The following is a 72089-nucleotide window of genomic DNA, read 5'->3' as shown; positions in this document are numbered from 1 at the left end:
CAAGAGGCCGGTTAACGGGGCTGCCAAGGTGGCAAAATGGGGAATGAACCTCATGTAGTACCCAATCAGGCCCAAAAATGACCGTACTTGCTTGGACGTACGAGGCCTGGGCCAATTCCGGATTGCTTCAACTTTATTTACTTGGGGCCTAATGACTCCGCGTCCAATCACATACCCCAAATAGCGAGCTTCCTCTAGTCCCACCGAGCATTTTTTTGGGTTGGCAGTTAACCCCGCCTTCCTTAGAGAATCTATCACTGCCTGAAGTTTTGACAAATGACCCTCCCAGTCTGGGCTAAACACGACTATATCATCCAGATACGCGGAGGTATACTGGTGATGGGGCTTGAGGACGACATCCATCAGACGCTGGAACGTAGCCGGAGCGCCATGTAACCCAAAAGGCAACACCCTATACTGAAAAAGCCCCTCCGGGGTGACAAAGGCCGTCTTCTCCTTTGCAGCCTCCGTCAGAGGTACCTGCCAGTAGCCCTTCGTGAGATCTAGGATCGAAAAATACCGGGCTTTTCCCAGCCGCTCTATCAACTCGTCTACCCGAGGCATGGGATAGGCGTCAAATTTTGATACCTCATTCAATTTCCTAAAATCATTACAGAACCGTAATGAACCATCCGGTTTGGGAATAAGGACAATCGGGCTAGCCCACTCGCTCTTTGACTCTTCTATGACCCCTAGACGTAGCATTGATCTTACCTCCTGCGAAATGGCCTGTCGCCGAGCCTCCGGTACTCGGTATGGTCTTAGGCGGACTTTCACCCGGGGCTCGGTGATAATGTCATGCTCGATCAAGGTGGTACGTCCAGGAAGGTCAGAGAATACGTCCCTATTCCGACTAACAAATTCTTTCACCTCTTGTGCTTGTTTGGTCGACAGTCCGTCCCCTATCGTCACCCCAGCGGCGCTCTCCGGAACACCTGGTGACCCCGGGTCACTCCCTGACGTCCCGACAGAGGGCGGGCTGTCTGCAAACAAATTCTCTCTGTCTCTCCAAGGTTTTAGTAGATTCACATGATATACCTGTTCGGGCTTCCGCCTCCCTGGCTGGTATATCCTGTAATCAACTGGGCCCACCTTCTCCTTAACTTCATAGGGTCCTTGCCACCGGGCCAAGAATTTACTCTCGACCGTGGGCACGAGTACAAGAACTCGGTCCCCCGGGTGAAATGTCCTTACCCGGGCGGTTCGGTTATATACCCGACTCTGGGCCAGTTGTGCCGCTTCCATGTGCTCACGGACGATCGGCAACACGACCCCTATTCGGTCCTGCATTTTTCCTATGTGCTCTATCACACTTTTATGAGGCGTAGGCTGTTGCTCCCATGCTTCCTTAGCGATATCCAGTAGCCCACGGGGATGTCGCCCATATAACAACTCAAAGGGCGAGAACCCCGTGGACGCCTGGGGCACCTCCCGTACCGCAAACAAAACATAGGGCAACAGTAAGTCCCAATCCCTCCCGTCCTTAGCCACGACTCTTTTTAGCATGGACTTCAGGGTCTTATTAAACCGTTCTACTAACCCATCGGTTTGGGGATGGTAGACGGACGTGTGCAGGTGTTTAATATTTAATAGCTTACACAATTCCTTTGTTACTTTGGACATAAAGGGTGTCCCCTGGTCCGTCAGAATCTCCTTTGGTATCCCCACCCGGGCAAACATACTCATGAGCTCTTTAGCTATTACCTTGGCCGACGTATGGCGCAATGGGACCGCCTCCGGATAGCGAGTGGCATAGTCTAACACTACCAGGATGTGTTGGTGACCTCGGGCTGACTTAATAATGGGGCCTACCAGATCCATGGCGATCCTTTCGAAGGGCACCTCTATAATGGGCATAGGTACCAGTGGACTGCGATAGTGAGGTTGGGGGCTAGTCAGCTGACACACTGGACAGGACTGACAGAACCTCCGGACTTCCTCATATATCCCAGGCCAATAGAACCGTTGTAGAATTCGCTCCAGCGTTTTCTTAACCCCTAGATGACCACCCAACACATGCGCATGCGCTAAATCCAAGACCATTCGCCGGTAAGGCTGGGGCACCACCAGTTGTTCCACCACCTCCTGCCTCACCTTGTCTACCCTATATAACAGGTCCTGGTTATAGGCCAGGTGAGGAAATACGGTATCAGCGCCGGGACGCTGGGCAACACCATTAACCACCGACACACCTTCTCTAGCCCGCAATAACGTCGAATCCTGGAGCTGTGCGGTCCCGAAGGTTTCTCGGGGTACCTCCAGATCCAGGATGGACGAACTTTCTACTGTCTCACCCGCCAATACTTCTAGGGGAAACCGGTCAGGGTTACACTCTACCTCCTCTACGGTGACCCCTACAGCTGGGGTCCCTGCCTCGGGGTCCTCGGGCTCGGGACCTGGACATTTTCCTTCCCCATAGGTAGGCAACCCGTTCCTCCACAAAGTCCAGAACAGGGGAAAGTCCCTCCCCAATATTGCGGCATAAGGGAGCCGTCTCCCCACCCCGACGACATGTGGTACCTCCTTTCCACACACTGCCAGGGTAACCTTAGTGGTGGGATACTCCCTGCGATCCCCATGTATACAGACAATGGTAAGGGTTCGCCTTTCTGGGAGTTTTTCCGTTACCAGCGACTCATGGACCAGAGTTACCAGGCTCCCAGAGTCCAGCAGGGCCTGCACGGAGTGTCCATTAACAACGACATCACACACCGGAGGGTTGTCCGCCGCCAGCAGGGGGTCAGCTATATACACCGGTTGGGCATAAAAAGAGGACCGGCGAGCGAACCCGCAGTCCATGGGTTCGGATGCCCTAGGGCAGTTGGATGCCACATGTCCCCAGTCCTGACAATGCCAACATCTGATCCTCGCAGCCTCCCTCCTCCCCAGGGTATTCCTCCCACGGACTGGAGATCCACTCCCCTCCTTATGTGGTGGGAACCCTTTTTCAGGATCCCGGGTCGGCAACGGGGGCTGACGTGACTTCGGTAGTACCGCTGAGTCCCGCACCAAATCCTGAGTGGCCATATACCTCTCCACCAGGCTAACCAGTTGTTCCAGGTTGCCTGGATCGCCTTGTCCCACCCAGCGCTGTATGGCTCTCGGGAGGGTACGCACGAACCTGTCGACCACGACCCTTTCAACCATCTGAGAAGTGCTCAATATTTCAGGCTGAAGCCATTTTTTTACTAGGTGAAGTAAGTCATAGGCTTGTGACCGGGCGGGTCGGGACTCGGCAAACACCCACTGATACACCCTGTGCGCTCGCACATAGGTGTTTACCCCCAACCTGGCCAACACCTCAGTTTTTAGCCTCTCATAGTCCTTGGCCTCATCGCAGCTGAGGTCAAAATAGGCCTTTTGTGCGTCCCCCACCAGAAAAGGCGCCACCACCTCGGCCCACTGCTCCAACGGCAGCCTCTCTTGCTCCGCGGTTCTTTCGAATACCATCAGGAATGCCTCTATATCATCTCCCGGACCCATTTTCCTCAGGGCGGATCGGACTTTGTCCCTGGCGGTAGACACAGTCGGGGTTGTCGCAGTTGAAACTCCTTGCAGGGATGTTCGCACCGACTCTTGCATGGCTACCAGCTGCTGCATTAGGAGATTGTTTGTTTGCTGCTGTGCACACATAGCCTCATCATGTCTTTCCTTCTGAGCCTGCAATGCCTGTTGCTGCTGTACATTACTCTGAATCAGGTGCTTAATGGCCTCCTCCATCTTGTCAGGAACCATAAAACTTGCAGGCCTGATATATGACATGCAGTCCAACACAACTTTTGCCTCAGGCCTGCCTCACTGCAGGAATGCCCGCATCCTCCACCAATTGTGGGGATGTGCTCGTGGTAGGCTACGGTAGCGGCGGCAGTATTGAGGCAATCATAGACAGTCTTTGTGATACACTGTGACTTTATTCACACCAACGGCATAACAGGCAATGTGCAGACCACACAGGTGCAAATCCACATAGTGCATAAAACAAAAGTCCTTCCATAGAAAATAAACAGCAGGTTTGAGTCACCTTGTTTTGGACAGACCACAGCAGTTCTGCAGGCTTCTAGGCTATCTGCCTTTGTCTCCCTCAGGCCAGAGCCCCTTCGGCTCGTAGCACCACAGGTCCCAGGGCTATCCTTCAATGTGTGCTGCACCCAGACTCTCCTTCACCAGCACTCACTCTGTCTGTGGAAATCTCCAGCACAGCAAGACACACCCCACCCCCATCATCAGCAGGCTGGGTTCTTAAAGGCCCAGCTCCACCAAAAACCTGGGCTGGCCGTGGGGAACAGTAAGAACCGGCCCGGACACGCTGCGCCAGCAGCATTCGCCGCTGTAACCGCAATGATCCGGTTCATACTCCACCGAGGCCAGGACCTCTGGTGGCACGTATCGTCCGTCCATTATTATTCCGGGGACTCTCCTACAATCCCCTGAGATGTGCACCAACAAGATTTACTGCAGACATAAAAAATCTTCAATAAAAAAATTGACATTTTTGGGAGGGTTTATCCAATTTTAACGAGACTGTTAGAAGGTTAAAGAAGAAAGAAAACATGTTAGTCAGTGGTTATCACTTCTAATATGGCAGGTAACAGACGTGCGGCGCAAAGGGGAGGGAAGAAGAGTACCCTTTCAATAGGGAGAGGGAGGAGTGTGGTGACCCCTAACTCACCTAGCACTGGCACCTGGCTGCCCTGACATCCCTAGACAGGTTGCTAACCCATACACCAATCACATGCCTCCCCCCTGGCTTACCCTGAAATAAGCCCTAGGTAGTGAGTATGGCGGTGGGAGCACTAGCCCTCACCACTGACACCTAGGGTAACAACAGGGAAAGGACAAACAACTTAAACACCACAAACAATCCCAGAAGGGAGACAACAAACATGAGAGAACCGGACATCCAACAGCACCAGTTCCAACAGCTCCACAGAAACTCCAACTCCATACAGAAGAGAGTGATGACGTAAATTGTTTGTCTTCAGGGATCCCAGAAGGCTCACTGAAAGTGCAAAATTAAAGATGAAAACTATATGCACCAAAAAATGTTGACTCACCAGTAGATTCTAGATGGCGATTGTTTATAGCAAACTCTGCTAAAGGTACCGTAAGTAAGATGACCATTCCTCCTGATTTTCAGACACAAAACACATAAGGTAAGTCTCTAGGTTTTGGTTGGTGCGTTCAGTCTGGCCATTCAACTGTGGATGGAAGGCTGAGGAAAAGGACAAATGTACCCAAAGACGAGAACAAAAAGCTCTCGAGAATTTAGAAATAAACTGGTTTCTCCGATCCAAAACAACATCGGAAGGGACCCTGTGAAGCTTCACAATTTCACTGACAAAAACCTGAGCCAGGGTTTTAGCATTTGGCAACGTGGGTAAGAGTGCTTTCACATTAGCGTTATTCTTTTCTGGTATTGAAATCCGGTAAAGGGTATTAATACCCAATATAAAACGCATCAGTTTTGTCCTAATGCATTCTGAATGGAAAGCAATCTTCCGTTACGTCCCTTGTACAGTATTTGACAGGACAAAATACCACAGCTTGCTGCGGTATTTTTTCCAGCCAAAATAACGGAACACTACCGCAATTGCCGGATCCAGCATTAATTTTCATAGAGATGTATTAATGCCGGATCCGGTACCAAGTGTTTATGGAAATTTCCGCGTTGCCGAATCCGGTTTTCCGGTCTGTACATGCGCCGGGACATAGAAGGAGCTATTTTTGCTTTTGATCTTTGAAATTTTTTTAATACCGTATCCATTATTCCGGATGATACCAGATCCGGTATATCACAGGATCCGTCTGTTTGCATACGGTTTTCCGTCTGTTTGCATATGGTTTTCCGGATCTGACAGGCAGTTCTGTTGGCGTTGTCCGAACAACGCTAGTGTGAAAGTACCCTAAAGCAATGAAATGCACCATTTTACTGAACCTGTCTACTACTACCAGGATAACAGTTTTACCCGCAGATACAGGAAGGTCAGTAATAAAATCCATCAATAGGTGTGTCCACGGTTTGTTGGGTATGACCAGTGGCAACAAAGACCCGCCATCAAGTATTAGTGACTTTAGCGCTTGCACAGGTTGTGCAGGTAGATACAAAATCAACTACATCCTGGTGCAACCTCGGCGACCAAAAACGACGAGACAATAGCTCCGAGGTTGCCCTACTACCAGGGTGCCCAGCGAGTGCAGAGTTATGGTGTTCTTTAAATAGTTCAAGGAGCAAATTCAAAGACATAAACAACTTTCCTGGGGGGGGCGTCCCCCTGAGCCTCCAACACCATCCCCTCTGTTAGCCCAGCGGACTGTGCCAGCGCTGCTGCCCCTAATCGTGGGCACGGGCCCCAGGCTCCCTCTTTCCCTCCTGCGCGCCATGCTGTCAAGAAAAGGCAGCAGGTAACTTAACTATGGTATCTGTGTTCCATGCCAGAGTTTCCTTCCAGCTGGAGACTTGTACTGGTGTTTGAGCTTGCATAGGTGTGTCTCTCTTCACCTATGAAGCATCACATACATGCCCTCTGTCTCACCAGCCTAAAGGCCCTTCCTACCACAGGAAGATGCCTGAGCAACCTCATTGTTTCTAGCTTGTCTAGCGCCAAGTGCAAAGGGGTTTATTGCCTGCTTCACTGTGTACCGGACCCTGCTTATTGAACTCCTGGACTTTTCCTGTTTTCCGCCTGCCTCTGACTTTGTTTATTGACTTTGCCTGTTTGCCACCTGCCTCTAACTTCAGATTTCGTTTATAGACTTTGCTTGTTTGCCGCTTGCCTCTGACCTTGTACTTCACATCAGAGGCTCTAGAAGACCAGGTAGTTGCTTAGTTACGCCCCTCCAGAGTGCAGCCAGTCACTGGCGCAGTGGGTCCACACCCGCTTGCATAACACCCTCCAGGTCTGAGTGTAAAGCAGAGACAACCACCCCCTTTTGTAAAATCGGCACCGGATCGTCAACATCACCCCCTTCTTTGTCATGTCCATAAAGGGTTTGACAATCACAGAATAGTTCTGAATTAATTTTCTATTCGCAGAGATTTTAGGTTCTCAGGAAGATCCCATTATAGGATCACGCAGACCTTCTCTGGAGCCATATGGAACCCCGAAGCTGATAGCAGATACCCCAGGAATTGTACCTCCTGTACGGTGAATACACATTTCTCCAATTTAGTATATAACTTATTCATTCGTAAAATCTGCAACACCTGCCTGACATGTACCTTGTGTGTCTCAAGATCGGGTGAATAAATCAAAATATCGTCAAGATATATCACCAAAAATCTGCCGACAAGATAACAAAAGATATCGTTGACAAAGTGTTGAAAGACAGCAGGAGCATTAGTCAGGCCAAATGGCCTGACCAGACTTTTTTAATGCCCTTCAGGAGTGTTAAATGCTGTCTTCCACTCATCCCCCTCTTTAATGCGAATCAGATTGTAGGCTCCCCTTAAATCCATTTTGGAAAACCATTTCGCACCAACAATCTGATTAAAAAGGTCGGAAAAGAGAGGAAGAGAATAGGAGTCTCAGATAGTTATCCAATTTAGTTAATGAAAATCTAGGCAAGGACGCATGCCCCCATCTTTTTTCTTCACGAAGAAGAACCCTGCAGCCATGGGTGAAGAAGAGGGTCTAATATGTCTTTTTGCCAGACTTTCGGAAATATAGTCTTTCATGTGCAGTAAGCCGGATTGGAATAATGCACTCTGACGCTATAATATGCAAGGTCTGGGTCAGGTGTAAATGATAGTTAATAGTTTTTGTACGTGACGCCAATTGCAGCGTGCGCAGGGTACAGTCTCAGGGCCCTTTAAGGTGTTGCAACTCACATACCAGGTTAGGAATACCAGAGTGGGGTAATGTCTCTGTGGGGTAATGGCAATAGTGTCAACTGTGTCTCCTACTTTCGTACAGCTGGACTCCTGGATCCTGGCTTGGAATAAAGTTCAAACTGGTCTTTACTTGATGCAGCTTTAATCCATGCGAGATACAGCAATAGTCTTGGGTCCCAGCAGGTATTGGCAATGTGTGGCAGGAATCTATCTCTTCTGCTTCTATCATGTGCCTGGAGCACATTGAAAGAGTTTCGTAACATAACTCTGGGATGTTACACATGGCTTGTCTTCTGGGGCCAGAAAGATTATATAACCTGGTCTTATGTAACTTTGCTCCAGGGAGAAGGTTAACCGGGCAGTCATATGGACGATGGGGTGGTAACTCCTGACACCCCTTCTCAGAGAAAACATCTTCAAAGTCAGACACAAATGCTGGTAAGGTTGTAATGGAGGTGGCTGAGCAACTTATACTTAATCAATTGTCCCTACAATGCTCACTCTCTGGCCTGCTAATCAACAACAGGAATGTGCGCTAATACCACAGGAGTAGGAAGACCTTCAAGGGCATAGCAAGAAATAAACGTATTATGGAAGGCCCCGACTCAAAGATGTATGTTATGTACAATGTGTGTTACGTTCCCCTGAGTAAGAGGAGTAGAGTCGATAGCAAATATGGGGATAGGTCTCGGCAAAGGACAAAAAAAACAAACTGAGTCCGAGCAAATCGGGCATCCACCAAATTGACCTCCGCCCCACTGTCCAAGAAAACAGAAATCACCTCCGTTTTATTACCTGAAACTACCATAGCTGGCAAAATAAACTGAGACGTTCATATGGAGGAGATGTAGACACCCAGGTAGACACCCAGAGTTAAAATGGCCGCTATCTATTGTTCTCACCATGTGCTTCATCCATTGTTCTAACCATGGGAATAGTAAAATCCAAGCAAGTAAGGCAAATGATGCAATCCAGGGACAGAGGGCTCAGTCCCAAGTGCCTTAAGACCCAATAACTTAAGAGACCATAATCCCAGGGCAGGAGGCTGGCAAACAGCCCCCTCCAAAACACTGTGGCGAGGTTGGTTTCGCCACAAGGACAAACACCACAAACAATCCCAGAAGGGAGAAAACAAACAGGAGAGTACTGGAGATCCAACAGTACCAGTTCCAACAGCTCCACAGCAACTCCAACTCCACCAGAGAATAGAAGATCTGGAAAGAAGGTCTATATTTGGCAACAAGAGAAGCAAAAAGGAAAAGCTACAGATTCCTAAATGGGACAAAAAGGATTGCAAACCTAAGCATGAAAACCTGGATCGGAATCCATTCCCAACACTAGGTCATGAAGCGATCTCTTGAAATAGAGTAGCCACCCACTGTGACTTTCTGACCCTAGGCACAACAGGGTCAGTGATAGCTCATGACACCCTTGTGACAGTGGTTGGCACAAGAGAAAGAACTCCCACAAAAGTTCTAACTGTGAAGCATGGTGGTGGAAACATCATACTTTGGGGGTGTTATTCTGCAAAGGGGACAGGTCGACTACACCATATTGAAGGGAGGATGGATAGAGACATGTATCGTGAGATTATGGCAACAACCTCCTTCCCTCAGTAAGTGCAGTAAAGACAGTGGATCCAGAGCCTGGTCTCGGGAGGGGCACAGTCTGTCAGACTGTCACTGGCACCGCTGCAGTTTTCCGCAACCCGTGAAGTGAGGTCCCGTCTCTGTCCCAACTCCCACGCGGCGCTCCTCTGTTCCAGACTTCTTGGTGGGTGGGCCTAATTAGAACGCCGCCAGCTTATACCGGCTTGATCCTGGCTGGCAGTAAGATGCACGGGGAGGGTGGAAGGGACAGGGCTGGGCACCAATGTCGCCGGCGCCGCCATACCAGTGTATGTGAAGGGGCCCTGAAAAACATAGTAAAGAGGATCTTTCATGGGTCCAAACATTGTAAGATAACTATCTGTATATGTAGTGCGGCGCCCAGGGATCTCACTGCACTTACTATTATCCCTGGAAGCCGCTCCGTTCGCACGCTGTGGCCCCATTACCTTCCCCCACGCTGTATGGCTATATGGTAATTGCTACTATTGGAACATCAGGGAGGAGTAAGCCCTGTTTCTCCTTGTGACCTGTGACTTCTGAGCAGAGTACTTATGTAGCTGGTTCCTACATGGCTCTGAATATTGTAGGCTTAAGTAAGTCCAAAGAGAGGCAGTATATTTAGTGTTAGGGACCCATCTGCGGAAGCCACCTTGATGCCTGGTAGATGGGCCCAACACATGTTTGAGCAATACTGAACCAGCATGGCTACCACAGCATCTTGCAGCGGCATGCTATTCCATCCGGTTTGCGTTTAGTTGGACCATCATTTATTTTTCAACAGGACAATGACCCCAAACACACCTCCAGGCTGTGTAAGGGCTATTTGACCATGAAGGAGAGTGATGGGGTGCTGCGCTAGGTGACCTGGCCTCCACAGTCACCGGACCTCAACCCAATCGAGATGGTTTGGGGTGAGCTGGACCGCAGAGTGAAGGCAAAAGGGCCAACAAGTGCTAAGCATCTCTGGGAACTCCTTCAAGACTGTTGGAAGACCATTTCAGGTGACTACCTCTTGAAGCTCATCAAGAGAATGCCAAGAGTGTGCAAAGCAGTAATCAAAGCAAAAGGTGGCTACTTTGAAGAACCTAGAATATTACATATTTTCATTTGTTTCACACTTTTTTGTTATGTATATAATTCCACATGTGTTAATTCATAGTTTTGATGCCTTCAGTGTGAATCTACAATTTTCATAGTCATGAAAATAAAGAAAACTCTTTGAATGAGAAGGTGTGTCCAAACTTTTGGTCTGTACTGTATACACTTTGTGGCAGAGAATATCAGGAAGGACATATTGGCAGGGAGAGACGTCAACTTGGCATCAATTCTCATAGCATCTCACGATGCTAATGAGAACAAAACGGTCGATTGCAGCAAGGTCTCAGTAGTATTAAAATCCAAAGATTCCCGCCTCAATCGGAAGCTTTCCATACCCGAATTTGTGCTAGCTTTCAGTCTTTACAGGGATGTCATCTGCTCTGCTCGGGGAAGAGCTTGACTCGTACCTGTACCAGGTCACCGACTTAGGCCACAAGTATGCTGGCACGTTCCTTCGCGGCCAAGGCAGCAGCCGCCCTGGCACAATTCCAGTTTTCAACAAAATGGTTAAGTTCGGTAGACCTATTGTCTATTTGGGGAAAACTCAGATATGCAACAATTTCATTTTCGCTCACTGCTTGTTCAGCGGCTGCAGGGCCCTTCATGTTTGCACAGTCTGCTTCCGTGCTCACCCCAGGTCCACATATCCCAAAAGATCCTCCAAGCAGCCATGACTAACCAACATAAATGTGGACCTCCTCAAAGCGCTCCTGAGGGGTTATCTCAATCGCCAGTTTGTAGTTCATTTATTAATGGGTCTTTCGCATGGGTTCCATACAGGGTTGGTGGCCCACCCTCAGTCCAAATGGGAGTGTAATAAATTTCTTTCTGCAAAACGGGATCCGGAGGCAGTGCAGGCATCGATTGACTGAGAGTTAAACAAAGGGTTCCTCGTCGGCCCCCTCGATTCCATTCCCTTTGATTTTTGGAGGGTCAACCCTATCGGTGTGGTGGCTATAAAAGATTCAAATAAAAAAAGGCTTATTTATGACCTCTCGGCTCCTCATTCTTCCATTGTGCCCAGCATTAACTCCCTCATACCATCAGAAGAATTTAATATGAAGTACTCTTCCATTGATGAAGCCATACAGTTCATACTCAAGGCAGGTAGGGGAGCTTGGTTGTCCAAAACGGATATTGCAGACGCATTCAAACTTCTTCCGATCCTTCCTCAACTTTGGCAATACTATGGTATCAAGTGGGCGGGTAAGTATTACTTCGCCAATCGCTTAACTTTTGGCTCCAAAAGCAGTCCGTAGCTGTTTGACCGGCTCGCTCAGGCATTGCACTGGATCCTGGTCAAACACGGTGAGACCCCATGTGCATCCACTACCTGGATGACTTCCTGCTGGTAGAGCACCCATCCCAGCAGCCCTCCAGCTTGTCCACCCTATTAAAACTATTTTCTGCGCTTCAAGTCCCTGTAGCCCCAGGGAAAACGGTAGGCCCATTCAAGGCTATCACCTTCCTGGGGGTCATTCTCGACTCTGTTCGTTTTTTTTAAATCAGATTGTTTTTATTGAGATTTCAAAGACATAAAAGAGAACAAACAGTCCCCCCCCCCCCCCAGTCCCAAATGTCCTAGATCCAAGGAGAAGATTTCCAAAAGTCCCTTCAAAGAAGAATCCGATCCTGAAAAGCAAGTAACTCTAATCAGCTGGAAGCCCGGTACATAATTCCCAATTGCGTAATACATATCACGAATCCGTGCACATTAGCATATTACAAGGCAACGTAATAAGTCATATATAACACCTCTTTCCCTAAAAGACTATACCTCTGTCCCTCTCTTATCAACCGCACCTCTCTCACTCCCAATGAGCAGTGGCACCATATTTCCATAGATGTGACACCCAAAAGCATATATAAAACCGGGGCAGTCTGGACCCCAGTTGTTATTTAGAACAACATCAATCTACAATATTGTAATATTGCAGCCACCTACCCCAAATCTTCTCAGATTTCTTTATGTTATTTATTTTCTGGTAAACAAATCTCTCCATTTGTAACAGTGTGTGAACCTTTTGGACTAGTTCTTTAACCTTGGGAGGATCATGATCTACCCAATGATACGCTATCACCTTTTCTTGCCTGATACACTATGCGAGTAATCGCTAATTTTTGTTCAGCAGGCAGTTGTATCAACTCAACACAGCCAAGTACACATAACCTGGCATTGGTCTCTATTCGTGTCTCGAACACTTTTTGTAATAAATCCATTACATCCCCCAATATCTCCTCAGCCTAGGGCAATTCCAAATAAGGTGTATTAGCGTAGCATTGGGTGCACCACACCTGGGACACAGGTCATCTGATCTGTACCCCATTCTCCTCAGGAGGGCAGGAGTCCGATAAACTCTATGTAACAATAACAGTTGTGACATTCTGTGTGTTTCGCTTACCGCTACATCCGTAAACCCTTCTAGAACTGCACGCCACTGCTCTTCTGTCAAGTCGTCAATATCCTCCCACCATTTATCATACAATCAAAGAGGCTGCCTTTTAAATTGCAATTCCATAAAACTACTATAATGCAGCGATATAACCCCACAGGTGGATCCCTCAGAGCTCGTCAAATCTATAATCGGATTTCTGGAGGCCGGCGATATCCCCCTTGCCGTGTCTTGGGAATGGATAGCATGCCGAAGCTGTAAATACAAATAGAATTGGGAGTGCGGGAGCTGAAACTCCCTTTGTAATTGGGCATATTCTTTCAGGGTGTCCCCCTCATATAGCTGATCCATGTAGGTGAGTCCATACCGTCCCCAAATCTGAACGTCAGACACATTATGCAGTTCCGTATACATGAGATTGGGCCAAATTGCGGTAAACCTGGTGTAACCTTGTATCCCTGCTATTTTCCTCCCTTTCCACCAGACTTTATGAACCACACGAAGTAGGGGAATGTTACTCCCCACTCTATCCAACAATCCATCCTCCAATGCTGTTATTAAGTTCTTTCCCCCTACAAAATGTTGCACTATTCTCCCTGCTTTGTTAATTCCTTCCTCCATCCCCCACCCCCGCAGTTGTTGAAGTTGAGCAGCCAAGTAGTAAATCCACGGGTCTGGAACCTCAAGACCCCCGTCCGTTTTTGGCCTACAAAGTGTAGCCAGTTTAATACGTGGAACTCCCCTCTTCCAGATCAAGTCCCTGAATATTGCATTAACCGTGACAAAAAAATCGGGCAGGAACCCATATAGGTGCATTATGCAGCAAGTATAGGAGCTGTGGCATTAAAATCATTTTAAGAAGATTGACTCTTCCTATTACTGAGAGCGGTAACTTGATCCAAGTCTGCACCTTCTGTCGAAACCTCTGTAACAGCGGAGTCAGATTCAGTTTTTCATAATCTGCAGCATCAATGGTGACCTGGACGTCTAGATATTTAAAGGACCTGACAAGTTGCAAGCCCTCTGTTGACCAGTGATCTTGCCCCTCATCAGCAGAGAGCGTCATCAGTACAGACTTGGACCAATTAATACACAGACCTGACAAACTACTGAATCCATTTATAATGTTCATGGCTGCCGGAAGAGAGGAGTTCCAGTCATCTAGGAATAGAAGCAGATCATCAGCATAAAGGTCCACCTTTTCAGTAATCCCACCATATCTAAAACCCTGAACCTCATGTGCTTCCCTCAATGTCGCTGCAAGGGGCTCAATTGCTATTGCAAAAAGTAAGGGTGACAGAGGACAACCCTGCCTCGTCCCTCTACGCAGAGGGAAAGATTGGGAGAGAGCTCCATTAACCCTAACCCTAGCAGTAGGGGATTTATACAAGAGCTGGATCCATTGAGTAAAGATTGACCCAAAGCCCATCCTCCTGAGTACAGCCCACAAGTATCCCCATTCCACGCTATCGAATGCCTTGGCCGCGTCAAGAGACGCGACCGCCGCATTCAAACCATGGAACTCGCCTGTATATTTAAGAAAAGCCGTCTAATGTTAACAGCCGTCGACATATTGGGCATGAATCCAGCCTGATCCGAGTGTATAAGTGTCGTGATCACAGTGTTGAGCCTAGTCGCTAATACTTTCGCTAATAATTTCACATCAACTTGAAGCAGTGAAATAGGCCTATATGATTCTGCCAGAAGAGGGTCTTTGCCCTGTTTAGGAATGACGACTATGATCGCCTCATTCATGCTGAGTGGTAGTCCACCCTGACGCTGCGCCTCCTTAAACACTTCTAACAACTGGGAAAGCAGGATAGGGGCAAATGTTTTATAAATTTCCGCAGGCAATCCATCACTTCTAGGGGCCTTGGCATTCAACAGATCACTCAGGGCTAATTCCAGTTCCGCAATCGTAATGGGTCCGTCTAAAGCTGTCACCTGATCAATACTCAGTTTAGGAAGCTGTATCCCATCTAAAAAACTTGCAATCTCTGAATCCCCTGCGTTAGTTTTGGACTCATAAAGGGATGAATGAAAATCATGCATAATACCCACAACCATATCTTGAGCAGTACAAACAGTCCCCTCAGCATCGCGAAGAGCAGTGACATATGCAGAGGGCTGCTGTGCTTTGGAGAGTAGTGGCAACAGTCTACCTGTTCTCTCCCCTTCTTCATAAAACGATTGTTTTTGGAAAAAATGTTTGTTCTTTACCCTAAGAAGAAGCTTATCATTCAGTTTATGTTGTGCTTCCTGCCATTGAGCCCTATGTACTGCCGTGGGCTGCATGACATATTGAGTTTCTGCTTCCACCAATTGGCGTTCTAAATTCCTAACCGTTATTCGGGACTCATTCCGTTTTTTATTGGACTCTGTTAGGTTAGAAGCTAGGTTCCCCGAGGAGAAGTTGCTGCAGATCCGGACGGTCATCAATAAAGCCACCGATTCCTGCTTCCTGACCAAATCAGATCTCCAGTCGTTGCTGTGCAGGCTGAATTTCGCCATGAGGGTCATGCCCCAAGGACGGGCCTTCATTTCGCATCTCTTGCTTCTCCTGCCGTCTGCTCCTGAACAGGACAGTATCATTCACTTGGACCAACAGACCATGGCGGACCTATCCTATACCTATACTTTTATGTCCACATGGAATGGTGTAAGATTGTTCATTCGACCCGGCGGCCCTTCCTCCCCCACTGTATATTCGGATGCGGCCGCATCCAAGGGTTTTGTGGACATTTTTGGGAATCATTGGCTCGCCAGCTCCTGGCCACCACAAATCACCACAGATAAGGAGGCTCTACGCTCTTCCCCCCTATTAGAGTTGTATCCACTGGTGGCTGCGGCACAGGTATGGGGCCGGCACTAGTGGTCAGATTCTAGAGTGATGTTTGTCACAGACAGTCAGGACCTGGTAGACATCATCCACAAAGGCAGAGCCAAATCCCCAAAAATCATGTCCCTCATGTGTAGATTGGTTTGGCTTTCAATGGTGTACAATTTCTACTTTGAGTGCTCCCACATTCAGGGTTCCAGGAATATTGTGTAAAATTCTGTTTTCTCGCTCCCCTTCAGTTAATTTACATCCCCTCCCATTTTGAACTTGATGAAATTATGTTTTTTTCCATGAGCATGATAGTGGTTTTCTATATAAAGTAAGCAAAGTCCAATAATGCCCCTGTATTAAGTAATATCTTAGCAGTACTTAAGGAATTAATCATGGAGCCACAACCATATTTATTAATGAAGAATGTCACCAGCTCACTTCTTCTTTTCCCTTGGGACCTCTTCATCCTGTATAATAACTGGCCCTGGTATAGAAACTATATTTTTCTTTCTCGATTTTAAACACCAAATATTAATATCTCACATCAAATCCAAAAAGGAATATTATTTCAGACAACTTTAGTAACAACATAAGAAGAACATGTAGTCCTTATATTTGTTTTGAATGCTATTAAATGCTAAATTTACCTGAGTACTAGAAAGGTTCCTAGCAGTGGTGATCGAGCATGCTCGGCCAAACACTATTTCGGCTCGAGCATCTCGATGCTCGGCACATGGCTGTCACAGACGTTCCCGTGGCAGGTACCAGGAGATCGGAAAGACTGGAAACTCGTGGGTTAAATTGACAAGTTCACTGTGGATCTTATTGTGTCTGTGTTTTGGTGAATGCCACACCCCTTTCTTCAGGTGTTGCTTGTTGATAAACTACCTTTCCCATAAGTAGCCGCTTCTCACTCTTGAAGGTGCGGTTTATAGATTTTCTTCCTGGCTTCTAACTAGCTGGTCGGTTGTACTCTGTGGTGCTTCTGGAGTTGCCAGTTTTCTACTTTCAGATAAGTCTTGTCTGTTCTTATTGTTTTGTGTTTGTTATATTTCCTGTTGTTTGTATCTGGGTCTAAGACAGAAACTTCCTTTCGTCCATCTTGGGAGGAATGGGTTGTCTCTGATCCTAACCTCATTCCAGGACCTTATAGGGATATAAGGGCCTAGGTATACAGCATATAAATATTCCTACCTTCAAGGTCTGTAGTGTCCCACTAGGTAAAGGTGGGCACTACACTAGGGTTAATATGTCTGTTGTACTACTGTGATGTTTCTGTTCATTTTCCCTGTGTTATCTGGGTAGCAGGCTTATTGGAGTGTAGTTTAGCCTCCTATACACTAGAGGGAGCTAGTAAGCCCTTAGTATATATAGCTAGGCCAAGACAGGGAAGGGCAGTTCAGTCCAGGTGGCTAGTAGTGTAGTCTAGCCAGCCTGAAGTTCCTGAGTCTATGTTAGCTCAGAAGAGTCACCCCATGAGAAGAGTATTCCTCCTGGGAGAAACCTGCAGTTCCCACAAGCAGAGCAGAGCCAGCGTATCCAGCTAAAACAAGTAAGCTGAAGGGCAGAAGAATCATAAATTTAGAGCAAGGATAAATACGGGAGGAAGATTGTTTACCAAGGATAAAAGCCAGCATTTGGGCATATGGGCCTTGGAATACAGCCAGCCAGAACAACTGAGGATTAGTGCAGCCTGGTCTGGGAAGTGTTGATTGTTACCCTCTGGGTATCTTGCAAAGAGCATTAGTCTGCCATTTATAAAGAGCCTGCTAATCTTCATTGCTTCAATGTGGAACTGAAACTGAACTGTACAAAGTTGAACTGTTGTTCCAGTAAAGCAAAGTTTGGTTTACCATACCACCGTGTTCCTTAATTACTACAACCATAAATCGGTGGGTGCCACCGTTACAGGCACTGGCGTCACGTTTCTTAAAGGGACCTTGCCGCAGGCACATTAAACACCTGCAACATCCAGGGCACCTCATTCACCATCAGGCCTGGTCCCTAAATACAGAGTGTGCCCCAGAGGGCTCCTGTGCCAGCCTCTCCTTCACTGCCGTATGCCTGCCCAGAGTTTTCCTCCAAAACTGTGAGTAACCCTCGCTTGCCCATAAACCGTGACCTCACAATCGCAATACCCTGCAGGTCTGGCGTGCTGCAGGTCTATTCATATTGATAGGTAGTTAGGGCCCGGATTAGGGTTGGTTAGGAGGTGACTTGTTTCTTCCCTAGTTTCCAGGCCCAGTTACTGTTCCCCCTCCCTCCTGTGTTTAGTGTGGAGTTTTTCCCCCACACTGATCGTGACAATGGCAATACTTGGCAGAGTACTGCATGTGCTCGAGCGCAGGCTCGAGTCTCCTCCCCGCACGTTTCTTGGCTGCTACACAGCCAATAAATGTGCAGAGAGGTACTGACACGCAATGTTATGCCGTAGACATGTTGGCTACTGGGATTACAGTGATTGGCTGGCCGGAAAGTGTCATCGGGTGCTATAAAGCACCTGATAACACATGTTCGGCTCAGTCTTAGGCCTCATGCACACGACAGTTGTTTTTCTCGGCCTCCGTTCCATTTTTTTTTTTGCGGATAGGATGGGGACTTATTCATTTTATTGGGTCAGCAAAAAAATGCTGATAGTTCATCCGTTTGTTTTCCGCAGCCGTTGTCCGTGTTTCCATTTAGCAAAAAAAATTGTGCATGTCCTACTTTTTTTACACATGCGCGGGCAAGGATAGGCATTTATTACAAGGGATCTGTGGAAAAAAACGGATCCTCCAAAAAAAAAAAAAAAAGGATGCCGCACCACATCTCCTGTTTCAAGTGGGCGCATCCCTAAAATATCTGTGACATCCGCTGCAGACAGTGACATTACCAGTGCCACATTTCCAGTGTAACGTGTGTGCCTAAAAATGTTAGTTGTGACATACAGTGTGCTTTTTAAGTAGACGCTTTGGACAGTGACATTACCAGTGGTACCCCTCCTGTATAACGTTTCCACATCCCAAATACCTGTGACATTTCCTGTAATTTTTTATTAACCGCTGGTGACAGCATTGAAATTATCTACGGGATATCTCCTGTGTAGTGTTGAGCACGAATATTCAATTGGCAAATTTTAATCTCGAATATTAGCACTTCGCTTATTTGTGAATATTTTGAATATAGAGCTATATAATCGCTAATTTGAATATTACTTTTTTTTTAAAAGTTGTTCCCACTTCCTAAAAGCAGTTCTTCTTACATGACCGGGGGACTCTGTGCTCCTTGCCTGCTCCAGTCAGTGCATGTTGGTGCGTCTGCCGAGTGCCGACTTCCCGTGCGCATGGAGCGTCCCCATCACCATGGGAACGCCTCCATGCTAGAATGTACTGTCGGATGTGAGAATCATAGTCATCTAGACCATGCTCAAAGTTGGATGTGCAATGCGAGTAAAATTACGCATTGAGCATCCAACTTAATTTTGTGTATAGGCAACGTTCGTAATGGTTGGCTTGCTAGAATTAACGAATATAGGGAATATAGCGCTATATTCGTATTCGTTAATTCTACAAACCGGATTCCAAAAAAGTTGGGACACAAAACAAATTGTGAATAAAAACTGAATGCAATGATGTGGAGATGGCAAATGTCAATATTTTATTTGCAATAGAATGTAGATGACAGATCAAACGTTTAATCTGAGTAAATGTATCATTTTAAAGGAAAAATACATTGATTAAAATTTTCACGGTGTCAACAAATCCCCAAAAAGTTGGGACAAGTAGCAATAAGAGGCTGGAAAAAGTAAATTTGAGCATAACGAAGAGCTGGAAGACCAATTAACACTAATTAGGTCAATTGGCAACATAATTGGGTATAAAAAGAGCTTCTCAGAGTGGCAGTGTCTCTCAGTATTCTATTGCAAAAAATAGGCAAAATAATATTCTCGCATTGCGAATCCAACTTAGAGCTGTCCATGCTGATGGTGCACGCAGAGGCCGTGGCCCTGGGCGTTTTGAAACTGTGCCTGCTGCCAGAGCACAAGAAAAACAGTCGTCCACGATACCTAGCTTCATGTCCCAGTTTGCAGGGTGGCGCAGGACACCACTCTTGAAGTCAGACCAGTGCGACCAGGTGGTCGGTTGGATTGCAGCAGATAATGCTTCCAGTCGCTTAAACACCACCCTGTTTTCCATTAAGTCCAGTCTTGATACTCCTTCTTCCCACCATGGAGAGTCTGGCCAAACAAGTGATCCCACACTCGGATAATCCGAGGACCTCTTTACCTCTCAATTCCTTGATTTGGCCCTCTTGTCAAGCACGCTTGACAAGGGACAGATCTTGTGCCCTGATTCCCAAATTCTTGAGCATCCACTGTCGCAAGAAGATGCCGGTGGGGAATGGCAATTACTGCTTAATGAGGTGGATGATGAGACACAGTTGCCAATAACTCAACAGCAATTACTGTCTCAAGAGGTTGAGGAAGAGGATGAGACACAGTTGTCAATCACTGAGGTTGTGGTTAGGTCAACAAGTCAGGAGGATGAGCAGAGTGAGGAAGGGGAAGAGGCGGTGGTGGACGATGAAGTCACTGACCCAAACTGGGAAGGTGGAAAGCCGAGCGAGGACAGCAGTACAAAGGAGGAGGAATCTGCAGCACCGCAACTGGAAGAGACAGTGGGGTGGCAAAATGGAGAAGGCAGGCCACACCAAACCGGCCCGCAACTGTTCCACGGAGCACCCCCTTGCTGAAATCTCCCTTGCCAAGGGTTAGGTGTTCCGCAGTATGGCGCTTTTTTGGGGAAAGTACAGATGACAAAAGAATTGTAATTTTCAACCTGTGCCATACAAAAATTTGCAGGGGAGTGAACACTAGCAACCTCACCACCACCAGCATGATCCACCACATGGCATCTAAGCACCCTAATAGGTGGGCTGAACGCCTGGGTCCACAATCTGTGTCTGCGGGTCACACCACTGCCTCCTCTTCCCCTGTGTTACGTGCTGGCCAATCCCCTGTCTAAACACAGGCCCGGATGCCTCCCACCCTGCACCTGGACCTTCACAAGCACCATCAGCGACCACATCCACTTCCATGTCCCAGTGCAGGATGCAAATGTCCTTACCCCAGACATTTGAACGCAAGCGCAAATACCCAGCCACCCACCCACAGGCCATAGCACTAAATGCACAACTTTCCAAATTACTGGCCCTAAAAATGTTGTCATTTAGGCTTGTGGACACTGAGGCCTTCTGCAGCCAAGGATTCCGACGCCAAGGATTGCGGGCCCTACGTCGATCAGGGTTTCCGCCAGCACCTATGTTAGTGGCTCCAACCCCCACTTCTACTCCTCCTCCGCCTCCTACTCCACTTCCACCTCCGAATTATCCGCGTGCAGCACCAGTCAGTCATCAGTCGGTAACTGGAAGCAGTGTAGCACTGCCGTTGCGAAGCGGCAAAAGGTCCTGCTGAAGCTTAAATGCTTAGGGTACAAACAGCACACCGCTGCAGAGCTGTGGCAGGGGATAAGAGACCAGACTGAGCTGTGGCTCTCGCCACTCAACCTACAACCAAGCATGGTTGTGTCTGATAATGGTCATAACTTGGTGGCAGTTTTGGAGCTCAGCAAGCTCACACACATTCCATGCCTAGCCCACGTCTTAAACTTAGTGGTTCAGCGGTTTCTCAAAACCTACTTCAATTTGCCTGAGCTACTGTTGAAGGTGCATCGCTTGTGTGCACATTTCCGCAAGTCATCGACAGCTTCAGCTGATGTGTCAATGCTGCAGCAGCGCTGGAATTTGCCAGCTCACCGGCTGTTGTGCAACGTGAGCATGCGCTGGAACTCGACGTTCCACATGTTGGGCAGGCTTTGTTAGCAGCAGAGGGCAGTAGTGGAATACCAGCTGCAACATGGTCGTCACCTTTCCAGTAAGCTTCTGCTATTCACAAGCAAGGAGTGGGCATGGATATCTGACCTCTGTGAGGTTTTAAGAAACTTTGAGGAATCAACACAGCTGGTGAGCGGCGATAACGCTATTATCAGCGTAACCATCCCACTTCTGTGTCTACTCAAACGCTTGCTGCTCACAATTAAGGACGACGCTTTGCATGTGCAAGAAGTGTAAATGGGGGAAGACATCACACAGGGTGATAGCCAGACCACCCTCAGTTCGTCTTCTCAGCGCGAATTAGACAATGAAGAGGAGCAGGAGATGGTTGTCTCCACTACAGAGGGTAGTACCCATGGAAGTTTCATTCCATCTGTTCAGCGTGGGTGGGCAGAAGAGGAGGAAGAGGATGAGGAGATTGAGATTGATCCTCCTGATGATGACAGCGAAGTCTTGCCTGTTGATACTCTGGCACACATGGCTGACTTCATGTTAGGCTGCCTTTCCTGCGACCCACGCATTAAACACATTTTAGACAACACAGATTACTGGTTGTTCACCCTTCTCGACTCCTGCTACTAAGAGAACTTCTCATCTCTCATTCCTCTTGTAGAGAGGTCGAGCAAAGCGGTGCAATACCAGAAGATCCTTGTCGAAAAAATTGCTTGTGCGATCAACACTAGATCCAAGTAGATTTTATAGTATGTATATTATATTGGCTACTTTACCATAATCTAGATAGAAATAACTAAATTTAAGATTTTGAAGCAGCAAATATGAGAGATAATTAGAAATAAAGAATCCTGCCTAAGGCAGTAAATAATGTTTGTTAAGAAACCATACGCTGGTATATTTGGAGATGCACAGGTCACTCAATAACCTTTAATGGTTATATTTCTACTTCTTGTCCTCAGCTTTTCAAATGGGCGATGACCTCCTGTTAATTTATCTATTTGAGCATGAAGTATCTCTTGAGGGCAACTATGTGGGACCATTATAGGCATTGAATTCCCACAGCAGATTTTATAAGTATGCCATATTTCATGTTCAACCTTGCAGTACCATCTAGGATGAATACAGACAGTGCAACCATCTCAGTCAGGTCTGACATTTATTTACGCAAACTAAGAAAAAGAAAGATATCTGAAACATCCATAGAGGAATCCTCCAAAATTTCTCTAGAAACATAATGCACAAATGTATGATAATGTGGTTGCTAGGTATACATTACCTAGCAACCACTGTCTTTTAATTGAGTTGTCAAAAACCTAATCTATGGCAACCAATCAGATTGATTAAGTTCTAGAAAGAACGAGGGCAGGGAAGAGAAACGGGAGCTTGGCAGGACTCTGTAAATAGCGAAACTGAAGTCTCGAGTCCTCCATGAACAGTCTAAAGCTACATGTACGGAAGCCGCCCATGTGCCTTCCGCAATTTGCGGAACGGAACGGGCGGCCCATTGTAGAAATGCCTATTCTTCTCCGCAAAGCGGAGAAGAATAGGACATGTTATATTTTTTTGGGCGGGGCCACGGAACAGAGCAACGGATGCTGTCTGCATCTTTTGCGGCCCTTTTAAAGTAAAGGGGTCCGCACCCAAGCTGCAAAAAACTGCGGCTCGGATGCGGACCAGAACTACGGTCGTGTGCATGTAGCCTTAAACTGTGATTTTCTCTAAGATTTTTTAAAAAAATGTGTGAATATCAATAAAGTTATCAGATCTATCGCCATCATAATATAAATGATTAACTACTGCCTTACCGTTCGGTTCTGTTGTATTTTTGCCTGATATTTGTGAAAACAAGATTAGCACAGTCTGCAGCTGTATTCTTGCCATAAAAAAATCCCAGAATCCTGCAAGTAACCTGATGGACCCCGTTATCTATGTCAATGAGATCTTTAGACTATGACCCCGGCGTGAGCACAGCCTTACATTTTGGTATTATAGGACTCTCTAGGTGAGATGAGAATTTGACTACAGGAACGAAACAGCCAACAAGTAAGCAAATCGTATTGTTTATGATGGATAAATCTGGCCGCTATTACCTGTTTATCAAAAATGGAGAATAGAGAATCTTGAATTTCACCCAAAAATAGTTAAGTTGATGGCTTCATTGGCTCATTTCAATAGTAAATGCAGTATATTATTAGTATATAAATATGTATCATAATATACCACCTAATAAGCCTAAATGACAAAACTTGTACATTTCAGTGTATGTGTGTGTGTGTATATATATATATATATATATATATACAGTCATGATCAAAAGTTTAAGACTAGGGATGAGCGAACTCGAACTGTATAGTTCGGGTTCGTACCGAATTTTGGGGTGTCCGTGACACGGACCCGAACCCGGACATTTTCGTAAAAGTCCGGGTTCGGGTTCGGTGTTCGTCGCTTTCTTCGCGCTTTTGTGACGCTTTCTTGGCGCTTTTTGAAAGGCTGCAAAGCAGCCAATCAACAAGCGTCATACTACTTGCCCCAAGAGGCCATCACAGCCATGCCTACTATTGGCATGGCTGTGATTGGCCAGAGCACCATGTGACCCAGCCTCTATTTAAGCTGGAGTCACATAGCGCCGCCCGTCACTCTGCTCTGATTAGCGTAGGGAGAGGTTGCGGCTGCGACAGTAGGGCGAGATTAGGCAGATTAACTCCTCCAAAGGACTTGATTAACTGATCGATCTGCAGCTGTGGATCATTGAGCTGCTGATCCTCAATTGCTCACTGTTTTTAGGCTGCACAGACCGTTTGTCAGTCACATTTTTCTGGGGTGATCGGCGGCCATTTTGTGTCTTGTGGTGCGCCAGCACAAGCTGCGACCAAGTGCATTTAACCCTCAATGGTGTGGTTGTTTTTTGGCTAAAGCCTACATCAGGGTGAAGCTGTCACACCAAGTGCATTTAACCAGCAATAGTCTGTTCATTTTTTGGCCATATACAAAATCAGGGGCAAGCTGCGCCTGTCACCAAGTGCATTACACCCTCAATGGTGTGGTTGTTTTTTGGCTAAAGCCTACATCAGGGTGAAGCTGTCACACCAAGTGCATTTAACCAGCAATAGTCTGTTCATTTTTTGGCCATATACTAAATCAGGGGCAAGCTGCGCCTGTCACCAAGTGCATTTAACCCTCAATGGTGTGGTTGTTTTTTGGCTAAAGCCTACATCAGGGTGAAGCTGTCACACCAAGTGCATTTAACCAGCAATAGTCTGTTTATTTTTTGGCCATATCCCAGTCTAATTCTGTCACTAAATCCATACCGGTCACCCAGCGCCTAAATACTAGGCCTCAAATTTATATCCAGCTAAATCTGTCCCTAGTGCTGTAGCTGGGCGAGTTATTTAGTGTCCGTTCAAGCACATTTCTTGTTCTGGGTTGAAATACAATTCCCAATTTAGCAATTTCATAATTTAGTGGTTTCTGCTATATCAGAGCTATTTGAAATCTATCCCTAAAAGGGTATATAATATTCAAGGTGCACATTGGGTCATTCAGAATAACTTCACACACACCCGCTACTGTGTATTTCCAAGTCTAATTCTGTCACTAAACCCATACCTGTCACGCAGCGCCTAAATACTAGGCCTCAAATTTATATCCAGCTAAATCTGTCCCTAGTGCTGTAGCTGGGCGAGTTATTTAGTGTCCGTTCAAGCACATTTCTTGTTCTGGGTTGAAATACAATTCCCAATTTAGCAATTTCATAATTTAGTGGTTTCTGCTATATCAGAGCTATTTGAAATCTATCCCTAAAAGGGTATATAATATTCAAGGTGCACATTGGGTCATTCAGAATAACTTCACACACACCCGCTACTGTGTATTTCCAAGTCTAATTCTGGCACTAAACCCATACCTGTCACCCAGCGCCTAAATACTAGGCCTCAAATTTATATCCCGCTAAATCTGTCCCTAGTGCTGTAGCTGGGCGAGTTATTTAGTGTCCGTTCAAGCACATTTCTTGTTCTGGGTTGAAATACAATTCCCAATTTAGCAATTTCATAATTTAGTGGTTTCTGCTATATCAGAGCTATTTGAAATCTATCCCTAAAAGGGTATATAATATTCAAGGTGCACATTGGGTCATTCAGAATAACTTCACACACACCCGCTACTGTGTATTTCCAAGTCTAATTCTGGCACTAAACCCATACCTGTCACCCAGCGCCTAAATACTAGGCCTCAAATTTATATCCCGCTAAATCTGTCCCTAGTGCTGTAGCTGGGCGAGTTATTTAGTGTCCGTTCAAGCACATTTCTTGTTCTGGGTTGAAATACAATTCCCAATTTAGCAATTTCATAATTTAGTGGTTTCTGCTATATCAGAGCTATTTGAAATCTATCCCTAAAAGGGTATATAATATTCAAGGTGCACATTGGGTCATTCAGAATAACTTCACACACACCCGCTACTGTGTATTTCCAAGTCTAATTCTGGCACTAAACCCATACCTGTCACCCAGCGCCTAAATACTAGGCCTCAAATTTATATCCCGCTAAATCTGTCCTTAGTGCTGTAGCTGGGCGAGTTATTTAGTGTCCGTTCAAGCACATTTCTTGTTCTGGGTTGAAATACAATTCCCAATTTAGCAATTTCATAATTTAGTGGTTTCTGCTATATCAGAGCTATTTGAAATCTATCCCTAAAAGGGTATATAATATTCAAGGTGCACATTGGGTCATTCAGAATAACTTCACACACACCCGCTACTGTGTATTTCCAAGTCTAATTCTGGCACTAAACCCATACCTGTCACCCAGCGCCTAAATACTAGGCCTCAAATTTATATCCCGCTAAATCTGTCCTTAGTGCTGTAGCTGGGCGAGTTATTTAGTGTCCGTTCAAGCACATTTCTTGTTCTGGGTTGAAATACAATTCCCAATTTAGCAATTTCATAATTTAGTGGTTTCTGCTATATCAGAGCTATTTGAAATCTATCCCTAAAAGGGTATATAATATTCAAGGTGCACATTGGGTCATTCAGAATAACTTCACACACACCCGCTACTGTGTATTTCCAAGTCTAATTCTGGCACTAAACCCATACCTGTCACGCAGCGCCTAAATACTAGGCCTCAAATTTATATCCCGCTAAATCTGTCCTTAGTGCTGTAGCTGGGCGAGTTATTTAGTGTCCGTTCAAGCACATTTCTTGTTCTGGGTTGAAATACAATTCCCAATTTAGCAATTTCATAATTTAGTGGTTTCTGCTATATCAGAGCTATTTGAAATCTATCCCTAAAAGGGTATATAATATTCAAGGTGCACATTGGGTCATTCAGAATAACTTCACACACACCCGCTACTGTGTATTTCCAAGTCTAATTCTGTCACTAAACCCATACCTGTCACGCAGCGCCTAAATACTAGGCCTCAAATTTATATCCCGCTAAATCTGTCCTTAGTGCTGTAGCTGGGCGAGTTATTTAGTGTCCGTTCAAGCACATTTCTTGTTCTGGGTTGAAATACAATTCCCAATTTAGCAATTTCATAATTTAGTGGTTTCTGCTATATCAGAGCTATTTGAAATCTATCCCTAAAAGGGTAAATAATATTCAAGGTGCACATTGGGTCATTCAGAATAACTTCACACACACCCGCTACTGTGTATTTCCAAGTCTAATTCTGGCACTAAACCCATACCTGTCACGCAGCGCCTAAATACTAGGTCTCAAATTTATATCCCGCTAAATCTGTCCTTAGTGCTGTAGCTGGGCGAGTTATTTAGTGTCCGTTCAAGCACATTTCTTGTTCTGGGTTGAAATACAATTCCCAATTTAGCAATTTCATAATTTAGTGGTTTCTGCTATATCAGAGCTATTTGAAATCTATCCCTAAAAGGGTATATAATATTCAAGGTGCACATTGGGTCATTCAGAATAACTTCACACACACCCGCTACTGTGTATTTCCAAGTCTAATTCTGGCACTAAACCCATACCTGTCACCCAGCGCCTAAATACTAGGCCTCAAATTTATATCCCGCTAAATCTGTCCTTAGTGCTGTAGCTGGGCGAGTTATTTAGTGTCCGTTCAAGCACATTTCTTGTTCTGGGTTGAAATACAATTCCCAATTTAGCAATTTCATAATTTAGTGGTTTCTGCTATATCAGAGCTATTTGAAATCTATCCCTAAAAGGGTATATAATATTCAAGGTGCACATTGGGTCATTCAGAATAACTTCACACACACCCGCTACTGTGTATTTCCAAGTCTAATTCTGTCACTAAACCCATACCTGTCACGCAGCGCCTAAATACTAGGCCTCAAATTTATATCCCGCTAAATCTGTCCTTAGTGCTGTAGCTGGGCGAGTTATTTAGTGTCCGTTCAAGCACATTTCTTGTTCTGGGTTGAAATACAATTCCCAATTTAGCAATTTCATAATTTAGTGGTTTCTGCTATATCAGAGCTATTTGAAATCTATCCCTAAAAGGGTAAATAATATTCAAGGTGCACATTGGGTCATTCAGAATAACTTCACACACACCCGCTACTGTGTATTTCCAAGTCTAATTCTGGCACTAAACCCATACCTGTCACCCAGCGCCTAAATACTAGGTCTCAAATTTATATCCCGCTAAATCTGTCCTTAGTGCTGTAGCTGGGCGAGTTATTTAGTGTCCGTTCAAGCACATTTCTTGTTCTGGGTTGAAATACAATTCCCAATTTAGCAATTTCATAATTTAGTGGTTTCTGCTATATCAGAGCTATTTGAAATCTATCCCTAAAAGGGTATATAATATTCAAGGTGCACATTGGGTCATTCAGAATAACTTCACACACACCCGCTACTGTGTATTTCCAAGTCTAATTCTGGCACTAAACCCATACCTGTCACCCAGCGCCTAAATACTAGGCCTCAAATTTATATCCCGCTAAATCTGTCCTTAGTGCTGTAGCTGGGCGAGTTATTTAGTGTCCGTTCAAGCACATTTCTTGTTCTGGGTTGAAATACAATTCCCAATTTAGCAATTTCATAATTTAGTGGTTTCTGCTATATCAGAGCTATTTGAAATCTATCCCTAAAAGGGTATATAATATTCAAGGTGCACATTGGGTCATTCAGAATAACTTCACACACACCCGCTACTGTGTATTTCCAAGTCTAATTCTGGCACTAAACCCATACCTGTCACCCAGCGCCTAAATACTAGGCCTCAAATTTATATCCCGCTAAATCTGTCCTTAGTGCTGTAGCTGGGCGAGTTATTTAGTGTCCGTTCAAGCACATTTCTTGTTCTGGGTTGAAATACAATTCCCAATTTAGCAATTTCATAATTTAGTGGTTTCTGCTATATCAGAGCTATTTGAAATCTATCCCTAAAAGGGTATATAATATTCAAGGTGCACATTGGGTCATTCAGAATAACTTCACACACACCCGCTACTGTGTATTTCCAAGTCTAATTCTGGCACTAAACCCATACCTGTCACGCAGCGCCTAAATACTAGGCCTCAAATTTATATCCCGCTAAATCTGTCCTTAGTGCTGTAGCTGGGCGAGTTATTTAGTGTCCGTTCAAGCACATTTCTTGTTCTGGGTTGAAATACAATTCCCAATTTAGCAATTTCATAATTTAGTGGTTTCTGCTATATCAGAGCTATTTGAAATCTATCCCTAAAAGGGTATATAATATTCAAGGTGCACATAGGGTCATTCAGAATAACTTCACACACCCGCTACTGTGCATTTCCAAATCTAATTCTGTCACTAAACCCATACCTGTCACCCAGCGCCTAAATACTAGGCCTCAAATTTATATCCCGCTAAATCTCTCGTTACCGCTGTCCTGTTGTGGCTGGGAAAGTTATTTAGTGTCCGTCAAAGCACATTTTTTGTTCTGGGTTGAAATACAATTCCCAATTTAGCAATTTCATAATTTAGTCGTTTCTGCTATATCAGAGCTATTTGAAATCTATCCCTAAAAGGGTAGATCATATTGAAGGTGCACATAGGGTCATTCAGAATAACTTCACACACACGCTTCTGTGCATTTCCAAGTCTAATTCTGTCACTAAATCCATACCGGTCACCCAGCGCCTAAATACTAGGCCTCAAATTTATATCCCGCTGAATTTGAATACAATACATTGGGCCAAATAATATATTTGTTGTTGTGGTGAACCATAACAATGAGAAAAACATCTAGTAAGGGACGCGGACGTGGACATGGTCGTGGTGGTGTTAGTGGACCCTCTGGTGCTGGGAGAGGACGTGGCCGTTCTGCCACATCCACACGTCCTAGTGTACCAACTACCTCAGGTCCCAGTAGCCGCCAGAATTTACAGCGATATATGGTGGGGCCCAATGCCGTTCTAAGGATGGTAAGGCCTGAGCAGGTACAGGCATTAGTCAATTGGGTGGCCGACAGTGGATCCAGCACGTTCACATTATCTCCCACCCAGTCTTCTGCAGAAAGCGCACAGATGGCGCCTGAAAACCAACCCCATCAGTCTGTCACATCACCCCCATGCATACCAGGGAAACTGTCTCAGCCTCAAGTTATGCAGCAGTCTCTTATGCTGTTTGAAGACTCCGCTGGCAGGGTTTCCCAAGGGCATCCACCTAGCCCTTCCCCAGCGGTGAAAGACATAGAATGCACTGACGCACAACCACTTATGTTTCCTGATGATGAGGACATGGGAATACCACCTCAGCATGTCTCTGATGATGACGAAACACAGGTGCCAACTGCTGCGTCTTTCTGCAGTGTGCAGACTGAACAGGAGGTCAGGGATCAAGACTGGGTGGAAGACGATGCAGGGGACGATGAGGTCCTAGACCCCACATGGAATGAAGGTCGTGCCACTGACTTTCACAGTTCGGAGGAAGAGGCAGTGGTGAGACCGAGCCAACAGCGTAGCAAAAGAGGGAGCAGTGGGCAAAAGCAGAACACCCGCCGCCAAGAGACTCCGCCTGCTACTGACCGCCGCCATCTGGGACCGAGCACCCCAAAGGCAGCTTCAAGGAGTTCCCTGGCATGGCACTTCTTCAAACAATGTGCTGACGACAAGACCCGAGTGGTTTGCACGCTGTGCCATCAGAGCCTGAAGCGAGGCATTAACGTTCTGAACCTGAGCACAACCTGCATGACCAGGCACCTGCATGCAAAGCATGAACTGCAGTGGAGTAAACACCTTAAAACCAAGGAAGTCACTCAGGCTCCCCCTGCTACCTCTTCTGCTGCTGCCGCCTCGGCCTATTCTGCTGCTGCCGCCTCGGCCTCTTCCTCCGCCTCTGGAGGAACGTTGGCACCTGCCGCCCAGCAAACAGGGGATGTACCACCAACACCACCACCACCACCTCCGTCACCAAGCGTCTCAACCATGTCACACGCCAGCGTTCAGCTCTCCATCTCACAAACATTTGATAGAAAGCGTAAATTCCCACCTAGCCACCCTCGATCCCTGGCCCTGAATGCCAGCATTTCTAAACTACTGGCCTATGAAATGCTGTCATTTAGGCTGGTGGACACAGACAGCTTCAAACAGCTCATGTCGCTTGCTGTCCCACAGTATGTTGTTCCCAGCCGGCACTACTTCTCCAAGAGAGCCGTGCCTTCCCTGCACAACCAAGTATCCGATAAAATCAAGTGTGCACTGCGCAACGCCATCTGTGGCAAGGTCCACCTAACCACAGATACGTGGACCAGTAAGCACGGCCAGGGACGCTATATCTCCCTAACTGCACACTGGGTAAATGTAGTGGCAGCTGGGCCCCAGGCGGAGAGCTGTTTGGCGCACGTCCTTCCGCCGCCAAGGATCGCAGGGCAACATTCTTTGCCTCCTGTTGCCACCTCCTCCTTCTCGGCTTCCTCCTCCTCTTCTTCCACCTGCTCATCCAGTCAGCCACACACCTTCACCACCAACTTCAGCACAGCCCGGGGTAAACGTCAGCAGGCCATTCTGAAACTCATATGTTTGGGGGACAGGCCCCACACCGCACAGGAGTTGTGGCGGGGTATAGAACAACAGACCGACGAGTGGTTGCTGCCGGTGAGCCTCAAGCCCGGCCTGGTGGTGTGTGATAATGGGCGAAATCTCGTTGCAGCTCTGGGACTAGCCAATTTGACGCACATCCCTTGCTTGGCGCATGTGCTGAATTTGGTGGTGCAGAAGTTCATTCACAACTACCCCGACATGTCAGAGCTGCTGCATAAAGTGCGGGCCGTCTGTTCGCGCTTCCGGCGTTCACATCCTGCTGCTGCTCGCCTGTCTGCGCTACAGCGTAACTTCGGCCTTCCCGCTCACCGCCTCATATGCGACGTGCCCACCAGGTGGAACTCCACCTTGCACATGCTGGACAGACTGTGCGAGCAGCAGCAGGCCATAGTGGAGTTTCAGCTGCAGCACGCACGGGTCAGTCGCACTACAGAACAGCACCACTTCACCACCAATGACTGGGCCTCCATGCGAGACCTGTGTGCCCTGTTGCGCTGTTTCGAGTACTCCACCAACATGGCCAGTGGCGATGACACCGTTATCAGCGTTACAATACCACTTCTATGTCTCCTTGAGAAAACACTTAGGGCGATGATGGAAGAGGAGGTGGCCCAGGAGGAGGAGGAGGAGGAGGAGGAAGAGGGGTCATTTTTAGCACTTTCAGGCCAGTCTCTTCGAAGTGACTCAGAGGGAGGTTTTTGGCAACAGCAGAGGCCAGGTACAAATGTGGCCAGCCAGGGCCCACTACTGGAGGACGAGGAGGACGAGGATGAGGAGGAGGTGGAGGAGGATGAGGATGAAGCATGGTCACAGCGGGGTGGCACCCAACGCAGCTCGGGTCCATCACTGGTGCGTGGCTGGGGGGAAAGGCAGGACGATGACGATACGCCTCCCACAGAGGACAGCTTGTCCTTATCCCTGGGCAGCCTGGCACACATGAGCGACTACATGCTGCAGTGCCTGCGCAACGACAGCAGAGTTGCCCACATTTTAACCTGTGCGGACTACTGGGTTGCCACCCTGCTGGATCCACGCTACAAAGACAATGTGCCCACCTTACTTCCTGCACTGGAGCGTGATAGGAAGATGCGCGAGTACAAGCGCACGTTGGTAGACGCGCTACTGAGAGCATTCCCAAATGTCACAGGGGAACAAGTGGAAGCCCAAGGCCAAGGCAGAGGAGGAGCAAGAGGTCGCCAAGGCAGCTGTGTCACGGCCAGCTCCTCTGAGGGCAGGGTTAGCATGGCAGAGATGTGGAAAACTTTTGTCAACACGCCACAGCTAACTGCACCACCACCTGATACGCAACGTGTTAGCAGGAGGCAACATTTCACTAACATGGTGGAACAGTACGTGTGCACACCCCTCCACGTACTGACTGATGGTTCGGCCCCATTCAACTTCTGGGTCTCTAAATTGTCCACGTGGCCAGAGCTAGCCTTTTATGCCTTGGAGGTGCTGGCCTGCCCGGCAGCCAGCGTTTTGTCTGAACGTGTATTCAGCACGGCAGGGGGCGTCATTACAGACAAACGCAGCCGCCTGTCTACAGCCAATGTGGACAAGCTGACGTTCATAAAAATGAACCAGGCATGGATCCCACAGGACCTGTCCGTCCCTTGTCCAGATTAGACATTAACTACCTCCCCATAACCATATATTATTGGACTCCAGGGCACTTCCTCATTCAATCCTATTTTTATTTTCATTTTACCATTATATTGCGATGCTACCCAAAGTTGAATGAACCTCTCCTCTGCCTGTGTGCTAGGCCTAAATATATGCCAATGGACTGTTGCAGTGGTGGCTGACATGAAGCCTGATTCTCTGCTATGACATGCAGACTAATTCTCTGCTGACATGAAGCCAGATTGTCTGTTACGGGACCTCTCTCCTCTGCCTGGGTGCTGGGCCTAAATTTATGACAATGGACTGTTGCAGTGGTGGCTGACGTGAAGCCTGATTCTCTGCTATGACATGCAGACTGATTCTCTGCTGTCATGAAGCCAGATTGTCTGTTACGGGACCTCTCTGCTCTGCCTGTGTGCTAGGCCTAAATATATGCCAATGGACTGTTGCAGTGGTGGGTGACGTGAAGCCTGATTCTCTGCTATGATATGAAGACTGATTCTCTGCTGACATGAAGCCAGATTGTCTGTTACGGGACCTTTCTCCTCTGCCTGGGTTCTGGGCCTAAATTTATGAAAATTGACTCTTACAGTGGTGGGTGACGTGAAGCCTGATTCTCTGCTATGATATGAAGACTGATTCTCTGCTGACATGAAGCCAGATTGTCTGTTACGGGACCTTTCTCCTCTGCCTGGGTTCTGGGCCTAAATTTATGAAAATTGACTCTTACAGTGGTGGGTGACGTGAAGCCTGATTCTCTGCTATGATATGAAGACTGATTCTCTGCTGACATGAAGCCAGATTCTCTGTTACGGGACCTCTCTCCTCTGCCTGGGTGCTGGGCCTAAATTTATGACAATGGACTGTTGCAGTGGTGGCTGACGTGAAGCCTGATTCTCTGCTATGACATGCAGACTGATTCTCTGCTGACATGAAGCCAGATCCTCTGTTACGGGACCTCTCTCCTCTGCCTGTGTGTGTGCTGGGCCTAAATATATGCCAATGGACTGTTGCAGTGGTGGCTGACGTGAAGCCTCATTCTCTGCTATGACATGCAGACTAATTCTCTGCTGACATGAAGACAGATTCTCTGTTACGGGACCTCCCTCCTCTGCCTGGGTGCTGGGCCTAAATATATGCCAATGGACTGTTGCAGTGGTGGGTGACGTGAAGCCTCATTCTCTGCTATGACATGCAGACTAATTCTCTGCTGACATGAAGCCAGATTGTCTGTTACGGGACCTCTCTCCTCTGCCTGTGTGTGTGCTGGGCCTAAATATATGCCAATGGACTGTTGCAGTGGTGGCTGACGTGAAGCCTCATTCTCTGCTATGACATGCAGACTAATTCTCTGCTGACATGAAGACAGATTCTCTGTTACGGGACCTCTCTCCTCTGCCTGTGTGTGTGCTGGGCCTAAATATATGCCAATGGACTGTTGCAGTGGTGGCTGACGTGAAGCCTCATTCTCTGCTATGACATGCAGACTAATTCTCTGCTGACATGAAGACAGATTCTCTGTTACGGGACCTCCCTCCTCTGCCTGGGTGCTGGGCCTAAATATATGCCAATGGACTGTTGCAGTGGTGGGTGACGTGAAGCCTGATTCTCTGCTATGACATGCAGACTAATTCTCTGCTGACATGAAGACAGATTCTCTGTTACGGGACCTCTCTCCTCTGCCTGTGTGTGTGCTGGGCCTAAATATATGCCAATGGACTGTTGCAGTGGTGGCTGACGTGAAGCCTCATTCTCTGCTATGACATGCAGACTAATTCTCTGCTGACATGAAGCCAGATTGTCTGTTACGGGACCTCTCTCCTCTGCCTGTGTGTGTGCTGGGCCTAAATATATGCCAATGGACTGTTGCAGTGGTGGCTGACGTGAAGCCTCATTCTCTGCTATGACATGCAGACTAATTCTCTGCTGACATGAAGACAGATTCTCTGTTACGGGACCTCCCTCCTCTGCCTGGGTGCTGGGCCTAAATATATGCCAATGGACTGTTGCAGTGGTGGCTGACGTGAAGCCTCATTCTCTGCTATGACATGCAGACTGATTCTCTGCTGACATGAAGCCAGATCGTCTGTTACGGGACCTCTCTGCTCTGCCTGTGTGCTAGGCCTAAATATATGCCAATGGACTGTTGCAGTGGTGGGTGACGTGAAGCCTCATTCTCTGCTATGACATGCAGACTGATTCTCTGCTGTCATGAAGCCAGATTGTCTGTTACGGGACCTCTTTGCTCTGCCTGTGTGCTAGGCCTAAATATATGCCAATGGACTGTTGCAGTGGTGGGTGACGTGAAGCCTCATTCTCTGCTATGACATGCAGACTGATTCTCTGCTGACATGAAGCCAGATTGTCTGTTACGGGACCTCTCTCCTCTGCCTGTGTGCTAGGCCTAAATATATGCCAATGGACTGTTGCAGTGGTGGCTGACGTGAAGCCTGATTCTCTGCTATGACATGCAGACTAATTCTCTGCTGACATGAAGCCAGATTGTCTGTTACGGGACCTCTCTCCTCTGCCTGGGTGCTGGGCCTAAATTTATGACAATGGACTGTTGCAGTGGTGGCTGACGTGAAGCCTGATTCTCTGCTATGACATGCAGACTGATTCTCTGCTGACATGAAGCCAGATCCTCTGTTACGGGACCTCTCTCCTCTGCCTGTGTGTGTGCTGGGCCTAAATATATGCCAATGGACTGTTGCAGTGGTGGCTGACGTGAAGCCTCATTCTCTGCTATGACATGCAGACTGATTCTCTGCTGACATGAAGCCAGATTCTCTGTTACGGGACCTCTCTCCTCTGCCTGTGTGTGTGCTGGGCCTAAATATATGCCAATGGACTGTTGCAGTGGTGGCTGACGTGAAGCCTCATTCTCTGCTATGACATGCAGACTAATTCTCTGCTGACATGAAGACAGATTCTCTGTTACGGGACCTCCCTCCTCTGCCTGGGTGCTGGGCCTAAATATATGCCAATGGACTGTTGCAGTGGTGGCTGACGTGAAGCCTCATTCTCTGCTATGACATGCAGACTAATTCTCTGCTGACATGAAGACAGATTCTCTGTTACGGGACCTCTCTCCTCTGCCTGGGTGCCGGGGCCTAAATATCTGAGAATGGACTGTTCCAGTGGTGGGTGACGGGAAGCCAGATTCTCTGCTATGGAACCTCTCTCCAATTGATTTTGGTTAATTTTTATTTATTTAATTTTTATTTTAATTCATTTCCCTATCCACATTTGTTTGCAGGGGATTTACCTACATGTTGCTGCCTTTTGCAGCCCTCTAGCTCTTTCCTGGGCTGTTTTACAGCCTTTTTAGTGCCGAAAAGTTCGGGTCCCCATTGACTTCAATGGGGTTCGGGTTCGGGACGAAGTTCGGATCGGGTTCGGATCCCGAACCCGAACATTTCCGGGATGTTCGGCCGAACTTCTCGAACCCGAACATCCAGGTGTTCGCTCAACTCTATTTAAGACCACTTGAAAAATGGCAAAAAATCATATTTAGCATGGCTGGATCTTAACAAGTTTCTAAGTAGAGCTTCAACATGCAACAAGAAGAAATGGGAGTGAGACAAAACATTTTTTGAGCTTTCAATTTAATTAAAACCACGAATAAACTGAAACAGGCAGTTTTTCAGCTGATGAAAAGTTTAGGACCACACCTCCCAAAAAAAACTAAACCCCCCCAAAACAGAAATCCAACTTCCAAACATGAACTCAGTAATGAGTAGCTCCGCTGTTATTGTTTATCACTTCAAAAATTCGTTTCGGCATGCTTGATGCAAGCGTTTCCATGAGGTGAGTGGGAACATTTCTCCAAGTGGTGAAGTCGGTCGCACGAAGGCCATCTACTGTCTGGAACTGTTGTCCATTTTTGTAAACTTCCCTTGCCATCCATCCCCAAAGGTTCTCAATTGGATTTAGATCAGGGGAACATGCAGGATGGACCAAAAGAGTGATCTTATTCTGCTGGAAGAAGTCCCTTGTCCTGCAGGCATTGTGCACTGTAGCGTTGTCCTGTTGAAAAACCCAGTCGTTACCACACAGACGAGGGCCCTCAGTCATGAGGAATGCTCTCTGCAACATCTGGACATAGCCAGCGGACGTTTGACGCCCCTGCACTTCCTGAAGCTCCATTGTTCCACTCTTGCAAAGTCCAAACGAGCAGTTCTGTGGTGTTCAAGGAGACAAGGTCTTTGAAGAAGTTTTTTGTTTTTGAAGCCCTTCAGTCTCAGATGCCGTCTGATGGTTATGGGGCTGCAGTCAGCACCAGTAAGGGCCTTAATTTGGGTCGAGGATCGTCCAGTGTCTTGACGGACAGCAAATTGGATCCTCCGGCTCAGTGCTGATGAAATTTCTTTAGGTCTTCCACTTGACTTTTTTGTTCCATACCCTCAGGATCATTTAAGAAATTCCAAAAGACTGTCTTACTGTGTTCCACCTCAGCAGCGATGGCGTGCTGTGAGAGAATCAGCTGAAAAATAGCCTGTTTCAGATTATTCGTTATTTTCAATTAATTGAATGCTCAAAAAATGTTTTGTCTCACTCCCATTTCTTTATGTTGCATTTCGAAGCTCAACCTTGTTAAGATCCAACAATGTAAAATATGATTTTTGGCCATTTTTCAAGTGGTCTTAAACTTTTGATCAGGACTGTATATATATAGAGAGAGATAGAGAGAGAGAGAGAGAGGTGTGTGTATATATATATATATATATATATATATTAGTTACATATGATTAAAATAATTGAACAGCTCATTGTCAGAAAGTTTTTCTTCAGCTTGACTATGTTTGCAAACAAGAAAATTTGGGTTACTAGGGCATAGAGTCTTGTGTAAAATTGCCAGAGGAGCAAATTGTATTGTCATCTACCATTTTTGTCAAATGTTCCTTTTAGACATGTATTATTACAGAGTAAAAACATAAAAAAAATGGAATGTCATGTGGAAGTATCTTCGCCAAGAGCCTCTACATTACTATCACTTTTGATCGTTATTGACTGGAGAATAGTGGAAAGCTGTAGAGTTTTCACATCAGTCACTTTCACACAAATACACTCTCACTTTGAAAGGTTGCCCTGAGGTGCGGAACACATCTGCTATAGTCTGAAGACAACAGCCATGGAAGCTTTGACCATACAATAGACTAGGACAGTATAGCAGGGAAAACATGCCCAGGGCAGAAGTCTAAGTGAAGTGACTGTTTTCCTTCCATTTCTCTGCAGTAAAGTAATACATGATTTGACATTTTCCTGATGGAATTTGAAGAATGTCAATTTATACCATCACTTCATTGAAAGCAGCGGAAATAAAACACCCTGCAATGTTCTTCAACATGTGTTACCTTCTCTTGCTGTTTCAAAACCTGCCAGACAACGCAATTGAAACCATATTCTTTGTATCTGGTATGTAAAACATATGTCCTATAACGTAAGAAAATTAATCGCCTAGAAACTTCATCAAATCTTTCAACAAATTATTGGTTTCTACAATTCAGTTGGATCCAACCTCTGCAGATATGTCCGTCATAAGTCCAGTGGAGGAAATCACTGAATTTGCAGCAAGATCTGCATATAAGGCCTCTTTCACACTTGCGTTGTCCGGATCCGGCGTGTAATCCACTTGCCGGAATTACACGCCGGATCCGGAAAAACGCAAGTGTACTGAAAGCATTTGAAGACGGATCCGTCTTCAAAATGCTTTCAGTGTTACTATGGCACCCAGGACGCTATTAAAGTCCTGGTTGCCATAGTAGTAGTGGGGAGCGGGGGAGCAGCATACTTACAGTCTGTGCGGCTCCCGGGGCACTCCAGAGTGACGTCAGAGCGCCCCATGAGCATGGATCATGTGATCCATGCGATCACGTCATCCATGCGCCTGGGGCGCCCTGACGTCACTCTGGAGCGCCCCGGGAACCGCACGGATGGTAAGTATACTGCTCCCCGCTCCCCACTGCACTTTACCATGGCTGCCAGGACTTTAGCGTCCCGGCAGCCATGGTAACCATTGAGAAAAAGCTAAACGTCGCATCCGGCAATGCGCCGAAACGACGTTTAGCTTAAGGCCGGATCCGGATCAATGCCTTTCAATGGGCATTCATTCCGGATCCGGCCTTGCGGCAAGTATTCCGGATTTTTGGCCGGAGCAAAAAGCGCAGCATGCTGCGCTATTTGCTGCGGCCAAAAAACGTTCCGTTCCGGAACGGAAGACATCCTGATGCATCCTGAAGGACGGACTGTCCATTCAGAATGCATTAGGATAATCCTGATCAGTATTCTTCCGGCATAGAGCCCCGACGACGGAACTCTATGCCGGAAGACAATAACGCAGATGTGAAAGAGCCCTTACACAGGCAGATTTTGCTGTGGATTTCAACCCTCCACATTAAAAGGGTGGAATACATGTTTAAAATCCACAGCAGAACTTAACATGCTGCTCGGTAGGTCACTATCCATACAGAAATCCAAATCTCAGCCACTCTGCTGCCACTGTATTCCTCAGTGGATTTTTCTTCTGCTGATCCAGAGAGAAAATCTGCAGCTATTCTCGGCCATGTAGACGTACCCTCAGGCTACCTTCACTCACAACAGAAAGGCTGCAGACTTTCCATCCCGACTTGCAGATTTCCATATTACAGTAGTAGCAAAGTAGATTAAATTTTTAAAAATATTTGTGTGTAAATTGACCCGTGGTGAGGATTTCAATCCACAGGATGTCAATTCTCTCTGTAGATTTTCAACACAGATTTAGGGAGTCTTTTGTTATCCAGAAATATGCCTATATTATTTGCACCACAATATGCAACTTTTCCCCACTCATGCCAGGTCACACTAGGAAACTGCCTTACATGTAGGCCTCATGCACACGGCCGTTGTTTTTGTCCGCATCCCAGCCGCCGTTTTTGCAGCTCGGGTGCGGACCCATTCACTTCAATGGGGCCGCAAAAGATGTGGACAGCACTCCGTGTGCAGTCCACATCCATTGCACCATTCCGTGGCCCCGCAAAAAAAATAGCATGTCCTATTCTAGCATTTCTACAATGGGCCGCCTGTTCCGTTCTGCAAATTGCGGAAGGCACACGGGTGGCTTTCGTTTTTTGCGGATCCGCTGTTTGCAGAGGCCTTAGACTAGCGCTGGATGCGCCAAAGTTATGTAGAGGCCGCCGCGACCACCAGATATAGGGTTTATTAAGACAGCGACCCCCTTAATCTTATGTAATGTATATCGTAAAATCCACAAAAAAATCTGCAAGATCAGACGCAGACTTTGCTGTAGATTTGTGAAAAGCCACTGGCAGTCAATGGCATTCAAATTAAAAAGCCCAGTCTTTGCAACAACTGCTATGTGAAGTAGATGGTACTGTGTTTGTTAATCAGTCAGTAAAGGCGCATTTACACGCACCGTGCAGCAGCCGTGTCGGGAAGGAAACGTTCCTTCCCATCAATTAGCTACTCGTTCAGCGGAGGAGACTGTGCATTTACATGCAACAATCACCTCCACAGTATGAGAATGAGAGATCGCTATCACTATTGCAGTAGCTTGTCCTCATACAGCTGCACTGTTTATGGGCAGCAGATCACTGTTTAGACTGCACGATCTGCTGCCCAGAAGCGAGAATTTGGGTGCCTGCATGAACAACAGGATCACCCGGTGAATGAGCGTTTCACTCGTTGATTGGGTGATTGGCGACACCTTCACACTGACAGATTGTCATGGTCTTACCTTCTTGCTGTTCTCCTTCGTTTGACATGTGCTGGCGGCCATCTTGGTTTCTGGGTTTCTTGTAGCCTCCCACCCTGCGGCTTCTCCTTCCCACTGGGAGGAGCTGGATGCCTAGCTCCTATATATAGGAGGTCTGTGGCTTCAGTTCCTTGCTTGGTCCTCCTGTGTTCACATGCTTCTAAGACTGCTGCTGCTTCTGGTTCCTGATCCTGGCTTCGTCTGACTACCCTGCTGGTTCCTGATCCAGGCTTCGTCTGACTACCCTGCTGGTTCCTGATCCAGGCTTCGTCTGACTACCCTTCTGGTTCCTGACCTCTGGCTTCGCAAGACCCTGCTTCGGTTTAGCCATCCGTTTGGACTTTTGCCTTACAGCTTGATTTTCAATAAAGCCTTCTTATTTCCACTTATCTCTTGTTGTACGTCTGGTTCATGGTTCCATGACATTAGGACCAAGCCATGAATTCTGACGGTACAGGGCCATCCTCGCTACCTACGCTGGTTGCCAGACTTGATCAGCAGGATCACCTGTTGGGTCGGTTCGCTGTGGCGTTGCAAACCCTGCTTGAACGCACGGCTCATTTAGCTTCCGTTGCCGATGGGTCGATTGTCGCTCCTGGGCCCGCTCCTACTGCCGCTCCGGTTGTTGCGCCAGAGTCTACCCCGACACCTGTTGCTGCGCCTGCGGTGTTTCGGGGTATGACCGGTTCTGCCCCCCTTCCACAGCGCTTTGGGGGAGAGCCAACTCAGTGCCGAGGTTTCCTTAACCAGGTGGGCATTTATTTCGAGTTGCTGCCACATGCCTTTCCTACTGAGAGATCAAAGGTGGGCTTCTTGATCTCGCTGCTCTCGGACAAGGCCTTGGCCTGGGCCAGCCCTTTATGGGAGAACAACAATCCGGTGGTTGCCGAGTTTTCCGGTTTTGTTGCTTCTCTTCGGAAGGTATTCGATGTGCCGGCTCGTGCTGCCTCTGCTGCGAAGCTCCTTATGTCCATCAGACAGGGTTCACGATCCGTAGCTGAATACGCCATTGAGTTTCGTACCCTGGCAGCAGAGGTGGGCTGGAATAATGAGGCTCTGGTCGCTGCTTTCTCTCATGGTCTCTCGGATGCCTTGAAGGATGAGGTTGCAGCTAAGGACCTACCAGTGGAGCTCGAGTCTCTTATTTCTTTCCTGATTTTGATTGACACCAGACTCAGGGAGAGACCTTCCTTTAAGGAGAGCCTGCGGAGGCCTTCTAACAGATTGGCGCCTACGTTTGCTGTCCCACCCGTGCCTCCCTCTCCTCCCACGCCTCCTGGGGATGACTTGTCTGGGGGTGAACCCATGCAGCTGGGGTTTGCTCGCCTGTCCGAGGGGGAGAGGGTACTCCGGAGACGCGAGGGCCGATGCATGTACTGTGGTCTCGGGCATTTTCGGTTGGCATGCCCGAACCGTCCGGGAAACGCTCGCACCTGAGATCCTGTCGGGGGCAGATCTTGGGTGGAGTCTCCTCATCCCCGGTTTCCCCTTGTTGACAAACCACTGATTACTGTTGTCCTCTCCTGGGTCGGGGGCTCGGTGACGACCCAGGCGTTGGTGGACTCTGGTGCTGGTGGTTTGTTCATTGATAGTGAGTTCGCTGCCGCCAATTCCATTCCTCTGCAGCCTCGAGGTTCCCCACTGGGTCTTGAGGCGATAGACGGCAGACCCCTTCTGCCGCCACACGTGACTCAGGAGACCCTTCCAGTGGGGATGGCCATTGGTGCCGTTCACAGAGAGTCGGTCTGTCTCCAGGTTATTTCGTCTCCACACTACTCGGTGGTCTTGGGGTACCCCTGGCTCCAGAAGCATAATCCGACTTTCGATTGGAGATCGGCCGAGATCCTCTCGTGGTCACCGCAGTGTGGGGCTAGTTGCATCCATGGGCCTGTCAAGTTGCTGTGTACTTCCTTGGACTCTCTGTTGCCTCCTGAATACAAGGAGTACCGGGATGTATTCGATAAGGTGCGTGCGGTTGCCCTACCTCCGCACCGCCCATACGATTGTGCCATAGAGTTACAATCTGGTGCCGTTCCTCCTCGTGGCAAAGTCTATCCACTGTCGGTAGCGGAGAATGAGGCCATGGAGGAGTACGTGAGGGAGGCGCTTTCACACGGACACATTCGCAAATCCTCGTCCCCGGCAGGGGCTGGATTTTTCTTTGTGAAAAAGAAGGGCGGTGAGTTGAGGCCTTGCATCGATTACAGGGGTCTCAATCGCATCACGATCAAGAACGCTTACCCGATACCCTTGATTTCCGAGCTGTTCGATCGCCTCAAAGGGGCCACGGTCTTTACCAAACTTCGACCTGAGGGCGGCATATAACCTGGTAAGGATCAAGGCGGGCGATGAGTGGAAGACCGCGTTTAACACCAGGACCGGTCATTATGAATCCTTGGTTATGCCCTTTGGGTTGTGCAATGCGCCCGCAGTCTTCCAGGAATTCATCAACGATGTTTTCCGTGACCTGTTGCAGCAGTGTGTGGTGGTCTATTTGGATGACATCTTGGTATATTCTGAATCCATGGAGGCCCACATTCTGGATGTCAGACGAGTGTTGCAACGGTTACGAGAGAACAAGCTGTTCGGTAAGCTTGAGAAATGCGAATTTCACCGATCCCAGGTAACCTTCTTAGGTTACATCATTTCCGCTGAGGGGTTCTCCATGGATCCTGAGAAGGTTTCGGCTGTCTTACAGTGGCCCCAGCCCAGTGGTCTTCGTGCCCTGCAGCGCTTTTTGGGCTTCGCCAATTATTATCGGAAGTTCATCAGGGACTTTTCCATGCTAGCCAAGCCCCTCACGGATCTGACCAGGAAGGGCAGTAATCCCCAGGTCTGGCCGCTCGAGGCCATCCGAGCTTTTGAGGTTCTAAAGTCCGCCTTCGTGTCGGCTCCGATTCTGTCACATCCCAACCCTGGGTTGCCTTTTGTCCTCGAGGTGGACGCGTCTGAGACGGGAGTAGGCGCCCTTCTGTCTCAGCGTAGAACACCAGAGGGTCCTCTGCTTCCTTGTGGGTTTTACTCCCGGAAACTGTCTTCCGCGGAGTGCAACTATCAGATTGGTGACAGGGAGTTATTGGCCATCGTGCAGGCCCTTAAAGAATGGAGGCACTTGCTCGAGGGCTCGGTGGTTCCGGTTCTCATCCTGACGGACCACAAGAATCTGACCTACCTCTCTGAGGCCAAGAGATTGACACCACGTCAGGCCAGATGGGCTCTGTTCTTGTCACGTTTTAATTTCGTGGTCTCCTACCTACCCGGTTCCAAGAACATCAGAGCGGATGCCTTATCACGGCAGTACTCCGAGCTGTCCGGGGAGGAGTCGATTCCGACTTCGGTCATACCTCCGAATCATATCCTGGCCGCCATTCGCACCAGCCTGACCTCTCCCCTGGGTGAGCAGATTTTGGCGGCTCAATCTGGTGCTCCCTCTGGGAGACCCAACGGCAGATGTTTTGTGCCTGAGGAGTTGCGCACTCGGTTGTTGCGAACCTACCATAACTCCAAGGCCGCGGGGCATCCTGGAAAGAATCAGCTGTCCTGGGCTGTTTCACGTCTGTTCTGGTGGCCTTCTCTACGTTCCGACATCGCCGCATATGTAGCGGCATGCTCCGTTTGTGCCCAGAGTAAGTCCCCTCGGCACCTTCCGTTGGGCCTTTTGCAACCCATAGCCACCGGGGAGCGTCCATGGTCACACCTGGGGATGGATTTCATTGTGGACCTCCCTGCATCCCGAGGCCATACGGTCATTCTCATGATTGTGGATCGGTTTTCCAAAATGTGCCACTGTGTTCCTCAAGAAGTTACCCTCTGCACAAGAGTTGGCCTCGATTTTTGCCAGGGAGGTCTTCCGGTTGCACGGTTTGCCCAAGGAGATTGTTTCGGATCGGGGGAGTCAGTTTGTGTCCAGGTTCTGGCGCGCCTTTTGCTCCCAGTTGGGGATTCATCTCTCTTTCTCCTCGGCCTACCACCCTCAGTCCAATGGGGCCGCAGAACGATCCAATCAGGCGTTGGAGCAATTCCTTCGTTGCTATGTCTCCGATCACCAAGACAATTGGGTTGACCTCCTGCCTTGGGCTGAGTTTGCCAGGAACACGGCGGTGAACTCTTCCTCTGGGACGTCTCCCTTCATGGCCAATTATGGGTTCCAACCTGCCGTGTTACCGGAGGTATTCTCTCCCCAGGATATTCCGGCTGTGGAGGATCACCTTTCCGTCCTACGTGCTTCTTGGGTACAGATCCGGAGGTCTCTGCGCAGTGCCAGAGACTCCAGGCTGATCGCAGACGAGCGCCCGCTCCTTCCTACCAGGTCGGAGACCGCGTATGGTTGTCCACCCGCAACCTCAACCTTCGAGTGCCCACTCCCAAGCTGGCGCCTCGCTTTGTTGGTCCCTTCTGAGTGCTTCGCAGGGTAAACCCGGTAGCCTATGCCCTTGCGCTTCCTCCTGGCATGCGGATCTCCAACGTGTTTCATGTCTCCCTGTTGAAGCCACTGGTGTGTAATCGTTTCACTTCCTTGGTTCCTCGGCCTCGTCCGGTCCAAGTGGGCAATCGTGAGGAGTATGAGGTGAGCAATATCCTGGACTCACGCCTGGTCCGCGGTCGGGTGCAGTTTTTGGTCCATTGGCGTGGTTATGGTCCAGAGGAGCGTTCCTGGGTTCCCTCCGCAGATGTCCATGCTCCTGCCTTGCTCCGAGCCTTCCACGCACGCTTCCCTGTTCTTTACTCCGCGGAGGAGGGGCCCTTGAGGGGGAGGTACTGTCATGGTCTTACCTTCTTGCTGTTCTCCTTCGTTTGACATGTGCTGGCGGCCATCTTGGTTTCTGGGTTTCTTGTAGCCTCCCACCCTGCGGCTTCTCCTTCCCACTGGGAAGAGCTGGATGCCTAGCTCATATATATAGGAGGTCTGTGGCTTCAGTTCCTTGCTTGGTCCTCCTGTGTTCACATGCTTCTAAGACTGCTGCTGCTTCTGGTTCCTGATCCTGGCTTCGTCTGACTACCCTGCTGGTTCCTGATCCAGGCTTCGTCTGACTACCCTGCTGGTTCCTGATCCAGGCTTCGTCTGACTACCCTTCTGGTTCCTGACCTCTGGCTTCGCAAGACCCTGCTTCGGTTTAGCCATCCGTTTGGACTTTTGCCTTACAGCTTGATTTTCAATAAAGCCTTCTTATTTCCACTTATCTCTTGTTGTACGTCTGGTTCATGGTTCCATGACACAGATTGCCAGGAATGTGCATTTGTATAAACTTTCGTTCCTGCTAATCTGTCAGAGAATTTGCCCTTTAAGGGCAAATAGACACTATCAGAATTGCGTGCGGATTTGCGTGCGGAAAATCCGCACCATGGATCATGTACATTGTATGCTATGAGAATTTGACATTCTCATGCACATTATGCAGATTTTTTCTGCATGGATTTTGACCTATGGTGAGGATTTGAAAATCGGCAGCATGTCAATTTATTTTATTTTTTCTGACCTGATTTTCTTTATTCACTTCAATGGGGAGAGTAAAATCCGCATGCGTAAAATCCGCACGCAAATCCGCATGTGAATCCTCACCAATTGATGCGGATTGACCGCACGGATTTCCTTGCTGTTAATACCACTTTAACAACTTGAGTTATTTAGTTTGTGGATTAGGTTAAAGTAATAGATACCAATTATATAATATCAGCAAATGTGGCGAATGAAGGTTAATAATGTACACATGGACTAGTATTCATATTAGAATATGGAAACCCACATGCTTAGGCTCTGTTCACATCATTTTTGACTATATTAACTGGTACTCTGCTTTATTTTTTCCATCTGCTTTTTTCTCTATTTCCCTGCTTGTTCAACCAAGGGAGCATCTATTGTGGATGAAGACATAGCAGTTGCCCCACTTCCCCAAAAGCTGACCCCAGTAACATAAATGACACTTGAAAAGCATAGGGTCCTGTTTAGGGTTGAGCGAACCCGAACTTTATGATTTTTGGAACCCGGACCCGAACCCGAACTTTTCAGTAAAAGTTCGGGTTTGAGTTCGGTGAGTTAATGGCGCTTTTTGAAAGGCTGCAGAGCAGCCAATCAGCAAGCGTTTAACTTGTGTGCCCTTAGAAGTCATCACAGCCATGTCTACTAATGGCATGGCTGTGATTGGCCAGTGCAGCATGTGAACCAGCCTCTATATAAGCTGGAGTCACGTAGCACTGCACGTCACTCTGCTCTTACTAGTGTAGGAATAAGATGCTGCTGCTGTGAGGGAGAGAATAGGAAGGAATCTGTTATCAGAAGTGCTTGTTAAATCTGCGATTTTGGGTGCAGTGCGATTTTTTACCCTGCACTGAGCCCAGTGACACAGAAAAAGAACTTTTATCCATCTGTTAGTTAGGTAGGTGTCAAATGCAAGGTTTAAATACTGCAGTTATATTTAGGGTTTAAAAAACAAATTTTTTGCAAGATAATACATTTTGGGTCCTTTGCTGAATTTGTGACAGTCAAATACAAACTTAACAAACTTTAAATACTACAATTATATTCTGGGTTTAAAAAAACACCCATTTTTTGCAAGACCCTACATCTGGGGCCTTTGCTGCATTTGTAACAGTGAAATACCGTACATGCTTTAAATAATGCAATTATATTCTGGATTTAAAAAAAAAAACAATTTTTTGCAAGACACTACATTTGGGGGCTTTTCAGAATTTGTGACAGTCAAATACAAACTTTAAATCCTGCAATTATATTCAGGGTTTAAAAAAAACAAAAACATTTTTTGTAAGATAATACATTTTGGGTCCTTTGATGAAATTCAGTTTGTATTTGACTGTCACAAATTGTGACAGTCAAATACAAACTTTAAATACTGCTGTTATATTCTGGGTTTAAAAAAACACCAATTTTTTTAAAGACCCTCCATCTGGGGCCTTTGCTGCATTTGTAACAGTGAAATACATGCTTTAAATAATGCAATTATATTCTGGATTTTAAAAAAAAAACATTTTTTTGCAAGACACTACATTTGGGGGCTTTTCAGAATTTGTGACAGTCAAATACAAACTTTAAATACAGCAGTTATATTCTGGGTTTAAAAAAACACCCATTTATTGCAAGATAATACATTTTGGGTCCTTTGCTGCATTTGTCACAGCCCAATACAAGCGTTAGATACTGCTGTTATATTCTGGTATTTAAAAAAACACCCATTTTGGGCAAGATAATACAATTGTGGCCTTTGTTGCATTTGTGACAGTCAAATACAAACTTTAAATACTGCAGTTATATTCTGGGTTTAAAAAAACACCCATTTTATGCAAGACCCTACATCTGGGGCCTTTGCTGCATTTGTCACGGTGAAGTACAAGCTTTAAATACTGCAGTTTAATTCTGGGTTTAAAAAAAACACCAATTTTTTGCAGGACCCTACATCTGGGGCCTTTGCTGCATTTGTCAAAGTGAAATACAAGCTTTAAATACTGTAATTGTATTATGGGTTTAAAAAAACACCAATTTTTTGCAAGACCCTACACCTGGGGACTTTGCTGCATTTTTAACAGTGAAATACAAGCTTTAAATAATGCAATTATATTCTGGGTTTAAAAAAAAAAAAACATTTATTCTAAGATAAAACAATTTGGGTCCATTGCTGAATTTGTGACAGTCAAATACAAACTTTAAATACTGCAGTTATATTCTGGGTTTAAAAAAAACACCCATTTTTTTGCAAGACCCTACATCTGGGGCCTTTGCTGCATTTGTCACAGTGAAATACAAGCTTTAAAGGGATTCTGTTATGTTCAGGGAGCTTTAGTGATTCCTAATGTGGTCTTATAACTGAAATCTGTAAGCTCATTTTGCCTAAAAAACTATATTACTTACCTGTTATTCATAAAAATAAGGTGCCCAAGGGGATGTAAATGGCTCCAAGCTGCCACCCGCACCCGCCGCCGTTCGTGCCCTGCTCCTCCTTTCCTGACATCAGCGCCGCCTCAGAATCCTGTGTGACGCCTCCGGCTATCCCTCACTCCCCCTCCTTCTTCTCTAACATCTCGCGCCTGGGCACAGGCCTCTGCCTGATGCGCCCATGCGGACTTCTCCGTTCGGCTTCATGGAGCGAAGTGCGCATGCGCCTGGCACTTCGCTCAACCTCCTGATGACCTGCACACTCGCTCCATGAAGCCGAACGGAGAAGTGCGCATCAGACAGAGGCCTGTGCGCACGCGCAAGATGTTAGAGCAGAAGAAGGGGGGAGGGAGGGAGAGCCGGAGGCGTCACACAGGATTCTGAGGCGGCGCTGATGTCAGGAAAATAGGAGCAGGGCACGAACGGCGGCGGGTGCGGGCGGCAGCTTGGAGCCATTTACATCCCCTTGGGCACCTTATTTTTATGAATGACAGGTAAGTAATATCGTTTTTTAGGCAAAATGAGCTTACAGATTTCAGTTATAAGACCACATTAGGAATCACTGAAGCTCCCTGAACATAACCATATTTTTATCTGGACGGGGTAAAAACTGGTGACAGAATCCCTTTAAATACTGCAGTTATATTCTTGGTTTAAAAAAACACCAGTTTTTGCAAGACCCTACATCTGGGGACTTTGCTGCATTTGTAACAGTGAAATACAAGCTTTAAATAATGCAATTATATTCTGGGTTTAAAAAAACACCCATTTTTTCTAAGATAAAACAATTTGGGTCCTTTGCTGGATTTTTGACAGTCAAATACAAACTTTAAATACTGCAATTATATTCTGGGTTTAAAAAAACACCCATTTTTTTGCAAGACACTACCTTTGGGGCCTTTGCTGCATTTGTGACAGTCAAACACAAAATTTAGATACTGCAGTTATATTCTGGGTTTAAAAAAACATCCATTTATTGCAAGATAATACATTTTGGGTCCTTTGCTGCATTTTTCACAGTCTAATAAAAGCATTAGATACTGATGTTAAATTCTGGTATAAAAAAAAAAACACCCATTTTGGGCAAGATAATACATTTGCAGTCTTTGTTGCATTTGTGACAGTCAAATACAAACTTTAAATATTGCAGTTATATTCTGGGTTTAAAAAAACACCAATGTTTTGCAAGATCCGACATCTGGGGCCTTTACTGCATTTGTCACAGTGAAATACAAGCTTTAAATACTGCAATTAGATTCTGGGTTAAAAAAAAACACCCATTTTTTTGCAAGACCCTACATCTGGTGACTTTGCTACATTTGTAACAGTGAAATACAAGATTTAAATAATGCAATTATATTCTAGGTTTAAAAAAAAACAATTTTTTTGCAAGATCATACATTTTAGGTCCTTTGCTGCATTTGTGACAGTCAAATACAAACTTTATATACTGCAGTTATATTCTGGGTTTAATAAAACACCAATGTTTTTGCAAGACCCTACATCTGGGGCCTTTGCTGCATTTGTCACAGTGAAATACAAGCTTCAAATACTGCATTTATAAAAAATGAAAAGGAATGCCATACGGTTTTTGGAAGGATGATTTTTCTGGACTGTTTTTTTTTACACCATGTTTTTTGGCAGATTTTCCATTTTAATATTTTATTTTACTTTTACAAAGCAAGGGTTAACAGCCAAACAAAACTCAATATTTATGGCCCTGATTCTGTAGTTTATAGAAACACCCCATATGTGGTCGTAAACTGCTGTACTGGCACACGGCAGGGCGTAGAAGGAAAGGAATGCCATACGGTTTTTGGAAGGCAGATTTTGCTGAACTGTTTTTTTTGACACCATGTCCCATTTGAAGCCCCCCTGATGCAACCCTAGAGTAGAAACTCTATAAAGTGACCCCATATAAGAAACGAGACCCCTCAAGGTATTCAAAACAGATTTTACAAACGTCGTTAACCCTTTAGGTGTTCCACAAGAGTTATTGGCAAATAAAGATGAAATTTCAGAATTTAAATTTTTGGGCAAATTTTCGATTTTAATCCATTTCTCCCAGTAACAAAGCAAGGGTTAACAGCCAAACAAAACTCAATATTTATGGCCCTGATTCTGTAGTTTACAGAAACACCCCATATGTGGTCGTAAACAGCTGTACGGGCACACGGCAGGGCGCAGAAGGAAAGGAATGCCATACGGTTTTTGGAAGGCAGATTTTGCTGGACTGTTTTTTTTTTACACCATGTCCCATTTGAAGCCCCCCTGACGCACCCCTAGAGTAGAAACTCCCAAAAAAGGCCCCATTTTAGAAACTACGGGATAGGGTGGCAGTATTGTTGGTACTAGTTTAGGGTACATATGATTTTTGGTTGCTCTATAGTACACTTTCTGTCAGGCAAGATAACAAGAAATAGCTGTTTGGCACCGTTTTTATTTTTTTGTTATTTACAACATTCATTTGACAGGTTAGATCATGTGATATTTTTATAGACCAGGTTGTCATGGATGCGGCGATACCTAATATGTATACTTTTTTTTTTTATTTATGTAAGTTTTACACAATGATTTCATTTTTGAAGCAAAAAAAACATGTTTTAGTGTTTCCATAGTCTGGGAGCCATAATTTTTTCAGTTTTTGGGTGATTACCTTGGGTAGGGTATGATTTTTGTGGGATGAGATGACGGTTTTATTGGCACTATTTTGGGGTGCGTGTGACTTTTTGATCGCTTGCTATTACACTTTTTGTGATGTAAGGTGACAAAATATGGTTTATTTAGCACTGTTTTTATTTTACATTTTTTACGGTGTTCATCTGAGGTGTTAGGTCATGTGATATTTTTATAGAGCCGGTTGATACGGACGCGGCGATACCTAATATGTATAATTTTTTTTATTTATGTAAGTTTTACACAATAATATCATTTTTGAAACAAAAAAAAAATCATGTTTTAGTGTCTCCATATTCTCAGAGCCATAATTTTTTCAGTTTTTGGGCGATTGTCTCAGGTAGGGGCTCATTTTTTGCGGGATGAGGTGACGGTTAGATTGGTACTATTTTGGTGGGCAAACTCCTTTTTGATCGCTTGCTGTTGTACTTTTTGTGATGTAAGGTGACAAAAAAATTGTTTATTTAGCACAGTTTTTATTTTTATTTTTTACAGTGTTCATCTGAGGGGTTAGGTCATGTGATATGTTTATAGAGCCGGTCGATACGGACGCGGCGATACCTAATATGTATACTCCCCCCCCTATTTTTTACCATTTTTTTTTTAACTTTATTTTGGAAAAATTACGTTTTTGTTTATTTTTACTTTAAACTTTTAATTTTTGGGGGGGAAAACTTTATTTTTCAACTTTATTTTCACTTTATTTTTTGTCCCACTTTGGTTCTTGAACTTTTGGGGGTCTAATCCTTTACAATGCATTCCAATCAGGGGCGGATTAAGTGCATGATAGGCCCGGGGCTGTCTACCCAACTTGGCCCCCCCCCCCTCCATTTTAGTTTAGTTTTTTTTTTTTTGTATGAAGAGGCTTCGGTGCTTTATGAGCGCCACAGTCTCTTCTTAGGCCATATGACATCTTCAGACAAAAAAAAAATACCCCAAATTGGGTCCTAAACTGAAAAATTTGGTCGTCAAATTTAAAATACATATAATTGTAATAAAAAAGACATGGAGGAGAATACAGCACCACATACCTGTTACATCCAGTGACATCTCCTGTCATGTAGACCTTCTATTTCCTCTTCTCCTCCATTTGACCGAGACCACCATGGCAAATTCTTTTAGCCGCATCTCGTCTAATTACAGTTTGTAACACAGACACGTTAGATTTCTCAATTTTTCCATCAACCTCATCCTGGTGTCCCCACAGTGTCATCCTGCCACCCCCAATACTGTGGCCGTTGTGCTCCCCAATGCCCCAGGAACTATACTGCTGAAAAAATAGTGACCCTGATATATAATTGGGGTAATTTATCAAACTGGTGTAAAGTAGAACTGGATTTCCAAAATAGCTGTGAAATATGAAAGGTGGAATCTGATTGGCTGCTATGGGCAACTAAGCCAGTTCTGCATTACACCAGTTTGATAAATTACCCCAAATGTTCCTATAGTGTCCACAGCAGCTATAAATGTCCCCTAGAGACCCCTAGTAATAATACCACCCTCTATTGTGCTCCAGGCAATAATCCCTGTATAGTGTCCCCAGAAATAATAGAATTGCCCCTACAGTGCCTCCCCAATAGCAACACCCCCATATAGTAATTTCAACCACACTGCCCCCACATAGTAATCCCCCCATAGTAAATTGCCCCCACACAGTAATTTCCCCCAAACTGCCCCCATATAGTAGTTTGCCCCCACACAGTAATTTGCCCCACACTGCCCCCATATAGTAGTTTGCCCCCACACAGTAATTTGCCCCACACTGCCCCCATATAGTAGTTTGCCCCCACACAGTAATTTGCCCCACACTGCCCCCACATAGTAATTTCCTCCACACTGCCCCCACATAGTAATTTCCACCACACTGCCCCCACATAGTAATTTGCCCTCACACAATAGTTTTCCCCACACTGCCCCCACATAGTAATTTGCCCCCACATAGTAATTTGCCCCCACATAGCAATTACCCCACACTGTCCCCACATAGCAATTACCCCACACTGTCCCCACATAGAAATTACCCCACACTGTCCCCACATAGAAATTACCCCACACTGTCCCCACATGGCAATTTCCCCCACACAATAGTTTCCCCCACATAGTAAATTGCCCCCACATAGTCCCCACATAGCAATTACCCCCACACAATAGTTTCCCCCACACTGCCCCCAGATAGAAATTTGCCCCCACATAGTAGTCCCTCCCATAATAATTTTCCCCCACACAGCAATTTGCCCCCACACAATAGTTTCCCCCACACTGCCCCATCTAGTAATTTGCCCCCACATAGTAGTCCCTCTCATAATAATTTGCCCCCACATAGTAATTTGCCCCCACATAGTATTCCCTCATAATAATTTGCCCCCACACTGCCCCATCTAGTAATTTGCCCCCACATAGTATTCCCTCCCATAATAATTTTGCCCCATACAGCCCCCACATTCCCCCCCATGTAATCGATTTATCTTCCCTAATAGGTCCTCCTGTGTCCCCCCCAAGTAGGCAAATGAAATAAAAAAATAAAAAATGAACAAAAAATGAAAAAATAAATACTCACCTATGTCCAGGGCCAGGCGCTTGCTCGCAGAGGAAGGCGGGCGGGATGAGTCAGGCGCGTCACAGTGCTGCGTCCCGGCACAGGCGCGCGATGACGTCATCACGCACGCCTGCGCCGGGATTTCACTACCGCATAGGCCTCAGGCCTACAAGGCCTGAGGCCTATGCGCTGAATGGCGACGGGACAGGGAGCTATGCGCTCCCGTGCCCCGCAGCAGTATGTGGGCGTTTGGGTCAGCGTTGGGCCCCCCAGCGGTGCTGGGCCCGGGGCTGCCGACCCGAACGTCCCTATTGTAATCCGCCACTGATTCCAATACTTCTGTATTGGAATGCATTGGCTGTATGAGTAATACAGTCTGTATTACTCATACAGCTTCCTGGGCTTGTGAGATCCAGGGGGCTGGATCTCATAGGCTCTTCACTGGAAGGCAGCGCAGATGCCTCAGGAAGGGATCACGCTGCCTTCCATGCCATCGGGTCCCCCCAACAGCCCCATGGGGACCCGATGGCACGCCGCCCGCACAATAAAAAGCCGCAAACCGCAGGTCTGAATTGACCTGCGGTTTGCGGCGATCGCCGACACGGGGGGTCACGGGACTCCCCCCGCGCATTTAGCCGTGGTGCCTGCTCAATGATTTGAGCAGGCACCGTGTTCCAATCACCGCCCGCCAGGCGGCGGTGATCGGAACAACACATGACGTACCGAGATCCATGACGTACCGAGATCCATGCTGTACCGGTACGTAATGGGTCCCTATGGGGTTAAATAAACACCCATTTTTTTGCAAGACCCTACATCTGAGGCCTTTGCTGCATTTGTCACAGTCAAATACAAGCGTTAGATACTGCTGTTATATTCTGGTATTAAAAAAACACCCATTTTGGGCAAGATAATAAATTTACTGCCCGTGCTGCATTTCTGACAGTCCAATACGAGCGTTAGATACTGCAGTTATATTCTGACATTAAAAAAACACCCATTTTGGGTAAGATAATACATTTTGGGCCTTTGTTGCATTTGTGACAGTCAAATACAAAGTTTAAGTACTGCTGTTATATTCTGGTATTAATAAAACACCCATTTTGGGCAAGACCCTACATCTCAGGCCTTTGCTGCATTTCTGACAGTCCAATACAAGCGTTAGATACTGCTGTTATATTCTGGTATTAAAAAAAACATAAATCTTGTGCAAGACAGTACATCTGTGGCCTTTGTTCAATTTGTGACAGTCAAATACAAACTTTAAATACTGCGGTTATATTCTGGGTTTAAAAAAACACAATTCTTTTGCAAGATAATACATTTTGGGTCTTTTGCTGAATTTGTGACAGTCAAATACAAGGTTAGATACTGCTGTTATATTCTGGTATTAAAAAACACAAACATTTTGGGCAAGATAATACATTTGCGGCCTTTGCTGCACTTCTGACAGTCCAATACTAGCGTTAAATACTGTTGTTTTATTCTGGGATTTAAAAAGCACCCATTTTGGGCAAGATAATACATTTGGTGCCTTTGCTGTATTTGTCACAGTCAAATGCAACCAGTCAATACTGCAGTTACATTGTTGGTTGACAAATTGAAAAAATTTGTGACCGTGAAGTAATTGTATAAATTTCGCCTGTCACACTGTTGTGTGACCTCAAGAAATGTTTCCTCTTTATGACACCGGCACTGCCTTACTCTCAGTGAACTTCATTGTTGACTATTGGCGGCTACATTGTCACCTGACATAAATCATTTGTTAGTTTGGTGGGTGAACGCAAATAATAATAAGAGCGTCAAATAAGGGACGTGGCCCCGGTCGTGGTGCTGTTGGTGGAGCTCCTGTTGCAGGGAGAGGACGTGTCAGCTACACGCACAAGTGAAACACCTTCCTTAGGTGCGAGTAGGCGACAGAACCTTCAGCGTTATTTGGTAGGGCTGAATGCGGCTCTACGAATGGTGAGGCCAGAACAAGTACAGGCGATAGTAGATTGGGTGGCTGACATTGCCTCCAGTTCCTTCACACTGTCTCCCACCCAGTCTCCTGCTGAAAGATTAGAGTTGGCACCTGCAGCCCATGGTCATCAGTCTTTCACCTCACCCCCTTGAAAATCAGCCAAGCAGTCTGCGCCCCAAGCCATGGAGCAGTCTCTTTTGCTTTTTGATGACTCTGCTAGCAGGGGTTCCCAGGGCCATCCATATAGCCCTGCCCCAGAAGTGGAAGAGATTGAGTGCACTGATGCCCAACCACTTATGTTCAAGATGAGTATATGGGAGGACCACCGCATCACATCTCGGATGATGACGAAACACAGGTGCCAACTGCTGTGGCTTTCTGCAGTGTGCAGACCGAATAGGAGGGCAGGGGTGAAGACTGGGTGGAAGATGATGTGGAGGACGGTGAGGTCCTCGACCCCACATGGAATCAAGGTAATGCGAGTGACCTGTCTAGTTCGGAGGAAGAGGCGGGGGTCGCACAGAGCCCCCAGCACAGCAGAAGAGGGACCAGGGTGCAAAAGCGGAGCAGCCGTTCCCTAGACAGTACGCCTGCTATTGCCCACCACACCAAGGAACCGAGCACACCAAAGCCAGCTCCAATGAGTTCCCTGGCGTGACAGTTCTTTAGACAATGTGCTGACGCCAAGACACGAGTGGTTTGCACGCTGTGTAATCAGAGCCTGAAGCGAGGCATAAACGTTCTAAACCTGAGCACAACCTGCATGACCAGGCATCTAAGTGCAAAGTACAAGCTGCAGTGGAGTAGACACCACAAAAACAAAGAAAGGTCTCTGGCTCCTCCTGCTTTCTCTTCTGCTGCAGTCTCGGCCTCTTCATCCACCTCTGGAGTGACAGTTGCACCTGCCACCACCTGGGTCACCAAGAATCTTCACAATGTCCCATGGAAGCGTTCAGCTATCTCCCAAACACTGGAGCGAAAAAGGAAGTACCCCCCTACCTACCTGCGATCCCTGGCCCTGAATGCCAGCATTTCAAAATTACTGGCCTTTGAAATGCTGTCATTCTGTCTGGTAGAGACAGAGAGTTTTAAAAGCCTTATGGCGGTAACTGTCCCACAGTACGTCGTGCCCAGCCGCCACTACTTTTCCAGGCGAGCCATCTCTTCTCTGCACAACCAAGTGGAGGACAAAATCTGGTGTGCACTGTGCAACGCCATCTGTTTCAAGGTCCACCTAACTTCGGATACGTGGACCAGTAAGCACGGTCAGGGACGTTATATCTCCATTACAGCACACTGGGTAAATGCAGTGGCGGCTGGGCCTAAGGCAGATAGCAGATTGGCGCATGTCCTTCCACCACTGAGGATTGCAGGGCGCTTCTCTTTGCCTCCTGTTGCTTCCTCCTCCTACTCCGCTTCCTCATCCTCTACCGCCTCCTCATCCGGTCAGCGTAACACCTTCACCACCAACTTCAGCACAGCCAGGGGTAAACGACAGCAGGCAGTTTTAAAATGTATCTGTTTGCGGAACAAACACCACATCGCGCAGGAGCTGTGGACGGGCCTTGAACAACAGACCGATGATTGGTTGGTGCCAGTGAGCCTTAAGCCCGGCCTGGTGGTGTGCAAAATCTCATAGCAGCCCTGGGTCAAGCCGTTTTGACGCACATCCCTTGCCTGGGCATGTGCTGAATTTGTTGGTGCAGAGGTTCCTTAAAAATTACCCCGATATGTCAGAGCTGCTGCAGAAAGTGCGTGCTGTCTGTGCGCTCTTTCGGTGTTCTCACCCTGCTGCTGCTTGCCTGTCAGCGCTGCAGCATAACTTCAGCCTTCCCGCTCACCGCCTCATATGCGACGTGCCCACAAGGTGGAACTCCACCTTGCACATGCTGGCCAGACTGTGCGAGCAGCAGCAGGTGATAGTGGAGTTTCAGCTGCAGCACGCACGGGTGAGTCGCTCTGTGGAAGAGCACCACTTCACCACCAATGAGTGGGCCTCCATGTGAGACCTGTGTGCCTTGTTGCGCTGTTTCGAGTACTCCACCAAAATGGCCAGTGCCGATGACGCCGCTCTCAGTGTTACTATCCTACTTCTATGCCTCCTTGAAAAAATGCTTTGGACGATGATGGAAGAAGATGTGGCACAGGAGGAGGAGGAAGAGGGATCATTTCCAAGGATTTCAGGCCAGTTATTCACAAGTGACTCTGAGCGTGGGATCCTGCACCCACAAACGCCAGGTACACAATTTTCCAGCAAGGGCACAGTTCTGGAGGATTACGAGTTGGAGGATGAGGAGGAGGAGATGGAGGAGGAGGAACCGTGTTCACAGCAGGGTGGCACCCAAACCAGCTCATGGCCATCACTGGTGTGTGGCTGGAGGGATACAGAGGTCACAGATGATGCAGCTCCCACAGAGGACAGCTTGTCATTGCCTCTTGGCAGCCTGGCACACATGAGCCAGAGCGATTACATGCTCCAGTGTCTCCGCAAAGACTGCCGAGTTGGCCACATTCTAACTTGTGCTGATTGCTGGGTGGCCACGCTGCTGGATCCCCGTTACAAGGACAACGTACCGTCCTTATTTCCGTCACTGGAGCGTGATTGTAAGATGCGCGAGTACAAGCGCACGCTGGTAGACGCGCTGCTGGTGGCATTCCCACCTGACAGCGGGGGCACAGTGGAAGCACAAGGTGACTGCAGAGGAGGAGGAAGAGGTCGCCAACACAGCTGGGGCACTGCCAGCACCTCAGAAGGCAGGGATAACATGGCCGAAATGTGGAAAAGCTTTGTCAGCACGCCACAACAACCAGCACCACCAGCTGATATGGAACGTCTAACCAGGAGGCAGCATTTCAGCAACATGGTGGAGCAGTATGTGTGCAGACGCCTACACTTACTGAATGATAGGTCTGCCCCCTTAAACTTCTGGGTCTCCAAATTGGGCACATGACCTGAGCTTGCCCCTTATGTCTTGAAGGTGCTGGCCTGCCCTGCAGCCAGTGTATTGTCTGAACATTTGTTTAGCACAGCAGGGGGCGTTATCACAGATAACGTTTGTCCACAGCCAATGTGGACAAGCTCATGTTCATTAAAATGAACCAGGCATGGAACCCACGGGACTTGTCTGTACCTTGTGCAGAACTGACATGTATACCTGCCTTACCCAGCCATTATTATACTCCAGCGCAATTGCTCATTGTTGTATTTCTGATATTTCCCACTCTTTTGGGGTGTACCCTAATTTAAGCAAAAATAAATAAAAATTAAAACAAAAAACCAGTGTTGGCTACCTCCTCCTCCTCGACCGCCGCTTCCACCTACACCGCTACGTCCACAGCCTCCTCAACCACCTACTCCACATGGACCTCTACCTCAGATCAAGATTATTATTTTTAATTTTTACGTATTTTTTTTTATTTTAAGTCATTTCATAAATTCGTCTGTTACATAGTTGGGTGACATTCCCACATTTTTGCCTGTGATATACCCCTGCTCTACATTGTGGACAGGGAAATACATTTCACTAATTTGTCTGTTACATTGTCAGGTGAAATTCACCAATTTTTTGCTGTCATATACCCCTGCTCTACCTAGTGGACAGGGAAATACATTTCATTAATTTATCTGTTACATTGTCGGGTGAAATTCACCAATTATTTGCTGTGATATACCCCTGCTCTACCTAGTGGAAAGGGAAATACATTTCACTAATTTGTCTGTTACATTGTTGGGTGACATTCAGCAATTTTTGGCTGTGATATACCCCTGCTCTACTTAGTGGACAGGGAAATACATTTCACTAAGTTGTCTGTTACATTGTTGGGTGACATTCAGCAATTTTTGGCTGTGATATACCCCTGCTCTACCTAGTGGACAGGGAAATACATTTCACTAAGTTGTCTGTTACATTGTTGGGTGAAATTCACCAATTTTTGGCTTTGATATACCTGTCACACTGGTGACAGGTTTTAGAAGGTCTGAAAGATTATTATGCACATTAGTGATCTGACAGACTCTTTTGGTTTCACTTTGTCTGTGTGTTGCTTGTATGTCCACACCTCCTGTTCAGGTGTGGATCATGTGACCTTTACCTCCCCCTATTTAGTCTGACTTTACCCATCACTCCTTGCTCTGGATAGCTTCATTTGGTTTTGAAAGAGCTGGAGTGTGGTTCTTGTTGAAGTCCTGTTCATACATCATCCTCAGAAGTTAAGGATTTCGCTTGTTGTGTTTTGTATTTTCCCCCCTTTTGTTGTTTACTAGGCCTCAGCGAGACGCTGGTTCCTTTACCAGGGAAGGAGAGGGTTGTCTCTACCCTGTCATTACCTTTAGGGCATCCGAGGGCCACCAGGTTTTTCTAGGTTCCTGTGTATGGGCATCTCTACCATCGAGAGGTGCCCATATGGATAGGAGTTAGGGCCAGGAGCAGGGTTTTATAGGTGGTGACTCTTTTCCTTCCCTAGCGGTGAGGCCTAGTGTCTTTTCCCTTTCTTCTTGTTGTCTTTTGGTGTTCTCCCCTACTACATCCGTGACAATACCCCTGCTCTACATTGTGGACAGGGAAATACATTTCACTAATTTGTCTGTTACATTGTTGGGTGAAATTCACAATTTTTTGGCTGTGATATACCCCTGCTCTTCCTAATGGACAGGGAAATACATTTCACTAATTTGTCTGTTAAATTGTCAAGTGAAATTCACCAATTTTCGGCTGTTATATGCCCCTGCTCTACCTAGTGGACAGGAAAATACATTTCACTAATTCGTCTGTTACATTGTTGGGTGACATATCCAAAATTTTTGGTTGCGATATACCCCTGCTCTACAAAGTGGAAAGGGAAATACATTTCACTAATTTGTCTGTTACATTGTTGGGTGACATTCACCAATATTTGGCTGTGATATACCCCTGCTCTACCTAGTGGACACGGAAATACCTTTCACTAATTTGTCTGTTAAATTGTTGGGTGAAATTCACCAATATTTGGCTGTGAAATACCCCTGCTCTACATAGTGGACAAGGAAATACATTTCACTAATTTGTCTGTTACATTGTTGGGTGACAAATGCTCATCGTTTGCGCTAGAAAGTACATTTGCGGCCTACACTGCATTTTGGACAGTACGAATGTTAAGGCCAAAACAAGTTTAGACTATTGTAGATTGGGGGGCTGACAGTGCCTACAGTTCCTTCCCATTGTCTCCCACCCAGTCCCCTGCTCAAAGATCAGAGTTGGCACCTACAGCCCATGGACATCTGTCTTTCAACTCGCCCTCTTGCAAATCAGACAAGCAGTCTGAGCCCCAAGTCCTGCAGCGGTCTGTTATGCTTTTTGATGACTCTGCTGGCAGGGTTTCCGTGGGCCATCCACATAGCCCTGCACCAGAAGTGGAAGAGATTGAGTGCACTGATGCCCAACCACTTATGTTTCAAGACCACCGCAGCACATCTCTGATGATGACAAAACATAGGTGCCAACTGCTGCGGCTTTCTGCAGTCTGCAGACCAACAAGGAGGGCAGGGGTAAAGAATGGGCAGAAGATGATGTGGAGGATGATGAGGCACTAGACCCCACATGGAATGAAGGTCATGCGAGTGACCTGTCTAGTTCAGAGGAAGAGGCGGTGGTCACACAGAAGGCACTGGCACAGCGAAAGAGGGAGCAGGGTGCAAAAGTGTCTATTACATTCTTGGGTGACATTTTACCATTTTTGCCGTGATTAAACCCCTGCTCTGAATAGGTGACAGGGACCTAAATTTAAAAAAATCATCTATTACTTTCTCAGGTGACATTTTACAATTTTTTCCATATACAAACCCCCTGCTCTGCATAGGTGACAGGGAACTAATTTTTGTAAAATCGTCTGTTCAATTGGTGGGTGACATGAACCCAGTTTTGCCGTGAATAAATCCCTGCTCTGCATAGTTGACAGGGACCGAAATTTTAAAAAATCGTCTGTTCCATTAGTAGGTGACATTAACCCATTTTTGCTGATGAAAAACCCCTGCTCTGCATAGGTGACAGGGACTTAAATTTCTAAACTTCGTCTTTAATTGACGCGCACCCCCTCCTTTCATTCGATCCTTCCGCTTTAACAACTTGTCCCACATTTCCGCTTGATCACATTTCAGCCATTGACCTCCCTTGGATGTGTTATCCCTTTCTCACGCTACCTCTCTGGCCTGGAACCCTGATTCCCTGCTACCCTGCTACCCGTGATCACCATGGTAGGTGCAGAAAAGAACATCGAAGGTTGATAAAGAAGATATCTATTTGGATTGTGTACGTCACGGGGACGTGCAACATGGTATGTGTGCACACGCCTACACGTACTGACTGATGGGTCTGCCCCCTTCAACTTCTGGGTGTCCAAATTGGCTGAGCTCGCTGTTTACGCCTTGGTGGTGCTGGCCTGCCCCGCAGCCAGTGTATTGTCTGAACGTTTGTTTAGCACGGCTGGAGAGAGTTATCACAGGTTATATTTCTCAATGTTTTGGGGTCTACCCTAACTTAAACAAAAAAATTATAATTTAAAACCAAAAACCAGTGTTGGCTACCTCTTCCTCCTCCACCGCCACATCCACCACCTCCTCAAGCTCCTACTCCATATGGACCTCCTCCTCCTAGATCAAGATTATTATTTTTTATTTTTACATATTTTATGTTATTTTAAGTCATTTATCTATCCACATTTGTTTGCAGAGCACTTTCCATGCTCTTAACCACATTTTGCTGCCATTTGCAGCCCTTTAGCCCTTTCCATGATTTTTTTAGAGCCATTTTTGTGCTCAAAAGTTTGGGGTCAAGTTTGGGTCAAGTTCGGGTCCTGAACTCAAACTTTTTTGTGTAGTTCAGCCGAACCCGTCGAACTCGAACATCCAGGTGTACGCTCAACTCTAGTTCTGTTACAGATTTTGCATAGGAATACCATAAGCTTCAACTTGCACTTCTTCATAATGCACACTACCACTGTATCTCATTACCTTGGCTTACCTAGATTTCACCCATTGGTTTGTGGCTGTCCTGTCTTCTTCTGTATCATCTGTTGGTAGTGGGGCTGATTTAGATATTAGAAATTGGGTTAACGAGTAGTCAAACCCATTACTCCATGGGGGTGAATCTAAAATATTTTGGGAATCTACAGCGTTATATCATTTGCATACCATGAGGTCCCACAAAAAGTATTTTTACGGGAACCGATGCACAGTGCTTTCTTATGATGATCCGGTATTTCCAAATGAAAATATCCCTATACAAGGGAAGTTTAATTCAAGGGGTTGTCCAGGCTCCTGATATTAATGACCTATCCTTTGGATAGGCTATCTAAATCAGATTGGTGGGGGGCAGACTCCCAACATACAAAGGATATGTCATCAATATCTAGAGCCCGGACAATCCATTTAAAACTGGTATTATAGTAGACTTTTTGTTTTGAATGCCACTACATTTCTCATATCCCAGAACACTTTTATAACTTGTATTTGAAGTTGTATAACTAATAAGATTAGTAGAAATCTATCATTTTAATAATGTGTTTTAAACACTGTTTATTTCCTGCCATTTCCAAGACATCTTCTGGAACATTTGCTCTTTTTGTTATTGCTGTTTCATAAAATAAAGATATACTGAAAAAACGCTGGCATAATCCCAATAAACATAAATGTGGATATGTATTTTATTGACATCCCATGGAATTTACTACTGAAAGAAAAAGATAACTTAGAGCCTCCAAGGGTAATACATGGCAATTATGATTCATCTGGGAATAGAGAAAAGGAAATCTTGGCCAAAACAAATGAAAAGTGAATAGGCATTTAGAAGACAATTCTACATTTTATATTGGAAGGGTGTGTCACATAGTCTCTTGCGGTGTCTGGAACACTTTTAGTTTTCAGCATGTGATATATGGATGTTTAACTGATTTGAAAGGCTTGATGAGAGCCTTATTGTTTCAAGATGAAGCTGCCAAGATTCTGTGCTTGCATTTAACCTTTAAAACTTGCTTCTCTCTCCAAGTGTCTTTATAGTGTAGGTTTGGATATACACAACTCTTAGTGTCAGAAATTCTTATGCAAGATCTTGATCTAAGCATACAATTTTTGCAGGACTAATACCCATAGTGGTACTTTTTCCATCTATCACAATTATTGAATCATTCCCACCATTATACCACTTTAAAACTTTAAAGGTGCTCTTAGAGGACGATTTAATCTGGCCATCAGCAACCTGTCCTAGAATGTAAGCAGAACTGTTTGCCTCCACTTGCAGAGCTGCCTAGGAGAGGTAAAGGGATGGGACATCACAATACACGATTGCACTTGCATATACTACACATTGGTGAGCGCTGCTGTCAGGCTGCTCAGCCATAATGACAAATGGTAGGCAGGATCACATCATTACCATCTATTATAGAGCAGAGTAATGAATAGTGAGGCCCCCCCCCCCCCCCATAGGCAGATCTGCAAATGTAGGCAACCAGTCCTGCTCACATTCTAGGATGGGTTGCTGGTGGCCATTTTAAATAATTCCCAGAGAACTCCTTCAAAGGGGATCTGTCACCTGCTACCCCTGACTCTAGATTGACAATCTGTATGTTGATACTCATTCACCTGCCCTGTGCTCTTAAACCTGTGCTGGAATACATTGCAATGACTTCCCCCTTTGTCTTCTCCATTATGTGCGCACTCTCGGCAGTCTTCTCAGTGTACTCCAATGTTGGTTTGCGGGTGCACAACAGGAGAATGGGGTTAAGTATCAACAGACAAAATTGTGATCTAGAGCACTATAAAACACTATCCAGCCTCTTGTCTCCAACAGTATAGACAGTGCACCTGGACAGTCCCTTATATCAGAAGGGTCCCCCAATAATAAACACAGTAGGGCTGATTTACTAAGATCAGTGCTTCATTTCCCAGTCTTAGTAAAAAGACCACTAGAGTAAGATGTGCCAAATTTACACTCAATAAAGTCTCATCTTCTGGCAGTCCATGCACTAGAGATAAAATCTGTGCTGTGAGCTGCTAGAGAGTTGAACTGTAATTTTCACCAGTTTGTGGAGTAAATTCTAGTAAGTTTGATGGGCCATGGGAGGACACACCAGGACACGCCCTCCTGCTATGCACCACCCACTTTTTCATGCTAGTTTTAAAAAATGGCAAGATAAGTGAAAAGTTTGCAATTCCTCGAATCATCAGTAAATGTTCTTATCAAAGAAAGTCATGGCATATCAGTGGGATATGACATCACTTTCTGATCGGATGGAGTCCATATGCCATTGAAGGGTCTGCAATGTTACTTTAGTTTTGAGGTGTTTAGCACTAGATATATACTTTAATTTTATGATGAAAATCTGTGCTTAATTATTGTTACTGAATAACATATTTAAAGTGTGACTATTTATATATCTACTTTGGCTGAAAAAGTAATCTTTAATTATTTTCTTCCCTTTTCTTCCCTGTATGCTAGAGTACACTGCCTCCATGATCCACATCATACAGTGTTCAACTTCATCCTGACCCATGGACATTAATTAAAACAAATAAAGCTTGGACAGCAGTGATAAAAGCCCCTCACAATAACCTTAAAGGAGTTATTCCATGAAAAATGTTGTACATTGTGTAAAACACCACATGGATCTGAATACAGTTACAGGGAAAGAGCTGCAGCAGAAAGAACATGCCTCCTGAGAAAGGACACGCCCCCTGAGCTGCCAGCCTGGAGAGAATCTAGCAGAGCAACTGGAGCAATGAAAACTGAGATCCTTAGTTCTATGGGGGGTACAGGACTGCTTTTTAGCTTTGTTAGAAAGAGATTGTCATGTATAGAGATGAGCAAATTTGTCTAATATTTAATTCGGCCGGTTCGCCAAATTTTCAGAAAAAAATTTGGTTAGATCTGAATTTATTCGCGACAAATCACATTAAAAAACTGCTATTTCCTGGCTTCAGAGAGCCTTTATAGTGGTGTAGAACACTGTGCCTTGCAGTAACACGCATAGGGAGTCTGCTGTGGTAGTGAAATAATACTGTGAGTCCGTATGACATGCAGATGACAGGCTTCGCTCTTAGAATCACGGCACACTTCACTTATTTGGGCAGTCACGTGGCCAAAAGTGACCAAATAACTCAAGTATGAACTCAGCCTTACAGGTCGATGTTAGCGCCAAGAAGAAGTGCACTCTTTTTACACCCTGGTCTGTTGATTCCACATAGATGTCTACAGAACCTGTTCAATTAAACACTTATACAAGTAGAGCCCCTGACAGAGTGGAGAGGGTGTCAGCAGTGTTGACGTCATTGATTATTTTGCCCTTCCTCTGATCTGTCAGAACAACAAACCCCAAAAAACAGATCCTGTCTGTTGAGCATCCACCTTCACTCGGTCATCATTTGGTCAGTCATCCATCAGTATTACTAATGCCAAAATAACAGGAGTGGATCCAAAGCAGAAATGACCCAAGAATGGAATATTTGCATGTCTTCTGAGTTTTGTACCCACTCTTGCTTTTGGCTACCAAATCATTTGTGTCTGTGTCATTTGTGTTGTTTTGGTATTGACCACATCTCTTGCAGGAGTTGTTGGTTTGGTCATTTAACTTTCCCTATTTATTACTACTTACCCCTTCTGGGGGTGCGATTTATAGCTTCAGTTTCTGGACTCTGGGTGAAGTGTCATCTTCCCTATTTGAATTTTGTTTGTTATATTTCCCTGACTTTTGTATCTAGGCCTGAGGGAGACTCCTGTTCATCCTTCTGGTGGATGAATAGGTTGTCTTGATTCCTGTCACCATACCAGGGCCCTACAGGGTGTGTTAGGGCTCTAAGTTCCTGTGTAAGAACTTTCCTACCATCAAGGTCGGGTCATACTGATAGGTAGTCCGGACTTGGATTAGAGTTGTTCTAGGAAGTGTCCTTCTCCTTTACCCTAGTTTCCAGGCCTAGTTCCTGTCCCCTTTCCTCCTGTGCTCGATGTGGAGTTTCCCACCCACACCAGATTCGTGACACATGTCAGCCAGGCCGAAAGGCAAAATAGTGGCCCAGTCATGAAGTGGGGAGGGTGGAAACAGCATTAGAAGTCCACAGAGAGGCCCTATGATCATTGTGCTGCCTAGGTCCACCTTCCACCATGGTGGGCCCTCTTCCTCATACGTGCCGTGCCTGCGCTCTTGCTGCATCCCTACGCACGCACAGGCTATCAGGAGGGTCCTTCTGCTGGTGCTGCTGCAGGAATCTGGGAGGATTGAAGGTGATCTCATGAGGGTCCCTCTGCTGATGCTACTGCTGACTTCAGGAGGGATATTGTGCTGGTGCTGCTGCGGACCTCAGAAGGGTCTCACTACTGTTGCTGCTGCAGGAGTCAATGAGTACACAGATGTCCTCCTGCATGTAACCTGACTTGCCCCTGGATTGTCCTCTGGATGACTTCTTACCTCCCACACAATGACCTTTATGTCTGTGCAGAGTTCTCAGCCACTGTGTCTCCACCATCCATATGGGATCCCTGCTGTATGATGTCTCTTATTCCAAGTCCCTATCTGTGTCCTCATTACCCCCCAGGCTAGTAGGGTTTGTGGATGTGATTAGGCTACTTACCTCTATCTGCAGCTCACTGTTTACCCTCCATTTCCATTGATTGCAGATAAAGAGGAAAGTGCTGAGGACAGGCTGCTGCCCTTATGTAAGCCAGGCAGCAGCATTCTGGATGATGATGAATCACTGTTCTGTTTTCTGCATTGACATGAAGGCATTGTTGCTGGGCTGCCAGCACTGGAAGGGTTAATTACTGAGGGGACACACTGTCATCAGGCCATAGGGCTGTCTCCTGTATGATACTGTACATATGGTTGGATTGTGCAGGGAACCAGCTTACTACCTTGTATATCCTAATGCTCAAATTACAAACACAGCTCTGCTACATCTGTGTGTGAGTAACAAATACTGCAGCAATGTGCTATAAAAAGAGTCTTTTCAGCCTCTTTGATGAGGAGATGGGAGAGTAGTGACCCTGCTCCCCACTCCTGTCACCCCACTCGTGATTCTGCTCCCCCTCCTCCTGTCACCCCACTAGTAACCCTTCTTTTCCCCCACTAGTGACCCTGTGTGTTCCTGTACGGAGAGGAGCCTGGCTGCAGTGTGGTGAGGCCTAGCTGTGTGTCTGTCTATGTGTGTGTGTGTCTGTCCCTGTGTGTGTGTGTGTGTCTCCATGTGTCTGTCACCATCACCATGCCCACAGTGTTCCTATGTCTTGACGCAGCTGCATCAGGACGTTCTGTGCATTGCAAGAAAAAGAAGATGGAAGAGGAGGCAAGTCCACCATGGAGTCCATGGGAGAGGCACAGGGAGGCACACTAAGGACGTCGGCATCACTACCACATGATCCACACTAGTGTTATTTGTGGTTTTTTTTTACATAGGACTGCAGGTAACACTACTACATTTTCTGTACTCAGATAGCCATCACTGTGCTATCTGTGTTCTTACATAGGACTGCAGGGGACATCTACTATATTATCTGTACTCAGAGTTATCACTGTATAGGGGGGCCCACTGAGACTTTATCGCCCAAGGGCCCACATCAGCCTGGATCCGACGCGGCGCGATATGTGGGTGGGGCTGTGTGTGGGTGTGGCTTGAGGGTTGGCAGGGACACAGGGGCCCCATAATCTCCTATTGCCCAGGGGCTATGAGTTGTCAGTCCGTCCCTGATCACGAGGCCACAGAGGTGCACAATGACAGAGTATGGAGGTGGCGGCAGCAGCAGCATCAGGAGGAGGCCACAGAGTGCCACAATGGCAGTGTGGAGGTGGTAGCATCATGAGGAGGCCACAGAGTGGCGAGGAGACATAGTGTGGAGGTGGTGGCAGCATGAGGAGGCCACAAAGAGGCAAGGTGACAGAGTGTGAAGTGGGCAGCAGAATCAAGAGACCACAGAGTGGCAAGGTGACATAGTGTGGAGGTGGGTGGCAATACCAGTACCAGCTGAAGATGGTGGGTGACAGAAGGAGCACTTGGCACCAGATGTGTGGCAGCATCAGAATAGTAACTGAGGCAGGTAGCCAGAAGAAACCAGTCTCTTTTGTCAGTGTGTTGGTAAGGCATAATGGATGAGCTAGTCCGATGCATCAGGCATTGGTGGGTGGAAATCCTGGCTGATCCACGCCTGATTCATCTTGACAGAGGTCAGTCTCTCCACATTTTTGGTGGATAGGCGAGTTCTTCTTGGGGTAACTATGGCCCCCGCCGCACTGAACATCCACTCTGATGCAACTCTACTGGCCGGGCAGGTCAGCTTTTCCAGGGCAAACTTGGCCAGTTGCGGCCACAAATCCAGTTTGGATGCCCAATAGTCCAGTGGATCTTAAATTACAGCTGGCAGGGTGCAATTCAAGTATGCCACCCCATGATGGTTCAGGTCCTGCTCTATGTCTAGCTGCTGGTGAGTAGTTTCTTCACTATGTGAGTAAGAAAGCTGCTCCTCAGCGACTCTAGACTCAGGCTGCTGCTGATGGAGCTGGTACTTCTCCTGCCACCCCACCCCTCCCCAACAGACCTGCGAGAGGATGGACGATGGCGCAGATAGGCAGCGGCCAACTCACTACATAGGATGTCTCTATAGTAGTTCAGTTTGTCCTCCCTCTCAGCGGGTGTGAAAAAGGCCCCCACTTTGGACCGGTAGCGAGGGTCCAACAAGGTGGAGAGCCAGAAGTCATCCCTCTGCCGAATGGTGACAATTCGGCTGTCACTATGCAAGCAATTGAGCATGCATCAGGCCATTTGTGCAAGTGACTCGGAGGGACTCCCTGCCTCTAGCTCCACTGCATAATGCCACGGTGTGTCTGGGTCCTTTGCCTTCTCTTCCTCGTCATCCTGGAGCTTCTCTGGCTGCTCCTGCTCCTCCTTCAATGTCACCTGTGTAGAAAAAGCACCCATTTCGCTACACATTGCTTGTGCTCCAATGTCCTCTTCCTCCTCCGGTTCTGTCTCCAGTCCCCTGACCAGCCAGATTTACCAGCATCTGTTACAGCACATGAAGCAGTGGAATGACGTTGTTCATCCCGTAGTCCTGGCGACTGACAAATAACGGCCTCCTCAAAGGGCCTGAGCAAACTGAAGGTGTCACACATGAACTGCCACTGGCTGACATCGACATTACACAGGGGAGTTCTCCTGTCCTCTTGGATCATCAAGAAATCGTTTATGGCCTTTCTCTGTTCATATAGTCGGTCCAACATATGGAGGGTGGAATTCCAACTGGTGAAAACATCGCATATCAGCCTATGTTAGGGGATGCCGTTCTGCCGCTGCAGCTCAAGGAGGGTGTGCTTTGCGGTATACAAGTGGCTGAAGTGCATGCAAAGTTTCCTGGCCATTTTTAGTATGTCTTGCAGATGGGTGGAAGACTTCAGGAACCTCTTGACAACCAGATTGAACACGTGTGCCATGCAGAGCGCATGGCTCAGCCTTCCTTGATGCAGCGCCGATACCATGTTCTTCCCGTTGTCGGTCACCATGGTTCTGATTTTCAGTTGTTGCGGAGAAAGCCAGGATTCGATTTCTTGATGAAGGACGCGGAGCAGTTCCTCCCCTGTGTGACTCCATTTTCCAAGGGAAACCAGGTGCAGAACAGCGTGACACCGTCGAGCCCTGCACATGTGGTTTGCTGGAGGGGCACTGTGACTTGTCCCTGCAGTGGAGGCTGAGGACATGGTGGAGGATAAGGAGGATGAGGCGGACATTGTAGCAGGACCAACAGTGTGACAAAGTGGAGGCCGAAGCGGCGTGATCTGGCCAAGTTGCTGGTGTGGCTGTGCAGGAACCACATTCACCTAGTGGGCCGTAATGGACATGTATTGTCCCTGACCATAGTTACAGCTCCACATGTTGGTGCTGCCATGCACTTTGACAGACACTGACAGGCTCAAGGACTGGACCACCTTGTGTTCTACATATTTGTGCAGGGCTGGTACTGCATTTTTTTAAATGAAATGACTGCTTGGGGAAGGGTGCAGAGTCCATCACTTGGAAACAGAGGGACTGCAGCACCACCAACTTAGACAGGTGCACATTCAGCTTCTGCGCCATTGGATGAGTGCGCGCATACTGTTGTCTCTTGGCAATTGCTTTGGTGATCGATTGCTGACAGAATGACTGATGAGGAGTAGGAGGGTGAGGAGCAGGAGCATCAGGACTAGCAGATGATGGGAAGGACAGACCGATCCCTTCGGCTGAGGTGGTGGAGTCTTGACTGCCTGAAATCGGCTGCGGCAGGCTGGACCACCATATGGGAGCCACTGTTCTCCCAGGTGACTTTATTGTGACGCTGCATATGTTGACGCAGGGCCGTGGCACCCTGGCCACGCTTAACCTTCTGCCCACAGATTCTACAAATGGCCATGTTCACCTCCTTCGGCGGCTTAGCAGAAAACTGCCACATCGCTGAGTAGGTGATTTTACCCCCAACACTACGCACGGACTGACTGCTACCACCGCTGCCTCTGTGAACCCGTGCACCGCTACTTCCAGGGTAGGTAGGCTCCTGCAAAGCAGGTGGTCTACCCCGGGCATGTTTGGCTCCCGGCCTCCCACTGCTGCCACCCTGCTGACGCCCGGCCATGCTAGCGACTTTCTGGCTCTGCCGCTGCCTCATGGGCAAGCTGCCAACCTCTTCTCCTGATGATGATGATGAAGCACCTAATTCATCCAGCTCCCAAGTGCCTACCGGAGGAAGCGGCGGATGTGTCCTCCACATCTTGGCTTGCCAGTAGCTGCTGACTGTCTTCTAGTAGCTCGTCCTCACTGTATAGTGGAGCTGAGCCCACAGAGGCAGGTTGAGGACAGGTGAGGCCACAGGGCCTGCTCCCGGGCCATGCAAACTAAGGGTTGTGTTTGACGAACCCACTGACTCTTGTCTGATGTCACTTGCAACAAAGTCGAAGATCGAGTCAACCATTCAGCTCGGTTGCTGGTCAAGACACGACAGCTAGCTGACACTGGGAGCTCAGGTCTCTTGAAGTGACCCCTGCTGCCACGGCCCCTTACTCTGCTGTGACCTCTGCCTGCGCCAGAA

The 72089-nt window shown here is 46.7% G+C and overlaps 1 long non-coding RNA gene across 1 annotated transcript; it reads left to right on the top strand.

Moving 5' to 3' along the window:
• Positions 1-23554: 23554 nt before the first annotated feature.
• LOC122937807 lies at positions 23555-65873 on the top strand. Its single transcript, XR_006389923.1, has 3 exons — positions 23555-23631; positions 38448-38627; positions 65490-65873. It is a non-coding gene; the product is annotated as an uncharacterized LOC122937807 (long non-coding RNA).
• Positions 65874-72089: the final 6216 nt, after the last annotated feature.

Source organism: Bufo gargarizans, chromosome 5 (assembly GCF_014858855.1).
Source record: "Bufo gargarizans isolate SCDJY-AF-19 chromosome 5, ASM1485885v1, whole genome shotgun sequence".
Classification (NCBI taxonomy): domain Eukaryota; kingdom Metazoa; phylum Chordata; class Amphibia; order Anura; family Bufonidae; genus Bufo; species Bufo gargarizans.
Note: the sequence above shows the minus strand (reverse complement) of the source record. Positions and strands in the feature narration are given on the sequence as shown.